Raw genomic sequence first — 72,089 nt, 5'->3', positions numbered from 1 at the left:
CAGTCTTGATATTTATTAGTCTAAAACTTTTGTTCCGCACTTTAGCAGTGGTACCGATACTTGTCAGTGCTTTTGACTTGGTGCAAAAGCTGGTAACTCCAGTTCAGTTTATTTTTTGAGCAGCTTTTAATTTTCTTAGAACAAATCCATCAACACATTTTATATAGTGTGAAACCAATTGTCTTAAGCAATGATTGTCATAAGCATTTCAAATCACGAGACTAGCTTTTAGGGAACTAGTATTTTGTAATATTTACAAATGAGTTTGGTACTTGTATTGAGGGTGCTGTTTTTATGTAGGGTAGTGCTTGATCTTTATGTGGCATGGGTAATTGGCAAATAGGTAACGCCACATGGACAGTTACAGCTTCATGATCATTTACTGTCTCAATTAGGTTTTAATAAAATTGAAGTTTTTCCATTATGACATTAAGTTGCAGTTAGGAAAATACTGAAGCAAATTATCTAAATTGGGGGGAAAATTTTCATTTCTCCACAGCTGACATCATGTACTCCGGAACAGTTGACTGTTGGAAGAAGATTGCAAGGGATGAAGGAGGAAAAGCTTTTTTCAAGGGTGCATGGTCCAATGTTCTCCGAGGCATGGGTGGTGCTTTTGTGCTTGTGCTGTATGATGAATTAAAGAAAGTAATTTAAAAACAGCCTAACTAGAATTGGAAACCAAGTTGAGCAGATCATGTAGAATAACTTTACCATTATGGACCATTGACCTTCAAGAAATTCCTGTGTTGTCTTATTTATCGGGGCCAGATCACGTTGGTAGATGGGGCTAGAAACTTATCAAGGGAACTGATCCATTTCAAGATTGCCTTTTTTCGCAGACACTGAAACTGACAGTTCATCATACTGAATTTTCTGTATCAGTGTTTGGATATCAGTGGCAGTAGTTCTGGGCCCACAGAAGCAGTTTGGGCAAAGAAAGTTGTTTTGGTTTTTTTTCTATATTTGCCCTCTGATCATTCTCTAGTTTCCTGTCTTATAGGACCATAAAATTGTTTGCATATTTGTTTAACAAATCATGTCTATTCCACTTGTACTTAAGCACTCTGTACCATTTTGCACAGCTGACCCTTTAGCAAGTATGTTCTTTTAAATTGGGGCATTCTGCTGTAAAACAATAAACATATTTACTCTGTTGAAACTAATTATATCGAAGTGTTGGCTCTCCTGGGGAACTTTTGCAACCATCTTTTCATAAGAACATTCCAGTTTCACCTTATACCTTCACTGCTTGAACCACCACATTACAACATGGTGCATTCATATTATCGCTATAAACAGATTTAGGTCTGGTAAATGCTTGGATGGAACATTTCCATGGAAGATGTAAAGGTGTTGTACACAATGGTGTCATGAGCTGGCAAACGTCCATCACTCATTCAATTCTCCGTGCTTGATATAAAGAGTATACTGTGCAACGGGAGGAGTTTTTTTGGATGGGTTTGTCTTTGCTTGGTTCTCAGCTACCTGGTCCCTAGTGTAAAGTCATTTCTGTGGTAGCAGCTTAAAGGTTCCAAACAGGGATTTAAATTCCATTCTACTTGTAAATCACTGATCCGGAGTGATCTCAAACTATACTGTAATTCTGGCTCTTTCACATATACTTTGCATGTTGTAAATTATGGCAAAAAGTGCAAGGCAGCTAAGAACCAAGGCCTAAAAAATAAAAGGCAAGGGAGTATTAGTTTTTTGCGTGTGTTTGTTTTTTAAATAACCAAGCTTTTCACCAAGACCTAAATATGTTTTAAGCTGGGTGACCTGTCCACATTTCACTGAAAAGGCATTACTGCTCCCTGTAAGCAATGACTGCTTGAAAATACATATGTATGTTCATAGTATCTAGTATTGCTCTTGGATTAGTTTTGGTCAATGAATGCTTCAGAGGAAGGTGAAACTTAAATTGAGCTTAAATTTTGTTTTGGGATAACAAATTTTAGGGGAGAGAGAGGCTTGATTTCCGTAGTAATCTAAAGGGCTATGTAGTTTAGAATACTTGAAGTGGAGAGGCTATAAAGGAGCTGTAACAGACAGACTTAATGTCCTTGGTGGACAAGCTGTGTATGGCCAGCATAAGCCATCTGTACTTTAATTGCCCTCTATTGCTGTAATGGTTCAGCCCCTGTAAAACACTCTACAGCACAGAAGTAATTTAGATCCTTCGTTCCCCTTGCCATCCAGGCTGTGCTTCTCTGCTGAGCCCTGGGCTAGGTGCAGCAAAGAATCTGCCCACAGATCTCTGTAGTCTTGTCATTCACACCACAAGTTTTTGTTTTTCTTAGTACAGTGTATATATAGGTTTTGGTTTTTTTGGGGGGGGGGGGGGGAAGCTGGTATCAACAGAATGGTTTAGTAGTCAATTATACTTGTCCAAATATACCAAAGGCAATTTGTGTTGTGCATTATTATTGATGACGTAACTTAGATGTGTGACAAGCAAAATTGTTATACCAATAAAATAAAAACCAGCAGGATCTTATTAGGGGAAAAGGCAAAATGCCACATTTATTGTCAATACAGAAAGAATCATAGTAAGCACTTAGTTATAGCTATAACATTCCATTCAATTTCATATGTATTCACACATTCATTCATACACACACACCGGTTCTGCAAGGTTGTTAGCGTAGTTACCAGCCTTAGAGTTGCTCATGCCAAGCCACTGGCCAGGTGGCCTGGACATGAGGAGTGAGCAGGGTCTTGATGCTCCTGGAAGTTGGTTTGCAGAATCAGACCCCAAAGTTCTCACTTTCTAGAGTCCATTTTTATAGGAATTTCTTCCTATGCCAGTCTACGAGAATTGCTTCATCATGCTGTTGCTGAATCTATCAGCAGATGGCACTTTCCTGACGGCTCCATGTTGTTCTTTGGTTCTCCCATTCTTGAGGCTGTTGGGTGGATTCCAGTCTGCCCTCTGGGGGTCCTCTGGTTGTTTCCACGTGATGCCTTCTTTGGCCCATGGACACTGGATTCTTAGGCTGGCACCTCCCTGATCATTCATTTATTATCCATGCCAAGCGTCCATCCGCATACATCCTCTCTCTCTATTTTAATCACAATTGTTAACAAAGCGAGATAAATACAACAAAAGGGCGGGGAGTCTCTGTGTGAGTAGTTGTTACAAGGTATTGCTTTGAGACCAGACTCTGTCTTAGGATGTACTAACACAATTAGCAGCTTGCAAGTTTCACACAGAGAGGGAGAGAAACAGTAAAACCAAGAGACCCCTTAATTAGTAATATCCTGGAATTTAAACTATGGGGAATCAAACTCATTTGTGATTTTTAATACAGAACTTCTTTAATACGATCCAACAAAATAGAGCCTGCGTGGTCTTTACTCCTTACACACTATTGTCCCCAATAATAAAGAACCTACAGGGCTGTCAATCCCATGTTGGCAGTTGTGGAAGGCAAATACTCCTTTTCAAAACTGGCAGCATTGATATAATAAGGATAAACATGGAAACCTCTTTTTGTTCCTCTTACTGAGAAATACTTTTTTTTTTTTGCGATCAGCTCTAAAATGGGTTGACCTTTTACATTTTTATAATGTACAGAGGCCTGATGTGTTTTTTCCCCAAAACTGCTTTGTGAAGTAGAGAACATAGGAGGGAAACAGGAAAAAGAAAATAACATCCCCCACCTCCAAAAGCCTCAACCAGCTCCCCCTTTCACAAATGGAAAACTATGTTGGGGCATGGTGTGAGGTCTTTTAGGACACAGGAGCACTCCTCCAATGGGAAAAGGTTGGGAACCATTAGTATAACCCAGGGTTGGGCAATAATATTTGCAGGGGGGCCACTCCACGAATTTTGATATGTCATCATGGGCTGCACATTTCTGCTATGTTAATGGAGGGGGTTCGGAGTCTAGGAGGGAGTTTGGGTGCAGGGGGGAGCTCTGGGCTTGTGCAGTGTTGGGGTGTGGGCTCTCGGAGGGAGTTTGGTGCAGGAGGGGGCTCTGGGCAGGAGATTGGGTTGTAGGAGCAGGTGCAGGATCTGGGAGGGAGTTTGGGTGCAGGAGGGGGTTCTGACCTGGGGTTGGGGTTTGGGAGGGGGTGTGAGGTGAAGGCTCTGGCTGGGAGGTGCTTATACTGGCGGCTCAGGCCTGCAGGCCATGGCCCCATGTGGCTGCTGGCACCTTAGCATGACTCTGCGCGTCCCCGTGGCGGGGTGGGGGGGGAAGCGGGTCTCTGTGCATTGCTGGTGGCTGCAAGCAGTGCCCCCACAGCTCCCATTGGCCAGTTTCAGCCAATGGGAGCTGTGAGGATGGGGGTGGGGGTAGTACACCGAGGCATGCAGAGATATGCCAGTAGCAGCCGGCCACTTCCAGGAGCGGCGTGGGGCCACAGCAGTCAGGCAGCCTGCCTGAGCACACTGCTGCACCACGGACTTTTAGGGCCTGGAGATCGTGAGGGGGCAGCCAAAGGGCCTGGTGGGCCGGATAGAAATATTAGATGGGCCAGATTTGTCCCGTGGGCTATATTTTGACCACCTCTGATATAACCTTTAGTATAACCCTAGGCACTAGGTGCTCAGGCCACTTGGTCTATGATTTGGCTAATATTTCCTCTGGAGGCTTGAGGTTCACACACATTTGTCAGAGTTGAAGCTGGATTTCTTCCAGTAGCAGTTAGCCATTGATTTTAAGGTTTTTATGTAATGTAATCACATTCCTTAGATACATGGTGCATCTTCCAATAACACACATGGTTAACTCTTGTAGGTATTACTGCTAGCAGGTATGTTGGTTCTTATCTTCAACATACTCAATGGTGTTATTTCTCATACTACGTAGTTTGTGCAGGGCTGGCAGCTCCTGTGGTGTTTGTTTTTCAGCTCAAGCTGCTGTTTCAGATGTCAAGACTACTTATTAAAGCAGTTAAAAATAAACAGGATCCATCCTAGTTTCCTCCTTTAGGAGCCATTGGTACATGAAGATGGAGAGAATACAATAGGTACACTTAAGTAATTGTCAGCACTCCACAGTAAGGGTATGTCTACACTACGAAATTAGGTCGAATTTATAGAAGTTGGTTTTTTAGAAATCGGTTTTATATATTCGAGTGTGTGTGTCCCCACAGAAAATGCTCTAAGTGCATTAAGTGCATTAACTCAGCGGAGTGCTTCCACAGTACCGAGGCAAGCATCGACTTCCGGAGTGTTGCACTGTGGGTGGCTATCCCACAGTTCCCGCAGTCTCCGCTGCCCATTGGAATTCTGTGTTCAGATCCCAATGCCTGATGGGCCTAAAACATTGTCGCGGGTGGTTCTGGGTACATATTGTCAGGCCCCCGTTCCCTCCCTCCCTCCGTGAAAGCAAGGGCACACAATCATTTCGCGCCTTTTTTCCTGAGTTACCTGTGCAGACGCCATACCACGGCAAGCATGGAGCCCGCTCAGGTAACTGTCACCGTATGTCTCCTGGGTGCTGGCAGACGTGGTACTGCATTGCTACACAGTAGCAGCAACCCATTGCCTTGTGGCAGCAGACGGTACAGTATGACTGGTAGCTGTCCTCGTCATGTCCGAGGTGCTCCTGGCCATGTTGGCCAGGAGCGCCTGGGCAGACATGGGCGCAGGGACTAAATTTGAGTGACTCGACGAGGTCATTCTCTTTAGTCCTGCAGTGAGTCCTATTGAACCATCCTATGGTGAGCAGGCAGGCGATACGGATTGCTAGCAGTCCTATTGCATCATCTTCTGCCGGGCAGCCATGAGATGTGGATGGCATGCAGTCCTTCTGCACTGTCTGCTGCCAGCCAAAGATGTAAAAGATAGATGGAGTGGATCAAAACAAGAAATAGACCAGATTTGTTTTGTACTCATTTGCTTCCCCCCCGGCCCCCGTCTAGGGGACTCATTTTTCTAGGTCACACTGCAGTCACTCACAGAGAAGGTGCAGCGAGGTAAATCTAACCATGTATCAATCAGAGGCCAAGCTAACCTCCTTGTTTCAATAAGAACAATAACTTAGGTGCACCATTTCTTATTGGAACCCTCCATGAAGTCCTGCCTGAAATAGTCCTTGATGTAAAGCCACCCCCTTTGTTGATTTTAGCTCCCTGAAGCCAACCCTGTAAGCCATGTCATCAGTCGCCCCTCCCTCCGTCAGAGCAACGGCAGACAATCGTTCCGTGCCTTTTTTCTGTGCGGACGCCATACCAAGGCAAGCATGGAGGTCACTCAGCTCACTTTGGCAATTAGGAGCACATTAAACACCCCACGCGTTATCCAGCAGTATATGCAGCACCAGAACCTGGCAAAGCGATACCGGGCGAGGAGGCAACGTCAGCGCAGTCACGTGAGTGATCAGGACATGGACACAGATTTCTCTGAAAGCATGGGCCCTGCCAATGCATGCATCATGGTGCTAATGGGGCAGGTTCATGCTGTGGAACGCCAATTCTGGGCTCGGGAAACAAGCACAGACTGGTGGGACCGCATAGTGTTGCATGTTTGGGACGATTCCCAGTGGCTGCGAAACTTTCGCATGCAATAGGGGCACTTTCATGGAACTTTGTGACTTGCTTTCCCCTGCCCTGAAGCACATGAATACCAAGATGAGAGCAGCCCTCACAGTAGAGAAGCGAGTGGCGATAGCCCTGTGGAAGTTTGCAATGCCAGACAGCTACCGGTCAGTTAGGAATCAATTTGGAGTGGGCAAATCTACTGTTGGAGCTGCTGTGATGCAAGTAGCCCACGCAATCAAAGATCTGCTGATATCAAGGGTAGTGACCCTGGGAAATGTGCAGGTCATAGTGGATGGCTTTGCTGCAATGGGAATCCCTAACTGTGGTGGGGCCATAGACGGAACCCATATCCCTATCTTGGCACCGGAGCACCAAGCCGGCGAGTACATAAACCACAAGGGGTACTTTTCAATAGTGCTGCAAGCTCTGGTGGATCACAAGGGACGTTTCACCAACATCAACGTGGGATGGCCAGGAAAGGTACATGACGCTCGCATCTTCAGGAACTCTGGTCTGTTTCAAAAGCTGCAGGAAGGGACTTTATTCCCAGACCAGAAAATAACTGTTGGGGACGTTGAAATGCCTATATGTATCCTTGGGGACCCAGCCTACCCCTTAATGCCATGGCTCATGAAGCCGTACACAGGCAGCCTCGACAGTAGTCAGGAGCTGTTCAACTATAGGCTGAGCAAGTGCAGAATGGTGGTAGAATGTGCATTTGGACGTTTAAAGGCGCGCTGGCGCAGTTTACTGACTCGCTTAGACCTCAGCGAAACCAATATTCCCACTGTTATTACTGCTTGCTGTGTGCTCCACAATATCTGTAAGAGTAAGGGGGAGACGTTTATGGCAGGGTGGGAGGTTGAGGCAAATCGCCTGGCTGCTGGTTACGTGCACAGACACCAGGGCAGTTAGAAGAGCACAGGGGGGCGCGGTATGCATCAGAGAAGCTTTGAAAACCAGTTTCATGACTGGCTACGGTGTGAAAGTTCTCTTTGTTTCTCCTTGATGAAACCCCCGCCCCTTGGTTCACTCTACTTCCCTGCAAGCTATCCATCCTCCCCTCCTCCCTTTAATCATTGCTTGCAGAGGCAATAAAGTCATTGTTGCTTCACATTCATGCATTCTTTATTCATTCATCACACAAATAGGGGGATGACTACCAAGGTAGCTCAGGAGAGGTGGTGGAGGAGGGAAGGAAAATGCCACACAGCACTTTAAAAGTTTACAACTTTAAAATTTATTGCCAGCCTTCTTTTTTTTGGGCAATCTTCTGTGGCGGAGTGGCTGGTTGGCCGGTGGCCCCCCCACCACGTTCTTGGGCGTCTGGGTGTGGAGGCTATGGAACTTGGGGAGGAGGGCGGTTGGTTACACAGGGGCTGTAGTGGCAGTCTGTGCTCCAACTTTGCTGCAGCTCAACCATACACTGGAGCATACTGGTTTGGTCCTTCAGCAGCCTCAGCATTGAATCCTGCCTCCTCTCATCATGCTGCTGCCACATTTGAGCTTCAGCCCTGTCTTCAGCCCGCCACTTACTCTCTTCAGCCCGCCACTTACTCTCTTCAGCCCGCCACCTCTCCTCCCGGTCATTTTGTGCTTTCCTACATTATTTGCCTCCACGCATTCATCTGTCCTCTGTCAGTGTGGGAGGACAGCATGAGCTCAGAGAACATTTCATCATGAGTGCATTTTTTTTTCTTTCTAGTCTTCACTAGCCTCTGGGAAGGAGAAGATCCTGTGATCATTGAAACACATGCAGCTGGTGGAGAAAAAAAAAGGGACAGCGGTATTTAAAAAGGCACATTTTATAAAACAGTGGCTACACTCTTTCAGGTTAAACCTTGCTGTTAACATTACATACATAGCACATGTGCTTTCATTACAAGGTCACATTTTGCCTCCCCCTACCGCGTGGCTACCCCCTCAACCCTCCCCCCTCCCCGTGGCTAACAGCGGGGAACATTTCTGTTCAGCCACAGGCAAACAGCCCAGCAGGAACTCTGAGTGTTCCCTGAAGAAAAGCACCCTATTTCAACCAGGTGACCATGAATAATATCTCACTCTCCTGAGGATAACACAGAGAGATAAAGAACGGATGTTGTTTGAACGCCAGCAAACATACACTGCAATGCTTTGTTGTACAATGATTCCCGAGTACGTGTTACTGGCCTGGAGTGGTAAAGTGTCCTACCATGAAGGACGAAATAAGGCTGCCCTCCCAGAAACCTTTTGCAAAGGCTTTGGGAGTACATCCAGGAGAGCCGCGAATGCCAGGGCAAAGTAATCCTTTCACATGCTTGCTTTTAAACCATGTATAGTATTTTAAAAGGTACACTCACCGGAGGTCCCTTCTCCGCCTGCTGGGTCCAGGAGGCAACCTTGGGTGGGTTCGGGGGGTACTGGCTCCAGGTCCAGGGTGAGAAACAGTTCCTGGCTGTCGGGAAAACCGGTTTCTCCGCTTGCTTGCTGTAAGCTATCTACAACCTCATCATGATCATCATCTTCTTCGTCCCCAAAACCTGCTTCCGTGTTGCCTCCATCTCCATTGAAGGAGTCAAACAACACGGCTGGGGTAGTGGTGGCTGAACCCCCTAAAATGGCCTGCAGCTCATCACAGAAGCGGCATGTTTGGGGCTCTGACCCGGAGCGGCCGTTCGCCTCTCTGGTTTTCTGGTAGGCTTGCCTCAGCTCCGTCAGTTTCACGCGGCACTGCTTCGGGTCCCTGTTATGACCTCTGTCCTTCATGCCCTGGGAGATTTTGACAAAGGTTTTGGCATTTCGAAAACTGGAACGGAGTTCCTGTCCCCATACAGCGATCAGATCCCGTACCTCCCATTCAGTCCATGCTGGAGCTCTTTTGCGATTCTGGGACTCCATCATGGTCACCTCTGCTGATGAGCTCTGCATGGTCACCTGCAGCTTGCCACGCTGGCCAAACAGGAAATGAGATTAAAAAGTTCGCTGTTCTTTTCCTGTCTACCTGGCCAGTGCATCTGAGTTGAGAGTGCTGTCCAGAGCGGTCACAATGGAGCACTCTGGGATAGCTCTCGGAGTCCAATACCGTCGAATTGTGTCCACAATACCCCAAATTCGACCCGGCAAGGCCTATTTAAGTGCTAATCCACTTGTCAGGGGTGGAGTAAGGAAATCGATTTTAAGAGCCCTTTAAGTCAAAATAAAGGGCTTCATCATGTGGACGGTGCAGGTTTACATAGATTTAACGCTGCTAAATTCAACCTAAAATCCTAGTGTAGACCAGGGCTAAGAAAAGACCAAAATCTGCTGCTAGCACTGGAGCAGCCACTGTGATTGGTATGGTATTGAAATGTTTATATATACACACGCAAACTGGACGAGGGGACCCAATTTTTTTTAAGGAAGTGTTGATGGAACTTGCATCCCCTTCATCTCTGCTGTAAATTACAGCTTGTATCACTTTTCATGCTTTCTATGGTTCTTTATCATCTTTAGCAACAGCAGCTTTGTGTGATTATACAGTGTGGGAACACAGAACTCAATAAATGAGACATTTAACAATTTTTGTTTTCTGTATTATTGCAACAACCAATTTCTATTCAAACGTATCCAATCACAGTTTAAACTTTTTTTTTTTTAAAAAAAAAGCCCTAGGAAAATAGGCAACATTGAGATGTTCAGAAATTTACACCCAAAAAGAGTTTTTAATTGGAACGCCCAAAAGACTGACTAATGGCAGTAGTAGGTACCAGCTGTACATGCTGAATAATGGAAAATTTCAAAAAGTATAAAAACTAGCCAGTTTTCACAAAGCTAGCCCTTAAATATATCAACTGTTTGCATACTGAATACTTTCCTCCCTCTTAATTTTCACAGATGTGTTTCACTGAACATTATGAATCATTTTTTTACAATGGTTATGTATATGCCAACTCAGTTTGATAGCAATAGGACATGTACCCTGAAAAATCAGGCCCTAAACATCTCAAGTTGGGCATCCAAAATTAGTGGACATGTGACCATTTTAGCCTTATTATTTTCTGCTCTTCAGTTGCACTTATGTAAAGGGGTGAATAATACCTCCTTTCTTCACTGGCAGGTTGTGAAGATAAATTTGTTAATGTTTGTGAAACAGATGTAAGCATATGTTTAGTACTGAGTTTAAAAAAAAAGTTGAATACCATATCAGCTCAGTGAGCAATATCTGTCTTATACACCAAATGAAGCTGTGGTCTTGTGGGAAGAAAATAGAATATGATCATGTCATTAAAGAGTATAACAATACTTATGTACAAGGGGTCAAATTTAGGTTTCACAGGCAGCCTTTATTCAGGCATTTCCTTATGTATGAGTGCACTTTGTAATGTATGTTAATTTTAACAGTTTTGTATGAATATCCTAGGTTTCAAAAAACAAAAAGAAAAAAACAAACTGAAAATAAACTGAATTGTGTGGAACCATATAGACCCTTTACATGGGTTATCAGCAAAGACTGTAACCTTTAGATCCAGAACACTGATTTCTACCACTTAAAATACAATGGAGTAACTGATAGAAAATAACCACCAGCTACTGCTATGTGGACCAGCCACAAAAGTAAGATAAGACACTTTGCCAGAGGGTTTCATAAATATTTGCTAGACAGCAGAAGAATGATCAGACTCAAAAATCCTTGATTCTAGTCCAGGCTCAGGGAGGCTGGGGGCGGGGGGGGGGGGGGAGAAAAGGGGGGATTGTTCTCTAGTGATTACAAATACTTTCCCTTTTCACTCTATCTGCCCCTGCCCTTAGAATGCAGTCCTGGTCTCAGCCCTTATCCCCATCCCTCCAAAGCCTGCCCCATTTCAAACCTGCTCCAGGACAGGCTATCTCTGCCCTGGCCTAGCCCTTCCTGGAGCCTGTCTCTGTCCCCTCTGCATTCCAATCAGGCTGATTCCTCCTAGATGTCACAGAGCACAGGAGAGTCTCCCTGCTCTCAGTTCCTGTGTCAGGCACCACAGTGTCTCCTGGCTGCCAGGAGGAAACTTATAGGAAAAGGCTGATGGAAGTAGAGCCACTCTAATAATTTATAAATACTGTATGTTGACCTAGTTATTAGGCTTAACCAAGAGATATTCAATGACCTGAAACTGGAAAAAGAGTGATACAAAGAGTGGAAACTAGGTCTAATTACAAAGGATGAATATGATGTAAGCAAGGTCTGAATGAACTCTCCCCTGACAGCTAGCTGGGAGAGAGAGAGACTTCAGGAGCAAATTGTATTTGCATGAGCACACCTACTCTGCTTAGATATCAAGCAGATAGTGCGGTGTTGCTCAAAGTGATCAACTTTGGCTGGTGTTGGGTTACAAATCACTTTAGTACTGAATGCAGGGGAATGAAATGATGTTATCAATATTGTTGTCTTTGCTGTATGAATAAAGGGGAGCAGAACTGTGCTTAACCTGTCCCCAATGAGGGGGTCACCCTCAGCTGAAAGGACCTCGTTAAGCCAGGTGCTCGATGGCCAGAGCCTTGTGAAAGAAAGAGGCATGGGGATAGGTATCCCAGATGGTAGGTGTGGACTTTTCTTAAAGGTCCCTGGTCTGGTTTACCCTGTTCCTCCCCGGTGTTTAAAGATGAAGCTAAATAGGCATCATTAGGAGCCTTTTGTTATGTTAAGTACTCAATGAGAGCTGAAATCACTTGTGGTAGAGCAGTGTTTCTGCCCATCCTACTGAGAGCTTAAAAAAATCACTAAGAGACTGACCTACAGAGGTTACAGTCGAGAGACAAGTGGCAGTGGAAGGTGACTGATGGGTGGCCGGTGGGAGCAGCCAGTGAAAGTGGCAAGCAGTCAGCCGGAAAAAGTGGTAAGCAGTTGGCTGGCTGCAGACAACGAGAAGCAGCAGTTGGCAGGGTGGCCAGCCAGAGCAAGTGCTCAGATGGCGGAGCAAGCCAGGTGTCTTTTTCACCGGGTGGGAGGTGGACTCACACAAATATATTTCTGAACCCTGGGTCCTCACTGACCAAGGACAACTACTGTGAGTGGGATATGGTGAGGGAGCAGAGGTGGGCACAGTAAAGGAACTTTTGGAACTTACTTTTAAAGCCCTGACTGGGATGATTTAACTGGGAATTGGTCCTGCTTCGAGCAGGGGGTTGGACTAGATGACCTTCTGGGGTCCCTTCCAACCCTGATATTCTATGATTCTATGATTCTATGATTGTAGAACATGAGGCAGAAGGCACTGCCCCTCCCACTCTGGGGTGGGTGTCCTGCTCACAGTTTTAGGTTTATGAATCCTGCTTGTGGCATTTTCCCTAATTAATGTTGAGTGACTTCTCTCCTTTCATTAAAAGTTTCTTTTCTGTGCTCAGACTCCATGCTTGCGAGTGGGGAAGTATTGCCTTTCAGGCGCCCTGGGGTGATGTGTAATTTTCCCATGTTATTGAGTGGAGACTTGAGCCGGTTCTGTGTTGTATTGTTGAAAAGGAACCCCTAGATATTGAACCTGGCCCTGGCTGCTGCCAGCTCCACCTGTCGGAAAGGTTACAATTTAAAAAAACCAACACAAGCATATAGAGACAAAATTAGAAAGTTTAATCTCATTTTGTTCCTTGGCCTAACTAGGGACATAAAGTGTAACAAGAAAATATTTTACAAATAAGTTAGAAGCAAGAGAAAGACCAAGGACAGGGGTCGGTCCTGGGGCCGGTTTTGTTCAACATCTTTAATAATGATCTGGATGATGGGATGGATTGCACCCTCAGCAAGTTTGCGGATGGCACTAAGCTGTGAGGAAAGGTAGATAATGCTGGAGGGTAGGGATAGGGTCCACAGTGACCTAGCCAAATTGGAGGATTGGGCCAAAAGAAATCTGATGAGGTTCAACAAGGACAAGTGCAGGGATTCTTCCTTCCTGCACGTAGGAAGGAAGAATCCCATGCACTGCTACAGGCTGGGGACCGCCTGGCTAAGCATCAGTTCTGCAGAAAAGGACCTGGGGATTACAGTGGAGGAGAAGCTGGATATGAGTCAGCAGTGTGCCCTTGTTGCCAAGAAGGCCAATGGCATATTGGGCTGTATTAGTAGAAGCATTGCCAGCAGATCGAGGGAAGTGATTATTCCCCTCTATTCGGCACTGGTGAGGCCACACCTGGAGTATTGTGTCCAGTTTTGGTCCCCCCACTACGGAAGGGATGTGGACAAATTGGAGAGAGTCCAGCAGAGGGCAACTAAAATGATTAGGGGGCTGGGGTATGACTTATGAGGAGAGGCTGAGGGAACTGGGATTATTTAATCTGCAGAAGAGAAGAGTGAGGGGGGATTTAATAGGAGCCTTCAACCTGAAGGGAAGTTCCAAAGTTCCAAAGAGGCTGTTCTCAGTGGTGGCAAATGACAGAACAAGAAGCAATGGTCTCAAGTTGCAGTGGGGGAGGTCTAGATTAGATATTAGGAAACACTATTTCACTAGGAGGGTGGTGAAGCACTGGAATGGGTTATCTAGGGAGGTGGTGGAATCTCCATCCCTAGAGGTTTTTAAGGCCCAGCTTGACAAAGCCTTAGCTGGGATGACTTAGTTGGTGTTGGTCCTGCTTTGAGCAGGGGGTTGGACTAGATGACCTCCTGAACTCCCTTCCAACCCTAATATTCTATGATTCTATGCTAGGCCCATTACTGAATGAGGAGGGAAATACAATAACAGAAAACACAGCAATGGCTCATGTATTAAATGCCTTTTTTGTTTCAGTTTTCACCAGAAAGGTTAGCAGTGATTGGACAACTAAAAGAGTGAACAGCAGTGTAAATGGGGTAGGATTTAAGTAAATGATCTTTGCAGCAGCATTCTGAATGGATAATAGTGGGTAAAGGTTGCATTTCTTAATGCCAGAGAAAAAGATGGTGCAATAATCAAGTCGTAAGATCATGAGGGCCTGGATTAGAGTTTTAGCTGTGAGGATGGATAGAAAAAGATGTATCTTAGAGATGTTATGCAGAAAGAATCACCAAGATTTAGACATAGTCTGATGTGAGAACCTAAAGAAGTTTGGCTGCCAAACTCTTTAACAAGTCTCTACTTCGCATGTGTGAACCATGATTTTTCAAGGGTTAATAACTTGGCCAAATTTGGGCTGATATTCATAAGGATGAATAAAGCACATTCCTGTCATAGAATCATAGAATATCAGGGTTGGAAGGGACTCCAGAAGGTCATCTAGTCCAACCCCCTGCTCGAAGCAGGACCAATTCCCAGTTAAATCATCCCAGCCAGGGCTTTGTCAAGCCTGACCTTAAAAACCTCTAAGGAAGGAGATTCTACCACCTCCCTAGGTAACGCATTCCAGTGTTTCACCACCCTCTTAGTGAAAAAGTTTTTCCTAATATCCAATCTAAACCTCCCCCACTGCAACTTGAGACCATTACTCCTCGTTCTGTCATCTGCTACCATTGAGAACAGTCTAGAGCCATCCTCTTTGGAACCCCCTTTCAGGTAGTTGAAAGCAGCTATCAAATCCCCCCTCATTCTTCTCTTCTGCAGGCTAAACAATCCCAGCTCCCTCAGCCTCTCCTCATAAGTCATGTGTTCCAGACCCCTAATCATTTTTGTTGCCCTTCGCTGGACTCTTTCCAATTTATCCACATCCTTCTTGTAGTGTGGGGCCCAAAACTGGACACAGTACTCCAGATGAGGCCTCACCAATGTCGAAGAGAGGGGAACAATCACGTCCCTCGATCTGCTCGCTATGCCACTACTTATACATCCCAAAATGCCATTGGCCTTCTTGGCAACAAGGGCACACTGCTGACTCATATCCAGCTTCTCGTCCACTGTCACCCCTAGGTCCTTTTCCGCAGAACTGCTGCCTAGCCATTCGGTCCCTAGTCTGTAGCTGTGCATTGGGTTCTTCCGTCCTAAGTGTCATCACAGCAACACCCCTGCTGAATTTCCACCAGTGTCAAAGCAGGGAAGCACTAGAGATTGTCAATGAAAACGTTGTAAGAGGTTTTTTAATATGGGCAAAATAACTTATTTTTTTCCCTAAAGTTGTTCTAACAAATTACTGAGATGGATTTTTTTTAAACACTCCAAGAATATTCACCCTCAAGTAGACATGCAGCATGGAAAAGCTTCTGTCCAACGGATTCAAATTTGACAAAGTTATAAGAAAAGGGTCTTATAATGTAAGTGTTAGGCAGTATCTGTAGGGAAGAGAAAGGGAACGAGTGTGCAAAACATACAAAATTGCCATGAGGATTTGTAGTTGTTTGAGTTGGGGAATCCAAGTACTTCGTTTTGCTTTTAGAAGTTATTTAATTTCTTCAACAGTAGTTATTTCTTCAGTTTCATATTTTGTTGGTGGTAGATCCATACATTCCCTCTATTGAAGGGAAGAAAAAAAAATCTCCCTTTAGTTTCATGCATGAGATTAATTAGAGATTTACCACTTGAGACTTCAGTTTATTCATTTAATGGTTAAAGGTATTTAATGGAATTATTTCCTTTTTTTCCTTTAATTTTTCTTTATAATCCCACCTCTTGGTTATCAGAGAGTTATCATTAAGAGGAAAACAACATTGGGTATACCAGTATTATGATACCTCAAAGGCAAAATCAACATTACATTGTTTTGCAATGTAAAAGATGTTTCCAGAAAACAATAAATTAATATCTTCCAGCTAAGAGCCAGTCTTGTTTATTTCAACACTATTGACGTGATAGTCAAGAGCTAAATGTCAACTAGCCATGTCAAACTGAATAAAACCAAAGGAGATGATTTGAATACTGAACTTCTCTTTCAGTTCTCCCAGACATGGTAAAGAAAAATAAAGTTATTCTCAGTCTGTGAATGTCTCTCTGTTGTCTAGTTTTCTATTAACCCAAATAGATTGTAGATAAAGGGTGAAACACTTTGGTTCTTACAGTTTTTACTCAGGCAAAACTCCAATGAATGTGAATGGGAATTCTGCAGTCCTTACTCAAGCATATTAAGACGGTATGAAGAAGCAACACAGCAGAGCTGGCAAAAGAATTATCTTTATGTTTTGACCCTAATCACGTGACACTGGTCAGAATTACAAACCTGTAATTGACCGGTATCAATAGTCACTCAGCATTAGAGTGGGAGAACCAGTGGGCTGGAACAACTGTTTAACAGCACATAACACTGAACAACAGCAAAGAAGAATTCACATCAAACTGTTTTAATATTTGTAAATTGAAATGCAAACCTCGACTTTGTGCCAGACCTTCCAGTCTGTGATAGATCCTTACAATCAACAAATTTTACATAAGAAAAATGTACCTGTATATTTTTATCAGATAGTTGGAAAAGTTCATCAAATTTGTTTTTTGGCTGTGGAACTGGAGAAAACAACTTTTTCAAACTGCAGTATCTTTGGGAACAAAAAGAAATGGTGAAATAAAAAAAAGATGGGTATAGGACATGCACAAATATTTTCTCTTCTATTACATGTTTGAGACATTTCTTACTGTCCTTTTTCAAGGTACAGTGACTCAGTGGAGGAACTGAAAATTTATGCTTGGTTAGCGTAGAGTGGAGTAACATCAATTAATTGTTTAGAATTTTGATTACTACTACTACTTGCCTTGTGACTGGTTAAAAAAAGAAAATCACAGAAAGTCACTGTCTTCTAATACTAAACAAGGAACTTGATTAGAATAAGGAAACCATTTTAGGCCTGATTCTCCATTGCCCTGAAGTTTATGATGCCATTTACATAATTGCAAAGTAAATGTAAAATGCTATTGAATATGAATGATAGCAACTTACATTTATTTTGCATTAGTGTAAATAACCACACAGGTGGAGAATTATGCTCCTTATTAAAGTTCTTATGTTTCACTTGTAACCTTTTGCCCAAACCTTGCTCCACCTCTGTCCCACTGACCTGGCTTCCTGCTGCAGTGTTAAAGAAACAGTACAAATATTACTTGACAGGATTTAATATATAGGAAAGCATAGTTACAGACTTGTCACTGATTTCACTACTCCAGGTGTTTACTTATATAAATTAGATTGCAAGCTTTTTGGGACACAAAACTTTAGAAAAGACAATCTTTGTATGTAACTGCACCAAAAACTATGATAAAAGAACATTATTAAGATTACAAAGTTGAGCAGTGCAAGGTTAGGAAATGCCAGAATTAAGGTTGCCTGGGCAATCTTAGTTCTGCCCTCTTGTGTGCATGCATTACAATATAGTCTTTAATTACATAATCTCATATTATTTTGCAGAACTCCTGCCTCATTCAATTCACAGGATGGACCTGCTCAGGGTTGTGTAGTGAATGAGTGTATTGTGTGTAGGTTCCCTGGCTCATTTGTTGCAGAATTTGGAAAGTGTGCAGTGAATGAGGTAGGGCTCACAGGAAGAGAAAAGCTGGTCTCCAGGTTGAGGCAGTTGAATGATGCCCTCAAGAACAGAATTCTATCCCTTCCTCTGCCAGAGTTCCTATGAGATTCTGTGCTCACTTAAATCAAACTTTCCACAGGTGGTCACTAACTGTGTGTTCCACTTTTTAAGGGTACCTGACTTGAAATCCTTGCTCTGAGCTGCAGAAGTGCTGAGAACTGACAAATGCAACTGAAGTCAATGGAAGTTTCACTTTGAACACATGAAGTTCTACATAATTCTGAGTACTCAGAAAAATAAGGTCCTAGCTGTCTCAGATTGAGCATCCAAAATTAGTGGATAGTTATGACCTTAATCTCTCTGTGCCTCTTCTTCCCATCTGTAAAATGGGAATAAAATAGCCCCTTTCATCTCACAGGGGTATTGATGAAATAATTCATTAATGTTTATGAAGCACTCTAGTGAAGGTACTATAGTAATGAGCACCATGTAAAAGCCTATTTAAAAATCAGTAATTCTGTCTTTACAGCAGGATTAGAATATTGTGCAATAAAAAAGGCCTGGGACCCACAGACTGAATAATGAGGATAAAACAAAATACTGACTAGCGGTTCATTAAATGCACACCATTCTGTGCACTGAATGAGGCAGAGGTCCTGTGGAAAAAATAGTATGTATGTGGTCATATTAAAGACTGTATCATAATGCACATGCATGAGGTCAATAAATCAGGGTTGTACAAATTGCCATTTCCTAACTTCTGAGTGCTTGACTTTGCACATGAATGTGATTTAATGGATTTTTGGTGTGTAATTACCTACGATTTTTAAAAAGCCTGTTGAAACCCCCCCCAGAAATTCCATCATATGGCATCAATTGACATCTTCATGGGTCATGAGCAGGGTTGGAACCTTTCAACCTCCACCACATAGACCATTTCAGCTAATAGATAACTGGTACCAATAGTAGGTTGTTATCCTCTGTCGACCAACATTAGAGGGAGATGGGACACTTTGCCAGTGTGGTTCACAGATTTTGCTGACAGATTTTGCCGGGGGACACACTGGCCGCCGCTTCTCGCAGCCCCCATTGGCCGGGCTCAGCGAACCGTAGCCAGTGGGACAACGATTGGCTGAACCTGTGGACGCGGCAGGTAAACAAACCAGCCCGGCCTGCTAAGGGCTTTCCCTGAACAAGCGGTGTCCCAAGTCTGGGAAACACTGCTCTAGTGGGCACAGACTCTTCTGTCCATCCCCCACAGGCTTTACCTCTTCTTCCCCATTCCCCCCAACCTGTCCCTCTCCCAGTCCTTTCTCTATCCCACCACTGGCTACCAGTCCCATTCTCCTCACTAGCCTGTCCCAGTCTCCACTGCTTAGGCATCTGATCCCAATCCCAGCCTCTTTGTCCAGTAAGACCTAGTCACCATCCTCTCCAACTCCCAGCCTCCTTGAGCAGCCATTACCAGTCCTCCCTCCCCTTATGCCTCAGTTCCTTGTCCCCAGTTGTCTTGCTCAGCCAATCCCAGTTCCCTCCCCTGCTCCCAGTCTCTCTCCTGTGGCTTCTCATCCAATCTCAGTGTTCTCATCTCCCCTGGCTGATTGTCCCAGTTTCATTGTCCTGTTAGCTCCAGTTCTCCTCCTGCAGACAAGCTCATTGTCAGATCTCTCTCCCTTCCCCACACTTTCTCCTCATCCCACTGGTTTCCAGTCCCAATCTCACCCAGCTTCTCATCCAATCACAGTTTCCTCCCCACCCATTCTCTTCATCTTTCCCCCATTTCTCTCTTTGGCTCCCAGACCTAGTCTTGCCCAGTTAGGCCCAGTTTTTGCCCCCAACACTCCTTGTCCCGATCTATTCCCCTAGACTTCTCATGCAATGCCTTACATTGGGTTCTTGATCCCTCTGTGTTTGAATCAGACTACTCCCTTCTCCATGTTGCCTGAGTGCTAGCAGGGTGTCACTGAGAGGACAGGGGAGACAGGCTCCCTGATCTCAGTTCTGGTGTTCAGCCCCACTTCGTTTCAGAGCACCTGGGAGCTGCCATTATAGGGAATGAACCCCTGTACTCTTGGTCTGGAGCATGCTCCAGTCACTCTGTGGGGATGGTGCATAGGCAGTTGGGTCAGCATCAGGAGCTGTGAGACACTCAAGCATGCAGGTGAGGGTGAAATCTTTAGAGATTTCAGCTGTTAAGCTCTAGCAAGGCCCTACCGAGCATGTGCAAACCTCAGTTATTCAAAGGCTTATAACTAGGCCAAATGTTTGCAATTTTCACAGCAACAGCCACAAAGGGTACCAGTCTGCCAAATTTCAAGTCCCTGCTCCAAAGCATGGCTGCATCAGCATTAGAGCTATCCAAAGAAAAGATCGCTGTTTTTGTTTTTGTTTATTTACAAATGCAAATCAGCATATTTTTCCTAGCCTAATTCTCTGAGATGACTGAACTGTTTTGGCTCACGTGAAAGAAAGAAAGAAAGAAAGAAAGAAAGAAAGAAAGAAAGAAAGAAAGAAAGAAAGAAAGAAAGAAAGTTAATTCACCCTGATGCAGCATGGAAAATTTCTGTCCAAACGGCTTGGCAAAGTTATAAACAACTGAAAACAGGAGTCTTAGAATGGGAAGTGTCGGGCAACCTTAATAAATAGTGGTGGTACCAGTTCCCCCTAATATATTGCAATCCCTTTATAAATATCACCCTGCAAAAAAAAGATCAGGCAAAATTTAGACACTTAAAAGTTGTTTTGGGGGGGTATATCCATGTTTCACAAAAAGTTTTACCTTTTGCAGAGAAAAAATATGACCAATGCCACTAGGATTGTTCCAAGTGCTATGAGGAGTAAAACAATTGTAGCTGTAAGAACTGTATCATCTGGGTTACCTTAAAGAAAGACAGTTACAAAGGTTATACATTTTTTGCATAGTAAAGATGAGCACACATGGCTATGTCAAATAGCTGCTTAGATGACCGATAGCAATGAATGCCAGCATGACAAGCCTACTTGTGTAATCTGAAATACCTTTCAGCCTGATACTTTACTGAGTAAAGGATTCAGGAACAGATAGAATTTATAAATCCAACAGAAGGATAGATCAGCCAGGGCCATGTGTTATACCAGTAAAATAAAAACCAGCAGGATCTTATTAAAGGGGAAAAGGCAAAATGCCACATTTATTGTGAATACAGAAAGAATCATAGTAAGCAGTTAGTTATAGCTATAACATTCCATTCAATCTCATATTTATTTACACATTCATTCATACACACACACACACACAGAGGTTCTGCAAGGTTGTTATCATAGTTACCAGCCTTAGAGTTGCTCATGCCAAGCCACTGGCCAGGTGGCCTGGACATGAGGAGTGAGCAGGGCCTTGCCAGATGCTCATCTGATGCTCCTGGAAGTCGGTTTGCAGAATCAGACCCCAAAGTTCTCACTTGCTAGAGTCCATTTTTATAGGAATTTCTTCCTATGCCAGTCTATGGGAATTGCTTCATCATGCTGTTGCTGAATCAATCTGCAGAAGGCACATTCCTGACGGCTCTGTGCTGCCAGATGTTATCTTGTTCTTTGGTTCTCCCATCCTTGAGGCTGTTGGGTGGATTCCAGTCTGCCCTCCGGGGGTCCTCTGGTTATTTCCACTTGATGCCTTCTTCAGCCAATGGACACTGGATTCTTAGGCTGGCACCTCCCTGAGCATTCAGTTATTATCCACACCAAGCATCATCCACATACATCCTCTATCTCTATTTTAATCACAATTGTTAACAAAGCGAGATGAATACAACAAAAGGGTGGGGAGTCTCTGGGTGCTGTTTCTGTTGTTACAGAGTATTGCTTTGAGTCTCTCTCTGTGTGAGTAGTAGTTGTTACAAAGAATTGCTCTGATAACAGACTCTGTTTTAGGATGTACTAACACAATTAGCAGCTTGCAAGTTTCACACATAGAGGGAGAGAAACAGTCCCAAAAACCAAGAGACCTCTTAATTAGTAATACCCTGGAATTTAAACTCTGGGGAATCAAACTCATTTGTGATTTTAATACAGAACTTCTTTAATATGATCCAACATATGGAGCCCAGGAGTTTCTGAGGACTCCATCAGACGACAAAAGAGGAGGAGGACAGGGATGAGGATACAGAGAATGAGGATGAGGAGGAGAGGACATGGTGGTGGAAGAAGAGATGACAACAATGAGCTGGTGGCAATGGAACATGTGTTTATGATATGCCACACTCATCCCCAGGGTAGCTGAGCACTTATTGCTGTTTCAGTCTTAACTCTTTCTGGCATTCATTACCACAGTATCTGAGTGCTTCCCAAATATTAAAAGGTACATGGTAATCTCCCTCACTTTCTTCTGAGCAGGTAGGAATAAAATATTTGAATCGAATTAAGATTTGTTTGTGTCTGTGAAGGTCAGACAGTAAGTGAAACAGGTAATTACCGAGGGAAAATTAAATAAAATACTCAACATCCTTACCAAACTCAATGGGCTCACTCCATTCCCCCCAATTCTCACTTATCCGACAAGTATCTCCTTTTGCTCTGATTTGCAAGGTGTATTTTTTTTCCCCATTGTAATTCTGAAATGTGTAGCTTCTTCTTGTTACCTAAAAACAATGCAATTATTAGTATTATTAATAATAACTACATGTATTATGGTAGTGCCTAAGGGCCAGCCAAGAATGCAGCCCCATTGTGCTAGACACTGTACAAACACAGAATAGTTAGACTAAGTACTTCTCTTCATTGTATATGTATATGTTAATAACATGCAAGTTTTCATTTGTTAATCCAAGCTTTACAAAGAGTATATTTGTGCCTGCTTATGTAAACAGAATATGGTTGTGACACACTGTACCTCATAATAGCACCCTGAAACTTCCATATTTATCATTCATATGTGGTTGTGATATTTCATATAAAGCATGCCATATAAGATATCATATGAAAGGTCATGATCTGCTGAAACCCCTTGTTCTGTCCAAATATGTATATCATCAGTATGTATGAAGTTATGAGATTTTGTTGTATGGTTACTGAAATATACTGTAAATTTGCTAATGACATACAAAGGACTCCAACCCAGGAGGGTGTTCAATGACCATTAATCAGCTGGGGACTTATAATCAAGGGATTTACAATTCAATGACAGTTGGCCAAGCACCACACAATGGGGACAGCTCAACTCTATGACTCAGTTGCACAAGGCCACACCAGGGAGATTGCTCAACCCAGTGACTCAGCGAAGCCCACCAGGACGTGTCTGGATAAGTGTCTTCTAGACACATGGACTGAGGATATAAAATAGGGAACAGTGGCAGCATGCCTTTGCCTTTCTCCTCCCCTACCTATGCTGGGAGAAACAAGAACGCTGAGAAGATGTCCTCCCAATGCTATTCACTGTCTCTGCTAGACACTACTGTGTTTGAGTCCACCCAATAGCTCCTATACAGTATATCGTAAAGACCTACACTACTTTATGTTACTAGGATTAAGTTCCTTTAAGATATGGTTCTGCTAACTCTTGGATGGCTTTCTGGATTGAGATGAAGTACACAGGCCATATTCCTGTTAAGGTGAATATCTTGGCACATATTGGAACCCCACTCAATAAGATACTGAGGCTCCTAGAGAGCTTGAAGTTTTCTTTGTCTAATTTAAACTGTCCTAAGCTTTTGATGTTGGGTTTTTTGTTGTTATTTGTTTGCCACCATACACGGGAAAGTATTGCAAAGAAGGGAACACAATTTGTTTCCCACCTTTTGCAAAACGACATCAAATTATGATAAAGAGACATAATGTATTTTATTTGTATCAGTGTGTGTGTGAAACCAACAGAAAACGGAAGGTTTTGAAAGGTGTGTGGAAAGTTAGATAATGGTCTATCTTTGAATGAAGTACCTGATGTGCTAGGGCAGTGGTTTTCAGTCTGTGGTCCGCGGACCCCATGGGGTCTGAAGATTATATCTAAGGGATTCGTGAAAGGTTGTCATTACCATAGAACAGTCGTTTTCAACCTGTGGGTCTGCAAACTATGACTAAGATTTCCAAAGGGGTCTGCAGCTCCATGTAAAAATTTTTAGGGGGTCCATCCAGATTACATAAATCCTTGATTCTGGCCCAACAGTTTGGAATATGATATATTTAAGAAAACTGATACATAAAGATACCTTATAGTATGCTACTGTGACACTGAGCCAGTGAGGGTTAAGCAATCAGAAGGCTAAGTGACCCAAAATCAACCTTAAAGACATATTAGACAAGTATTGAAATGGTAAACAGGGCCATTCCTTGTAGATAGTTTTCAAAGCCATGTTAAAGTAGACTAAATTCTTTGAAATGTAAACCTGTATTGTTAGAGAATTAGAAGAAGATACTGAGTGTATTTGTCTTTGTTTACCTAGACCTTGTTAGATGTTTAAAATGTGCCCAGATTAGCTTGTGGATACTAAATGTCTGTTCCTGTCTGTTATTATATTCTATTGATTCAGGGATGAAAAAGAAATATTAACATTTAGATGAAAACATTTAGATGAAACTTGGGGTGTAATAATATCATTACCTTTATTTCTCTTTGAAATTTGTAGTAAACTACCTATCAACTACTTGAATGGTTAATTACCTTATACTAATGAATGCAGCTAGTTACCAGTGTGTGCCTAGGAAATAGAGATTTACTTCAAAGCAACAATGTATATTACCTATTCTTCACCCAAGGAATGCCTGCTGTGTCATAGCCTGCTAGCAAACTATAAAAGGACTCTAGGGCCTGATCCTTTTCATCTCAGATCTGCTTAAACTTTGTCAGAGGAAGTTCAAGCCGCAAGACTGAGATCTCCAGGTACCCTGGACTGTCCCTGCAAATTCTTATGGAAGAATTTGAACAAACTCTGTACATGGACTGGCTATTGGACTATAACCTATTAAACTGATTCTGGAAGGACTTTTTGCAAATCAGCAGCTCACCATTTCTGCTATGAAACTGACCTAAGAACTTTATTCATATCTATATGTATAATGATCTTTTAACCAAAGTATCTTTTTTTTTCTTTTTAAATAAATCTTAAATTAGCTAATAAGAATTGGCTGTAAGTGTGTACTTGGGTAAAATCTGAAATATTCATTGACATGGTGGTCAATATGTCCAATCTCTTGGGATTGTTAGAACTTTATATATGGTGAATAAGATTTTAAGTAATCCTCACCATATTTGACAGACTTGGCTATCTTGGTGGGAGCCAAAGTTTGGATTGTTTAAGGGGAACTCTATTTTAGCTTCTTGGTAACCAGTAAAGTATTACAGAAGCTGCTTGGTCTAATTGGGTGAATCTAATTAGAAGAATAAACCGTTGGTTTTGGGGATCGTCTGCCCCATTCTTTGCAGTTGACCCTGATTGAGCAATCTCAGCATGGCCCCTCCAGCGATCACGGTCACAGCTACTTGAGTGTTATACTGACACCAAAACTATTTAGGGACTAGTAACAATATTTTACACTGCACTAGACTAAATGCTAAGCCGGGACAAGACCATATATTAGTATGGGAAGAGAATAGTTACCGTATGAGACTCAGTGCTGCTTTCCTCGGAATTGGCCTGTAAAACAAAGAAAAATCTTTATTATTTTATTATTTGTTTTGTTACCCTGTAATAATCCATTTCTTTCTTTCTTTCTTTCTTTCTTTCTTTCTTTCTTTCTTTCTTTCTTTCTTTCTTTCTTTCTTTCTTTCTTTCTTTCTTTCTTTTCCTTTTTGATTATTTACTTGCTTGCTTGGTTCAGAAGAAGGTGCAAGTAGAATGTACAATATGTAAGATTCCAATATTATGCAATAAGTGTCCTCCTATCACATACAGATATCCCTGATTGTAATTAATGACTGGCAAACCTGGAGAGTTTGCTCCAATAACTCTCCTGAGTTTGGTTTCTATTCAAAGTTTGGGCTTCTTGCATTTCAGGTTAAAAAAGAAAGGAAACTTAAATCTTCTTTCTTTCTTTCTTTCTTTCTTTCTTTCTTTCTTTCTTTCTTTCTTTCTTTCTTTCTTTCTTTCTTTCTTTCTTTCTTTCTTTCTTTCCTTCCTTAGCTAAGCAATTGCATGATGCTGGTGCTGAATTAAAGTCTCCCTCCCCATTGCCCTGTTTCACTGAGACAACACAAAGGAAGAGGACGCTGAGGCTGAGGCTAAGTCTGGTTCCTTGGGTGCATATGTGGCTACTCTTGCTTGCCTTATGTTCTTTCTTCTGTAAGCATGGAGGCTGTTTCTCTCCGCTCCCCAAAAGTGACAGCTATAGCTCCAGAGCTCTTGAAGCTCTTCTCACATGTAGGGTTTCCCTGTGAAATATTAACAGACCAAGGGACTAATTTCACTTCCCAACTGCTGCAGGAATTATGCTCCCTTCTGAAGGTCAAGTCCCTGAAGACCTCGGTGTACCATACACAAACTGACGGTCTAGTAGAAAGGTTTCATAAGACCCTGAAGGGGATGTTCATGTGCTTTGTCAGCAACAACCCCAAGCAGTGGGACTGGCTACTCCTACCACTTCTGTTTGCCACAAGAGAGGTCCCAGAAGCCTCTAAGGGGTTCTCTCCATCTGAGTTGTTCTGTGGTCAAAAACTGTGGGGCATCTTGGACCTGTTGCGAGAAGGGTGGGAAGAAGAAAAAGTGGCAGCCTTAAACATGACCCAGTACATCTTTAACTTAAGGGAGCAATTCAGAAACAGAGGGGTGTTTGCCAGGGAGAATTTGAGGAATGCCCAGCACACCCAGGAACAAAATTACAATAAGAGGGCACAGTTATGGACTTTTCAGCCAGGTGACCATGTTCTTCTTCTTCTGCCTTTAGCCAAGTCTAAATTAATGGCCTGATGGCAGGGTCCATTCGAAGTGATCAGGCAGGCAGGGCCCATGGACTTTGAGATCAAACTACCCAGGAGGAAGAAGGAAACCAAGGTCTACTACATGAACCTTCTCAAACATTGGAGGGCATGGGAGGCCCTGCTGATAACTCCTCTTCCAGCAAAACCAGAATTTGTACCCCAGGTGCCTAGCAGCAAAGCTCCAGCAACAGTACTAGGGGATGAAGGGCTCTCTCCTGCACAAAGGAAACAAATCCTCCCACTAATTGGGGACTTTTTTGTGGTGTTCTCCAACCGCCTGGGGAAAACCGGTTGGTTCAACATCACCTAGAGACTACTGCAGGCCAGGCAGTCCGAGAAAACCCTAGACCCTTGTCACAAAGGATGTGGGAAATGGTCCGAGAGGAAGTACAAGCGATGCTGAAGATGGGGATGATTATAGAATCCAAAAGTGAAGCGAGGAGCCCCATAGTTCTATTTCCCAAGCCAGACGGTATGGTTTGATTTTGCATCGACTTCAGGAAGGTAAGTGTCAACACAAAATTCTACGCCTACCAAATGCCAAGGGTGGACAAGTTATTAGAATGGCTGGAATCAGTGAGGCACCTCAGCACTATCGACCTGACAAAGGCTTACTGGCAGATCCCTTGATCCCCTTCCTCACAAGAGAAAATGGCTTTGTCCACCTCTTTTTGGGCACTTGCAATATAAGACCATGCCTTTTGGTCTCCACAGAACTGTTTCGTGGGCTATGACCCCTTTCTTCAGACATATGGAGTGAAAATTACTAGGACTGCTAGGCTCAAGGTCTAAATTTCACTTTGAACAGGATTAAATTCCTCCCTTAATTTTATATAATTATTCTTTGATCTGATACTCTGCCCTTCTAGTTATATTTTCCTGTTATGCTCTGGCACTGAGTTCCTTTTATATAACATCTGAAGGGCCCAATCCTTAAACCAAGGGAAGTTTTGCCTCAGTAAGTACTGATGGCTGGTCTAAACTGAAAAATTAGATTGCTCTTCTATATTGCTCAGGGTGTGAAAAACGTACACACCCAAGTTCTGTAGTTAGTTTGACCTAACTCCTGGTGTAGACCCAGATAGGCTGATGGAAGAATTCTTCTGTCAAGCTAGCTACCACCTCTCGTAGGGGTGACAACTCCAGTGACGGAAAATCCCCATCAGTTATACCTTCTTTTCCCAGGGCTGAATTTGGGCTTATGAATGTCACATCACAGTCTTGATTTCTCCTTGCTCCAAGTCCCAGCTAGTTGTAGTAACCCAGTGCACAGTTAGCATCACACCAGTTGAATACAGAAGGCATTAAAAGGTTGGTTAATTAGTGCAAATCCCTGTCTCCTGGAACAAACTCTTACAATCAATTTATCTCAAGTGGAATAAAAGTATAGTCCATACAAAAAGCTACTTTAAAACAATGTTAAATGTCCAAGTGAAGTGCTGAAAATGTCAAAGGTTGTCTATACCATGACCTTTATAATGGAAACACATAAACAGGTAGGAACATCGCTGGCACAAAGGACACCCCCTGCCAAATGCCATATATGAAATCACACACAAAACACCTGTGTTAAAAGAACTTTATGTTTACAAAGTCAAGCACTCAAAATGTAGCACAAAAATTAAAGTTCCTGTGCAAACTTAATTTGGCCCCTTTGTAGTATGCATTATGATACAGTCTTTAATTATTGATCACTACTAGCCCAGCACTAGAAGGGGATGGGATGCTTTACCAGTGAGTTTCACAGACAGTTGCTGATTGTAGAAGAATGTGGAGACTCTGGGATCTTGGGTTTCATTGCAGGCTCTGGAGGCAATTGTTCTTTTGTGGACAAAGACTCTTCTGCCCATTCCCCACAAACATGACCCATTCTGCCCTTCTCCCTCTAACCCAAGCGACTGCTGTAGACCCCAACACTGGCTGCTTATCCCAGTCCCATTCTCCTCACCTAGTCAGTCCCAGCCTCCACTCTTCAAGCTTCTGATCCCAATCCCAGGCTCCTTGCCTAGTAGGTCCTAATCTCACCCATCCAGACTCCCGCTCCGAGTCTCCCCCACACCCAGTCCTAGTTTTCTGCCCTGCTCCCAGACACAGTCTTCCCTTTGTCCAACCATTCCCATGTCCTTGTCCTGACTCCTTGATCTGTCTGTCTCTCCCTGCAGCCTCTACTCACCCCCCACACATTCACATTCCCCATCCCTGATGGTTCCCAGTTCCAGTCTTCATTCCTGTGCTTCTCATCCACTCTGTGTCCTTACCCTCCATGTCCCAGTCTCCTTGTCCCAGTCTCTTTGTGCAGCCAGTCCCAGTTCTTATCCGGCACTCCAACTCATTGTCAGATCTGTCTCTCCTCCCCCCCACAACCTCCTTCTCTCTGCCCCATTGGTTCCTAGTCACAGTCTCCTTTCATCCAGTCTCAGTTCCCCCCCGCCCCACACTCTCTTTCTTCCCCCCACAAGGCTTCTTGTCCCAATCTACTCCCCCAGGCCTCCCCTACAATGTCTTAGGTTGGGCTCTTGTGGCTTCTGCATTTGAATCTGAATTTGGCGTCTTCCTCCTCCACACTGGGAGGGCACCAGCAGGGGTGCACTGAGAGCACAGGAAAGGCAGCTGCCCAGCTCTCAGCTCCAATGTTCAGTCCCACCCTGCCTGGAGCAGCCAGGAGCAGCCATAACCTCATAGGCCTGTGCTGGAGCATGCTCAGCAGCTCTCTGGGGATGACACGCATGCACAGTCTAGGCAAAATTAGGAGTTGTGAGAGGCTCAGGTATGCTTAGTGCATCCAGCATTTAGCAAGTCTCTACTGAGCAAGTGCAAACTGATTTTTCAAAGGCTTCTCACCTGCTCAAATTTGGACAGATTTTCACATGGATGGTAAAAGGCACACCCTGACACAAAGGACACCTCCTGCCAAATGTCAGATCCCTGGTCCAAATAATGGGGCCTTGAGTTTCCAAAGAAAAAGATTGCTAGAATTCTTTTAATGTTGAAAAACTGTATTTTTCTCTAGTCTCGTTCTTGGAAATGGCTGCACCATTTTGGCTAATACCTGCTATGGAAAATTTCAGCCCAAACAGTTAAAGTTTGGGAAAGTTATAAGTAACCAAAAACAAGGTCTTAGACTGGGAAGTGTCGGGTAACCTTAATAATAGGTGGTGTTATCAGCCTTGCTTATAATATTGTATAGGTTGTCATTGCAAAAAGACATATTTGGAGGTGGGGATGAGTTAAATTAGTGAATCAATCATCTAGTGACCTGCACTCTTAGGAATAAAAGCTATAAAAAGCTGTGTCTTCACATCCCAGGCTAATGAATGGCATTGTAAGCTGGGGTTTTCACCTGTTTCAGTGGACAGCAAATTGTAGTGTCTAGTTCTCTCCACTGTCTCTGTGGATGCATGCTGTTGGATCTGAGTTCAGAAAAGTAATCGCTGTGTTAGGGTTAGCAATGATGTAAGAGCAAGTATAATGCTGGTGAGAAACAAAAGTAGAGAAGAGAGTGGGCACAGTCAGTTGCAGGTGCTGAAAGACAGTTATGGGACAAGGTTAGCAAATGAGGCAATAAACTATGTAGCATGCAGGAAGGGTTGGATCTAAAAAGGACTGCATGACAGATAGGGAAGGAGAGGCGACTCATAGTGTAGGAGAGGTTCATGTTTGTGTATATATTATAGATGGATAAACAGAAAATATATATTCATAATGAGAGTCATTCAAAAAATTATACTTACGTTATTTCGAATTTCAATTTGATATTCAAAGCATTCAGCCGTATTTCCTTCCAGATGGCTTAGGTGGGGCTGTTTCCATTGCACTGTACACTGTAGTTGCTCTTCAGAACAGTTTACAGTGATATTTGATGGAGGAGTGAGTTTTTCTAGAATAAAAGAATCAGTATTACATTTGATAAAGAATCAGCTTTTGATAAAGAATCAGTTCACATTTGGAATTACATCTTTGCAACCATAAGGGCTAGAAACAGCTTTTAAAAAAAGAAAGATCACAGCTCTGAAACAAATGCAGGCCCTTCTCCCAGTGAAGAATGGTTCATGCTACTTGTAGTAAAAATGGAAATTAAACAGAAAGAAACTTTTTCCTTACCAATTTTATATAAGTCGATGTACTCATCATAAAACTGAATCTCCAATTCATTGCTGGACCCATTCACCAGGAAGTAAACTTTCTCTTTAATGTCTTTCACATCTTGAAAACTGCATGCGATATGTCTTCCAAGTGCATCTCTTATGTAATGTGGACATTCTTGTTCATCTTCCCTGCATATACCAAAACGTTTCAGTTAAACACGAGAAATGTCATCTGCCAAATCTTAATTCACTTGAGCCAATGAAAACTCTTTACTTTGGGTATTTCAAGAAAAGAAAATATTTGGTGTCTTCTGGAGCATTCCTGCCAGCCTTCCAAGTGCAATTCATGAAGGAAATGTTGTAAATCACACAAGAGAAATTTTCAACAGATGTTCCATTCATGCCTGGAAACCAAGAAAAGTTACATGTGTATTTATATATTAGCAACTGGCTTTGTGAAGAAGAAGAAAAAGAAAAGGTGAACTACTGGTACAAGCAGGTACAACTCTGCACACACCAGGTCAGACCCAGAGAGAATTTGAGCATCTGCAACTTCTATTGATGATTTTAGGTACCTAAGTATTTAGGTGCTTAATTTTAGGCACCAAAGTTTGAAAACTTTTGCATTACATTTAAACATGGTGATTAAACCTAGTTGTCATACCCATTAAAAATATGACTAGCGAGCTCAGTTTGTATTAGTCAGCCAGAATGAGGCTCATGTTAGCCAAAAATTGCTTCAGTGGAGACGCCTAATGTGGTCACTGTTTTATTGTGCTATGCGCCATTTTAATCCCCACTTTCTCGGAGAGATTGACATAAGAAAAACAATTATATCACACACAGATGTTTCTGTCCTGCAAGTTACTGTGCAAAAGTGGACCCTTCTTCTGCCACAATGTCACCTGCACAACTGAGGCCACGGTTGGTTACAAAATGGCATCATTGTAGCAGATTTGCAAAAGCATTTGTAATAAAAAATGAAATCAATGATCACTTCTAGAATGAAATGTATTCTGAGAATTTTTTTTCAAAATATTGTAGATAGACAGAACCTTTCACAAACACTAATGCATTACCTTGAGGAATGAATCTGACTTCTGCTGAATATGAAGTGTGGTTGTACATTGCTTGAACTTGAAATAATGCCCCCTTATGTATAGGCTGAGCGAGCTCTGTGTTAAACATGCAGGTTTTATTGTACACCTGAAAAATAACATGCATTTGTATTAATCCTTTGTTTTTCCTTCCCAGTTTTAACTTGTTCTTACTATGGGAAAAGCCCAAGCATAAGTCAATTGAAACCTGTAAGACTTCTCACAGTGTGTAAAGTTAAGCACAGGTGTAAGTCTTTTCAGCGGTAGGGTCTTTGTTTGCACAGTTCCAGCTGCATGAATTGCCTCCCATATTTCTGCAGGGAAGTCTAGGGGATCTACAAAGAGAGGTGCCCTGGAGTGCAAGCAGTAACCTCTCCTCTACTGCCCTCCCACCAGACTCCATGGAGTTCCTTCAACAAAGAGTATAGAAGCTTTTGCAGGGATCAAATGATGGTAGCAGCAAGCTCCCTTCTCTTCTGGAAAGGCAAGGGTAGATCTGCATCCAGATGATTCCCCCATGCATTATCAAAAGTCTTCCAAAAGTTTGTTGTTGTCCAAAGAATTACAGAGGGACTAATTAAAGATGGTGTGCATATGATTTTTACCCCTATTATAAAATGTTTGCTGTCTGTCGATTTGTGCAACAATATACAATACATCCAATTATTGAAACAATTTATGGTCTGGAACTTAGCTTCACAGCCAGAAAGATTAGCAATGTTGGCCTTAATTCACTGCTATATTACTGCAGTTTTACATCCAACGGAGTTACATCAGAATAAACTGGAGTGACACAGATGGGACTTAGGGCCACTATTTTTAAATGAAAAATTCTCGAACCCCAAGGAAGCAGTGGTACGATCCCCTTTGAGATCATAGTCTTGAAAAATGAGAATCAGTGAACAAGGAAGCTGAAATATTGAAAATGCATCCTGGTATATTGGGGAAGGCAGCTCCCATTTGAATGTAGAATGGAAGGAGGCCTGACTGACAGAGTTGTAAAGGTAAGGTTTTATTTGTTCTTTTTAAAAATGTAAATAGAAGTCTCTTGTGTTTATCATGCATTCAAAGGAAGAGCTATATTCCCTGTGGCCTACTCCCCATCATGATATTTGACCTCGCCGTGAGCCGAATCAGTCCTCCAGTAACTAGCTATCATAGGTAGTTATACGGCCCCCATCACTGCAGCATCTGATTACCTCATAAGCTAGTGAGTGTTCCATTTTGTAGATGGGAACTGAGGCACAGAAAGACTAAGTTACTTGACCAAGGTCACACAGAGAGTCCGTGGCAGAGCAGACACAAGGTTAGTGCCCTAGCCCCTGGACCATCCTTCCACTCTGAAAGCTCTCTCTGAAAGCACATTCAGAGCTATAGAGTGTATAAAACTGTGATGGATATTTCTAAAACTACTATTTAAATCTGATATATTCTTATACAGCCACCTTCCCTTAAGTCCCAAAGCTCCTCTGTGGGGCCCTGCAGGAGTCCAGCACCACAGCAGGGGCAGGAGAGATCAGGGCTTGAGTAGGAGCTGTGCTTCATTAGATTCTTTCCCCTCTTGGCCAAACACAAGCAAGCCAAATGAAATTTGGTAATTTGTGTGGATTACAGCCTGCAGGGACTGTGCAGGAAAGGGTTATGTGACAGTGTGGAAGCCAGGGCCTTCTGCTTGGACACCCCTTCCCTCCAGTGGAATCTCAGGAATCTGTGTGTATCTGAGGATCTGGCCAAATCACCAGTTACTTCTATGTGAGGGCAAACCCCTCTGCCTAAGAGAAAGGAGGAAATTTTGCAAATGCATGTCTCCAGACTTTCTACTCCCCTACATGGCTTATTCCTGCAGAGGGAAGCTTCACACACTAAGATGTCCAGGCAGTTCTAAACAAAACCTTTTTCTCTTTGTTCCAGGCAAACATTTCAGTACATTCTCTGATTCTCAAAAAAAGACTAACGCCAACAGTGCTCCTGGCCCGTCAGAGAAACAGCAAAATGTGAAACAAATAAAGTCCCCCTCTTGCAGCCACTGTCTCCAAACAGTCCTTTATAAAAAGGTATGCTGTCATCAGGAGGACTTTTCTGCTTTTGCTGTATCTACCAGATACAGTGGATCACAAGAATGCGTGCTAGGAATTTCTGTATTGGATCAGACCAGTTATCCATCTAGTCCCGTATCCTGTCTCTGAGAGAGGCCAGCAGCCGATGCTACAAAGAAAGGTGCCTGCTAAATTAATGAGCTCTATATTATTAGAAGTCTTCTCCCCCTGTAGGTATGTACAGACTGATCAAGTCACCTCTTAACCTTCTCTTTGATAAGCTAAACAGAGTGAGCTCACTAATGGCTCAGCTCCCCACACTGCCTCTGTTAGGTCAGTGGAAGCGCTCCTCGTGCTGTGCTGTACACAGAGCACCCTATGCCTATTCAATATGCTCTTGCTTATATTTCCAGTAATCGCAGTAGCGCTCTCAGAGTATGTCTACACAACAGCTGGGAAGTTTGTCTGCCCATGCTGGAAATGAAATACTCATGCTATCTCTGCTCAAGCTAGCATCTAAGAATAGCAGTGGGGCAGTGGTGGTATGGACAACGGGTTGGGTTAGCTGCCTGTGTATACACCTGGTGACTGGGCAGGATTGTACTTGGGTGGCTAGCCCAACCTGTCACCTATGCTGCCAAGGCCAGACTGCTATTCTTAGGCATTAGCCTGAGCAGAGCCAGGGTGTGACTACGTACCTGCACTGGGAATTACACCTCTCCGTTGCTGTGTAGACATACCTGTGGCACAGAGTTGCACCAGGAGCTCATTTTGAGCTGGTTTTTACCATGAACCCTATGTCCTTTGTGGGGTCACTGTTTTCCAGGATAGAGTCCCTCATTCTGTAAGTGTGACCTACATTCTGTGTTCCTAAGTGTAGAACCTTGCATTATGTTGTATTAAAATGCATGTTCCAATGGTCCCACTTCCCCCAGTCATCTACAACTCTCTGTATAACTTATTATTTACTATTCCACCAGTTTTTACCAGCATTCAATGTACATTTTTTTCAGATCATTGATAAAGATATTGAATGACATTGGGCTAAGGGGTGTTTCTAGTTGGTTCCTTCAATTGATATACCTCACTGGGAACTGAACCTGCCCTAATATATGTAATAAAAGTCTCTAAGAAGTCTGGAAACATATTGTCATTTTCTAGGCTTTTATGATTCTACAAGTGATACATATATATGTTTTCTCTATAGATCAAATACATAAAAGGAAAAGAAAAAAGTACAGTTAATTATTTCCTTTAATAAGTAAATAGAAAACTTACAGTTTTCTTCGCCATATGCAGGCCTACATGCATAGAACAGCTGTATTCAGTAACGGTGACACTGCTGTCCCAGGTCAGCTTTAGTTTTCTGGGATTCAGCGTCAAGTTGGCAATGGGTGAAGATGATGATTTCGCTGAAAGTTTTATGAATTAATATCAGAGAGGATGCAATAAGATTTTTCAAAGTTTTCAGGTGCAGAGGCTAGTATTTAGCAGGCCTGCTATGACAATACATAGCGTAACTAGATGGGCAAATATCCCTAGAGTGAGATGAATTAAACCCAGTCCTTTAGATTATCTCAATTGAAGTATTATACTTACACTCTGTATCCAAAATGACAGCATGCAACATAGGAAATAACATGATGCACCAAAACATGGAAATAAATCCTAGAGTGGCGGACATCTTTTTTTTCTTGGAAATAGACAGGAATGAAACCTACAAGAGAAGAAACAGAATATCAGTCATAGAATATCAGGGTTGGAAGGGACTTAGAAGATTATTTAGTCCAACCCCCGGCTCAAAGCAGAACCAATCCCCAATTTTTGGCCCAGATCCCTAAATGGCCCCTCAGGGATTGAACTCACATCCCTGGGTTTAGCAGGCCAATGCTCAAGCCACTGAGCTATCCCTCCTCCCCATCAGTCTTTCTGGTTAAGAATGATGTAAAGAAATAATTTTGCTTCTTTGCAATGCCCTTTTCCTCCTTAATTGCTCCCTTTAATCCCTGGTAATTGGGTGGACACACCAATTCATTCACAGACACCCTGCTTTTGACACATTTAAATTATTTCTTATTTTTTTAATGTCTTTACCTATCTCCTATTTAAAATCTGGGTTGGCCCACTTAAAACCATCTTACTTTTTACCTGTCATAGTTTATAGTGCTTTCAACTGACTTCATTTGGATGGATTTCTATTTTCTGAAAGAAATTTGTGTGGAGAAATAAAATCTTGTGTCTTACCATATTTTTTTTCTTATCTACCTGCTTCCTTTCGTCTTTAGGACCATTCAGAGTCGCCTTTGTCTTTTGTTAAATAAATAACCTCCATACTAGATCTAAGGATTTTCACTTTTTCACTTTTGACTTTATGGACTTTTTGACTAGCTTCCTCTTTTTTTTTTATTAAGAAATCCCCTTTCTACCGTGCTTAATTTTTGGTATGGCTCCTCCACCCATGGATGGTGAAATTAATTATATTGCTATGCATTGCTATTTGTCATTGACTTCATTGATTTATCCCTTCCATTATAAATCCCTCTTTTCAGTTCCTTAATACTTTCTCTTATAAAATACTCTAGAGCTGAAATTTTCTATGCTTGGACCATATGCAAATGAAAACAATACGTTTGTCCCAACAGTCCCAATCAGGAACTTTACATACAGAAATCTCTAGAATTCTTGAACAACTGTTCAAACATTGGCTATTTTTGTAAATCTTTGTGAAATCTAAAGAACAAACTATCTGAAGAAATTTAGTTCAGCAGTTTCTCAGTTCTAATCATACCAAGTATTCACACCTGGAAAATCCATGTATTGCTGGATTAAATTTTCTTGGACTGCTTCCATGCGGGATGAATGGAGAAGATCTCTCCTCAGGAGCTGCAAGGGACTCAGCTCCCCACCAATCTCAGAAGATTTGCTGAGACAGAGGCCATCCCCATGGAGCTCTCTTGCCTCCACCATTCTGCCCTCTCCTATCTCCATCTTTCTGATGGCTTTTGGCAGCTCTGCTCCTGGTGGCTTCCCCACTGCCCTCAGATCCTCCCTAATCATTCTTGATATTTGCAGATTTGCAAGAAGTGATTGCTTTAGTACAAATCAGAATTCACTACTTAAAAATCACTAGATAATTCCCAACAAAAATTATCTGGAGGTACTCAGTATCTGGTAGAAATGATTTAGGTTTATATTACTAATCCTCAGTAAAACAATTTTCTTGTCATTTATTAGTGATTAAATGATTCTAGGCAATCATTAATAGATTCCAAATAATAAGTTTGCTGGGAGTTAGTAATTCGAAACAGAGTAATTTTTAACAAATATTAAACAATTCTGAGCAATTCTAAGTAACTACTGGTAAATAACAAGTAGCTATTTTGCCTGATATCCAGTAATTAATACATTTTGAGGTTTGGAGGTTTATTTTTTTAGTGTGGTTGCTGGGTCCAAGCTGGATTTGGATTTCAGATTTAAGTTCTGGTCCAAAGTTAGTTAAAAAAAAAAAAAGAGCGAGAGCGAGAGAGACAAAAATTTCACCATGTTCTCCAGACTGTTTAATTTTGAAGGAGTTATTTTTGCATTTTAATAGGAGGGTAGAAGTAGATCATACCTCCACTTAATTTTACAGCCTTCTTTCATCTGCTCATTATTCTGCTACATCTCCCTTGTTTGACCCCTCTTCTACTCTTGCTATGGCTTTGATCCTGCAAAGATTCACACATCTGCTTAACTTCACCTGCATGAGTAGTCCCAATGAAATTAAGTTCATGAATAAGACTTTAGTGCCTTACATTCAGTGGGCCAGATCGAGAGGTAATGTATAAGAGAGTGTAAATAACATGTTGGCAAGTGGGTGCAAGTCTAAGTTGGTGTAACAACACTGAGTAGACCCACGTTACACCTGCTTAGACTCCCTGAGAGTCAGTTAGACTCACATCTAAATTTAGTTCAGAGTGGCTAATTATGAAATACTAAACAAGAGATCCATTATTTCACTCTTCTCATAGGAAACTGAATTTCCTCCAAGACCGTGATATTCAGACTGAGGCTCGCGAGCCACTACTGGCTCTTTAATGTGTCTCCTGCGTCTCTCTGCAGCATATGATATTAAAACACAATGTGATTTAATTATTAACTAATCTAAGTTACTAACCAATCAGGATGCTTTTACTATGTTAAGTATCAGAAGGGTAGCTGTGTTAGTCTGGATCTGTAAAAGCAGCAAAGAGTCCTGTGGCACCTTATAGACTAACAGACGTATTGGCGCATAAGCTTTCGTGGGTGAATACCCAGTTCGTCGGATGCAACATGCTCCAATACGTCTGTTAGTCTATAAGGTGCCACAGGACTCTTTGCCGCTTTTACTATGTTATTAACCAACTGTATTTGATAAAATAATAATACTTGGTCAGTCATTTTATTGTGATTTTATATATATTTATATTTCCCCTGTCATACTGTTTAAATATGAATATATTGTACTACAGTAAATGAAACAATGAATTCATACTACTGTGGCTCTTTTGGGAAATGCTGATCACTAATTTGGCTCCTGAACCACTGACGTCTGAGTATTACTGTTCTAGGAGGAGAAATCTTTTCTTTCTTTCAGTACCTGTTTTGCTGTTAAAGGAGATTTTCTCCTTAGAAAAACCATTACAGTACAAAGAAACAACACTAATTACTGGAATTTCTGATCATGATGAGAAAAGTTCTTCTCTTACATAAGATTTTAATTGCTCTCAGGGGGGTTAATCATCGCAAACTCAAGGAAACGGAAATATGATGTTTTTATTCTGTGAATTGTTTTTCTTAAGGCCTTTCTACAGCCCAATTTACAGCCATTTCAGGAGAAATGTTATGAAAGTGAGAATACTCTGGAATATGTTTATGAGCAACATGCCTCTCCCCATTGGGCTTGGGATTGTTACCTACCGGGACAGAGGGGTTAAAATATGTCTCCTGCAACTGAGCAGGAGGTCTGAGGTGTTTGGGTCACCTAGCTGTCTGGGGTAGTATGAATGCACCATCAAGAGCTGGTTGGAATCAACACATACCAATGGAGGATCCGGAAAAGACAATAGGAACCCCAGTGTCTGAACGTTACCACTAACCCACAGGAGGTTCTGGCAAGCTGAACATGTGAACAAGCATGTCTGTGTCCAGAGATCAAAGATGAGAGGTGATAGGAGATTGTGTTAGAACAGGGTTCACAGAGAACACAGGAGCCATTCAGGACTCAGAGTCAAAGGGACAGAGAGAGAGAGAGAGAGAAGATGGATTCTAGGGCAGACTAGCTTGGTGGAACCCTGGATTTGGCCAGTATGAACTCTGTCTTACCCGTTGCCTCTCTGTGCTAGCCTAAGGACTTCCCAACACTGTTTTCCAGTTGACTATTAAAACCCATTCCATTTTGAAAAGGCTGCCTGGTGTTGCTGCAAATACTTAATGAAGGACATTGGCCCCTGAAGAGGGTAAAATGTCACTCAACATAGGTCTACCTTAGTCAGACTCTCTGTTCAGAGCTCACAGTGAGAAACAGGAGGGGTGGAGCCTGAAGGCCCAGTCTCAGAGGTGTTGAGGCTGTGTGGCCTATCCTGGAGGAAAAGTGGGACTTCTTGGAGGTATGGAGCACTGAAGAGGTACTCCCAGGAGACTACTTCAAGTCTGAGGCATAGCACGGACCCTGTAGATCCATGACAACTGGTTACAACTCATTACAATTTTGTAGTGCAGACAGAACCATAGCCATATCCTCAAGCTATATTAGACCCTTAAACATTTCCACAGGGCACCCCACATTTCAGGGAGAATAGTTTCGTACCCACTGTTCTTCAAAGCCATGTTAAACCCAGGTTGGGACAGCCAAGATATACTGTTATTGCAGTGCAGACAGACCGTTGCCGAGACCTTCTCTTTTAAACACTGCAGAATCATTCTCATGACGTCATTGTGTGGCAATAATACGGGCACAGTTGCTGGGATGAGAGTTTGCTGACGCTTCAGTACAAATCACACATAGTGCTAGAGCTGAACAGAAAGCTGCGAAAATTCGACACAAAAGATGTTTTCTATCTGTCTCCAATGATGTGCTCAGGAATCTTAGATACTGTTGGTCCCTCTTCTCAGCTCTTCCTAACCATCCCTCTCTTGCTCATCTGCATCCCACTCGATCCCTCTTTCCTTCCCTCCCTAATTTCTTGTTTCCCTTTACTCTGTCTTCATTCCCCATTGTTTCCCCTTGTCATTCCTATCCTACCTTCAAAATCTCACTCTCCCCCTGCTTAGCTCATCCACCATGATGCTAGCCATGATTTTGCAAGCGCAGTGCATGTTTTTATGATGCTGCTGTTGGAAACATTCACAGGCACCACTGCAGAATGGACTTTGCCCCACCACTCAACAAGGAACAGTGCTGTAAACTCTCCTTCCAGAATCAGGACATGTTGGGAAATTCTCTGGGGTAATCCTGGGGCCTTTAAAAGTTCACTCTTCTTTTTTTAAATAATGCATTATGGGGTGAATACAGGGCCACAAAGAGTCCCTGTTTCACCTTAACAACCTTACAAGTATCATGACCCCTTTTACAGTCTGCTCAAGGTGAGGAGCAAGGCCTTGCATCACTTTGAGTCAGCTGTTGGTACAGTACTAGTGTAAATAGGGCTCCTTTATAGCTAACTGGCCATTATTGGTGTAGCACTGGCATCTCCAGAATCTGCCTGAAATAGAGTGCCCCCCCCCGAGTTAATCCAGCCATATTGTCAGCAGAGGGATGACAAGCTGGAACCCCCTCAGGGTAAACTAGAGCGAGCTGCTGGAGGGCATTTTCAGTGAGACCTCTTGGCTCTGGCACTTACTTCCCTTGTTCTGCTGATAGGCTGAGTAAAGCTGAGGAAATTTTTCAGTTTACTGGCAATTTCAAAAAATAAAATAAAATCATCGTGGGTCAAGCCAAAACTGATTTTTTTGAAATGTTTGGTGAATCAAAAAGTAAATAATAATTTCAGGTCACATGAAATATTTCACTTGACCCAAAGCTGAACATTTCATTTCGACCAAATCTGCATTTTTCATCAAATAAAAGTTTTGACTGAAAAATTTCACCTAGCTCTAGTCCTGAGTCTGTAGACTGTTAGGACATGCGGCAAAGGCCATCTATCTATTGGGGCTTTCAGGGAGGGTATAAGGTTTGAATGGGATGGGGGTTGTGAGTGGTATGTACCTTTGTATATAATTTCATTTTGTGGTGTGTGGACTATGGGTTGCTGCTTGTGTGATTATTCTTTGGTGGACTGTTGCTTTAAATAACCTCCAGGTCACCTAGAGCTGGGGAGAGGCCTTTGAAAAATTTAAATGAAAATAAATAAAATGCACGAATAAATGGAAGAGCCATGGACTTGCACTGCATTCCTAATGTACATACTGCCCTCTTTGAAACCATGCATTTATATGTTACCTTCTATTATTAACTATGGCCTGGTCTACATTAGGAAATTAGGTCAGCAGAACAATGTCACTCAGCAGTGTGAAAAATCCATACCCAGCAGCGATGCCGTCAAACTGACCTAATCCCCGGTGTAGACCTTGCTACTGCCTCTCAGGGAGGTGAATTACATATGCCCGTGGGAGAGCCCTTTCTGTTGGCGTAGGTAGACTCTTCACTGAAGTGCTACAACGGCCCAGCTGCAGTGGTGAGCTGCGCCGCTGCAGCATTTTTAGTGTCGACAAGCCCTATGACTATTATTATTTATATGTTTTCAGTAGCACTCACAACGTGGTAAGCAAAAGGAGAACTTATACTCTTAAGCAGACAAAACAAAGAGGACCAAACAGCAAGATGGAGGGTAGGGAAAGGATGTACGCCACACAAGCAGTGTGGTGAGGTGGTAATTGGCTATGTTCTGATTGGGAAGTCTTGTTAAAACAAGGTTTGGGTTTTTTTAAACTAGTATAAAATATATCGACTTTTCCCAAGTAAATCCCAACCTTGCCACAATCAGCTGGTTAGTTTCTTGTCGGCATTACAATAGAAGTGGGTCTTTGGGAGGGACTTCAGTATGAAAAGGATCAGTTAAAAAAAGAAAAGGAGGACTTGTGGCACCTTAGAGACTAACCAATTTATTTGAGCATAAGCTTTCGTGAGCTACAGCTCACTTCATCTGATGCATTCAGTGGAAAACCACTGAATGCATGCGATGAAGTGAGCTGTAGCTCACGAAAGCTTATGCTCAAATAAATTGGTTAGTCTCTAAGGTGCCACAAGTCCTCCTTTTCTTTTTGTGAATACAGACTAACACGGCTGCTACTCTGAAACCAGTTAAGAAAAGGTGTTCCATGCACAGGGAAAGGCATAGAGGAAAGTGTGGAGATGCTTGTGTGAAAAGTGTCCAAACAGGGCATCGAGACGAGCATTATTCGGAGAATGAAAGGGACGGGGTGGTTACAGTGATATGGAAATAATAATCCAAATCTATCTCATCTTCCCCTCAAGACCCAGGCTAAGATGGGAAAGGATCTTGGAAATGTTAGTTCTTACAAGGTAACATCCTGCTGGAATGGATGTGTCCATTTTCCCCAGATTGATTCCGGTTCTCCATTGGTGAGATTATACAATAGTGATTAACTGATTCCAATAGCCCTATATGCAACTTTCAAGTAATGAGGGCTATCATTACTGTGGCCACTATCACTGGGTAAGTAGGATCAGCTTGGCTTTATATGGGAGCAAATATCAACAAATTCATTTTTATTAGGTCTTTAATGAGAGAGTACCATCTGTGGAGAGAGAAAGGGATGGAAGACCCTACTTTTAGATTCTAATTCCTAGTTCTGCCACTGACTAGCTGTGCAACCTTGGGCAAGTCACTCATGCTTGTTTTACGCATATAAAAGAATATAAACACATAGAACTGGAAGGGACCTCCTGCATCATCAAGTCCAGTCTACTGCTATCACAGGCAACCCTGACCTATAATCCCATTAATAAACTCCATTTTGAAACCATTGAGGTTTCTTGTCCCCACTACTCCTATTGGGAGGCTGTTCCAGAACCTCTCTCTCTGATGAAAGTGGCAAAGAGTCCTGTGGCACCTTACAGACTAACAGACGCAACATAAGCTTTCGTGGGTGAATACCCACTTCTTCAGATGCATGTACTGGAAATTTCCAGAGGCAGGTATAAATATGCAAGCAAGAATCAGGCTAGGGATAATGAGGTTAGTTCAATCAGGGAGGATGAGGCCCTCTTCTAGCAATTGAGGTGTGAACACTAACGGAGGAGAAACTGTTTTTGTAGTTGGCTAGTCAGTCACAGTCTTTGTTTAATCCTGAGCTGATGGTGTCAAATTTGCAAATGAACTGAAGCTCAGCAGTTGCTCTTTGAAGTCTGGTCCTGAAGTTTTTTTGCTGCAGGATGGCTACCTATCTATCTCTTCTGATGGTTATAATTAGATGCTGTCAAATGATTAAAAAAATTAATCATGATTAATTGCACAATTAATCGCCTGCTCCAGCCCCATGCTGCTCTTGGAAGTAGCCAGCACGGCCCCGGGGGCAGGGGTCTCCCTCCGTGCACAGCTCCCGCCTCCAAGCACCGCCTCCACAGCTCCCATTAGCTGGGAATGGGGAGCTGTAGCCAATGGGATCTGCGGGGGTGGTGCTTGCAGAGAGGGGCAGCACACGGAGCCATGTGCCTCCTGTGCCCCCCCAGGGGCTGCAGGGGTACATTGGCTCCTTCCGGGAGTGGCATGGGGCCAAGGTAGGCAGGGAGCCTGCCTTAGCAGCAACCACACAACACCACCAACAGGGAGTCGCCGGAGGTAAGTGCTACCCAGTGGGAGGCTGCACCCCAACTCCCAGCCCTGAGCCCCCTCCCGGAGCCAGCACCGTGTGCCCCTTCCTGCACCCCAACACTCTGCCCCAGCCCGGAGCCCCCTCTGACACCCAAACTCTCTCCCAGAGCCTGCACCCCACTGTGAACCCCTTGGCCCCAGCCCAGAGCCCACACCCCCTCCCAAACTCCAAACCACTACCTGAGCACAGTGAAAGTGAGTGTGGGGGGAAGCAAGTGACTAAGGGGGGGGAATGGAGTGAGTGGGGTGGGGTTTTGGGGAAGGGGCAGGACCTCGGGGAAGGGACGGGGTAGATCCTGGATTGCCCTTAAATTCAAAAGTGATCTTGGGCATAAAATGGTTGGAGACCACTGGTTTAGCATATCTGGCACATAAATACCTTGCAATGCTGGCTACAAAAGTGCCATGCAAATGCCTGTTCTCACTTTCTGGTGACATTGTAAACAAGAAGTAGGCAGCATTATCTCCTGCAAATGTAAACAAACTTGTTTGTCTTAGCGATTGGCTGAACAAGAAGTAGGACTGAGTGGACCTGTAGGCGCTGAAGTTTTACATTGTTTTGTTTTTGAGTGCCGTTAAGTAACAAAAACAAATCTACATTTGTAAATTGCACTTTCATGACAAAGAGATTGCACTACAGTACTTGTATGAGGTGAATTGAAAAATACTATTTCTTTTGTTTATCATTTTTACAGTGCAAATATTTATAATAAAATATACACTTTGATTTCAATTACAACATGGAAACAATATATATAAAAATGTAGAAAAACCTCCAAAATATTCAATACATTTCAATTGATATTCTGTTGTCTAGCAGTGCTATTAAAACTACAATTAATCGTGATTAAAATATTAATCACAATTAATTTTTTTGAGTTTATCGCATGAGTTAACTGCGATTAATCGACAGCCCTACTTATAATGCTTCTAATTTCCAACTTGAATTTACTGATGGCTAGTATTTACAAAAGCAATCATATCCCCTCTCAGCCTTTGCTTTGATAGACTAACCAAAGCAAGCAGAGTCTTTTCTTCTAAGACAGGCTTGCCATTCCCCTGATCTGCAGCTGTTCCAGCTGAATTACTCTTTCTTGAACATGGGTAACCAGAATTGTACACAGAATTCCAAATGAGGGCTGAGCAGTCCCTTGTCCAATGGCGTTCATATGTCTCTATCTCAAATAGAAATGCCATTTATAAAATAGGGATAATAATACTTACCTTACAGAGGTGTTGTGAGGATAAATGGATGCTTATAAATTGCTTTGAGATCCTAAGAGCACCATATATGTGTAACATTTACTATTAAAGGATTGAAATAAAATTAAAAGCCAGGATACATATCAGTCATTAAAATATACATTTAATTCATGGTTACAGAGTAGCAGCCGTGTTCGTCTGTATTCGCAAAAAGAAAAGGAGGACTTAGAGACTAACAAATTTATTTGAGCATAAGCTTTCGTGAGCTACAGCTCACTTCACCGGCTGAATGCATCTGATGAAGTAAGCTGTAAATTTGTTAGTCTCTAAGGTGCCACAAGTACTCCTTTTCTTTTTAGTTAATTCATGCTATTCCTAGAACTGATTCACTCTATGGAGCGATCTGCAACTTACCAAACACAAACTCATGTACAGGAGACAACATACAAATGCTTCCAGTTAGATTATTTTTTAAAAGAAGAAAGAGACAGCAACATTTCTCCTGGATACACAAAATAGATGTCAGACAAAATAAAGCAACCCAACAGATGAGGGAAAATATTGCTAATGTTTTTCCTGGACCTGGCAGGCAATGCTGGGAATCTGATCACTCCCTTTACTCACATTTAGATATGTATCCTTAACTTCAGATCATAAATCATAAATAATAATGTGCCATCACAATTTTGGCTAAGACCATCCTCAAATCTGCACTTGGAGGTAGATGAACTAAGTCTAATATAGCTTTTTTTCCATTGCAAATGTTTGTGTTTTGTCATAGGAGCCTTGAGAAATAAAAATAAAAAACCCCAGACAAACAGACAAAAAACAAAGACAAAAACTAGCTTACCTCTTCCTTGCAAAAGGCTGGTATCTCAATTAACTTAGGGTCTTGGGTCTGAGACTCAGAGATGATTGAAATGGCTTGAGACTGAAGCTGTCGTACTGCTGCGACAATGCTTTATCATTGCATAGTATCCGATTCATGGGAAGTGTTGCAAGACTGATGTTGAGACAGTTCTTTGGTTCATTTCCTTCGCAGTTTCCGGAACTTCTTTAATCTCCTTGTTTGCAGAATATAAATAATTTCACACAAAATGGACATCTAGTTAATTAATAAGACACCCTCTTCCCATTTCATCTGGTCCATTTGTGCCTTTGGGTCTACCATTGGATGTAAATGTACATATAGAAAATTTATCTCCTACAAATAAGCCCTCTTCCACAAACAATACTTTGCCTGTAAGTTCTTCTCACCAAAAGAGCTTTCTGTTCCAATAAGTATCTTATTAGACAGGACCAATGCAAACACAGCAGTATAATTGTGTGTAACGGGATCAAGGCACCTTCGTGCATCTGTTTAACAAACATCCTTCTCTACACTGAACTGTGAAACAAACATTAATATTTATTACTATTACCATATCAAATCAAAAATACTGCTTGGATAACAAGTAAACAATAGTACAGATGGCTGAACTTTAAATATGCACCCCCGGGACTGCTTCCCCTCTCACACGGATTTCACACATGTGAAATTGCATTACCTTCATTTGAGTCACTCCTGAATAGAATTACGCTTCAGCATTCACGTGAGGAGAACCTGGCTCAAGAACTTGAAATACTAACTTGCACGTATATCTAGAAGTAAAAATGAGCATTGGTTTATTAGGAGTTGCGTCACAGTTCGGGATGTGTGTTGTATCTGTTCATGATCATAAAAACTCAGTTTAATAAGAGAAAAAAATTGATTTGAAACATACGATCTATTTTCTCCATTCAGTGCCCATTCATTTCAGGGGATTTAGAACAGTAAATAACATTTCATACTTCTGTCCTACAAATCTTACTACAGGCAAAATTAATGAGTCAAGGACAGCCTGTGTATTATTAATTATTACTATTATTTTATTATTATAGCACATATAGGCCTCAGTCAGGAGTCAAGGCCCTATTATGCTAGGTGCCGTACACACATATAATAACAATAATACCATCACTGCCCCAGAGAGCTTACAATCTATACCATATCTCTGCATTTTTCTGCTTTTGTCCCTTTTAAGTCTCCTCAACCTTAATTTTGTTTGCATATGGTTTTTTAGTCTTTAATTTCCTGGGAGCTATGACTGTAATAAAAAACCACATATATTTACAGGTAACTCACATATCTACATTGCATATTCGATCTAATGGCAGGAGAAAATACAAACAGACCAATCTCCTCAAACCTGCCGTGCTTTTGGCTGCTTGGATCTCCTACAGTTTGATTCTCAACAGCAACTTTTCCCTCTGTACAAATTCAAGCAGATGTTTCCTCTTCTTCAGGGTCTCAATTCCTCACTTCCAGCCACAACAACAGTGGCGAGGGGCCTGCCGGATATTATTCACTGAGCAACCTTCATCATGGTAGCTGCAGAAGTAAGATTCTTTCTTCCCCTCTTTCCTTCTCCTTCTCACATCATCTCATCCTGAGACCTTTACAGACTGTGTGAACCAGATTCTGATATCACTTATATTGGAGTAAATCTGGAGTAACTCCAGAATGGATTTACTCTGGCTTTCCATCAGCATAACTGAAATCAGACTCTGCTCCTATATATATGTAGAATAACCCCCCCCCCCCACACACACACCTTAAAAGAAGATTATTTTGGTTGTAAAATCAAGCACTTGACCCCCTGCCCCCTTCGTGTGTCAGTGCTGTGCCCTGAATAAGACAGGGGTTCTGTGGAAAAAAGTAGCATATGATCATGTAATTAAAGACCGTATTATAACGCATACACCAGGGAGAAGAAACAGGTTGCACAGGCAACCATAAATCTTGCATTTCCTAACTTTCAAGTAGTTGACTGTCCAACCTAAATAACCTTTTTAATGTATTTTAATGTAACTTCCTAGGTATTTTTTCTTCTAATAGGAAATGAGAATATCAAATTATATTATGTACCGACCATCCCCTCATAAATTATCATGAGGGGCTGAACTCTAATTTTTCAGTACCACAGTACAAGCACAGTATGACTGCTCAGAGCTCCGGTATGAAACTGCAGAAAAACCTGAGAGTGTCTGGATTAAGTTTAGAAGTGTGAGCAACAAGGGTGATGTCGTGGTGGGAGTCTGCTATAGACCACCGGACCAGGGGGATGAGGTGGACGAGGCTTTCTTCCAGCTAGTAACAGAAGTTACAAGATCACAGGCCCTGGTTCTCATGGGCGACTTCAATCACCCTGATATCTGCTGGGAGAGCAACACAGCGGTGCACAGACAATCCAGGAAGTTTTTGGAAAGTGTAGGGGACAATTTCCTGGTGCAAGTGCTGGAGGAACCAACTAGGAGTGGAGCTTTTCTTGACCAGCTGCTCACAAACCAAGAAGAATTACCAGGGGAAGCAAAAGTGGATGGGAACCTGGGAGGCAGTGACCATGAGATGGTCGAGTTCAGGATCCTGACACAAGGAAGAAAGGAGAGCAGCAGAATATGGACCCTGGACTTCAGAAAAGCAGACTTTGACTCCCTCAGGAAACCGATGGGCAGGATCCCCTGGGAGAATAACATAAGGGGGAAAGGAGTCCAGGAGAGCTGGCTGTATTTTAAAGAATCCTTATTGAGGTTGCAGGAACAAACCATCCCGATATGTAGAAAGAATAATAAATATGGCAGGCGACCAGCTTGGCTTAACAGTGAAATCCTTGCTGATCTTAAACACAAAAAAGAAGCTTACGAGAAGTGGAAGATTGGACAAAGGACCAGGGAGGAGTTTAAAAATATTGCTCAGGCAAGCAGGAGTGAAATCAGGAAGGCCAAATCACACCTGGAGTTGCAGCTTGCAAGAGATGTTAAGAGTAACAAGAAGGGTTTCTTCAGGTATGTTAGCAACAAGAAGAAAGCCAAGGAAAGTGTGGGCCCCTTACTGAATGAGGGAGGCAACCTAGTGACAGAGGATGTGGAAAAAGCTAAGGTACTCAATGCTTTTTTTGCCTCTGTCTTCACGAAGAAGGTCAGCTCCCAGACTACTGCACTGGGCAGCACAGCATGGGGAGGAGGTGACCAGCCCTCTGTGGAGAAAGAAGTGGTTCAGGACTATTTAGAAAAGCTGGACAAGCACAAGTCCATGGGGCCGGATGCACTGCAGGTGCTAAAGGAGTTGGCGAATGTGATTGCAGAGCCACTGGCCATTATCTTTGAAAACTCATGGTGATCGGGGAAGGTCCTGGATGACTGGAAAAAGGCTAATGTAGTGCCCATCTTTAAAAAAGGGAAGAAGGAGGATCTGGGGAACTACAGGCCAGTCAGCCTCACCTCAATCCCTGGAAAAATCATGGAGCAGGTCCTCAAGGAATCAATTCTGAAGCACTTAGAGGAAAGGACAGTGATCAGGAACAGTCAGCATGGATTCACCAAGGGCAAGTCATGCCTGACTAATCTAACTGCCTTCCATGATGAGATAACTGGCTCTGTGGATGAGGGGAAAGCAGTGGATGTGTTACTCCTTGATTTTAGCAAAGCTTTTGATACAGTCTCCCACAGTATTCTTGCCAGCAAGTTAAAGACGTATGGGCTCGATGAATGGACGATAAGGTGGATAGAAAACTGGCGAGATCGTCAGGCTGAACGGGTAGTGATCAATGGCTCCATGTCTAGTTGGCAGCTGGTACCAAGCAGAGTGCCCCAAGAGTCGGTCCTGGGAACGGTTTTGTTCAATATCTTCATTAATGATCTGGAGGATGGCATGGACTGCACCCTTAGCAAGTTTGCAGATGACACTAAACTGGGAGGAGTGGTAGATACGCTGGAGGGTAGAGATAGGATACAGAGAGACCTAGACAAATTAGAGGATTGGGCCAAAAGAAATCTGATGACGTTCAACAAGGACAAGTTCAGAGTCCTGCATTTAGGACGGAAGAATCCCATGCACTGCTACAGACTAGGGACCGAATGGCTAGGCAGCAGTTCTGCAGAAAAGGACCTAGGGGTTACAGTGGATAAGAAGCTGGATATGAGTCAACAGTGTGCCCTTGTTGCCCAGAAGGCTAATGGCATTTTGGGCTGTATAAGTAGGATCATTGCCAGAAGGTCGAGGGACGTGATCGTTCCCCTCTATTTGACATTGGTGAGGCCTCATCTGGATTTCTGTGTCCAGTTTTGGGCCCCACACTACAAGACATATGTGGAAAAATTGGAAAGCGTCCAGCGGAGGACAACAAAAATGATTCGGGGACTGGAACACATGACTTATGAGGAGAGGCTGAGGGAACTGGGATTGCTTAGTCTGCAGAAGAAAGGAATGAGGGCGATTTGATACCTGCTTTCAACTACCTGAAAGGGGGTACCAAAGAGGAAGGATTTAGACTGTTCTCAGTGGTAGCAGATGACAGAATGAGGAGTAATGGTCTCAAGTTGCAGTGGGGGAGGTTTAGGTTGGATGTTAGGAAAAACTTTTCCACTAGGTGGGTGGAGAAGCACTGGAATGGGTTACCTAGGGAGGTGGTGGAATCTCCTTCGTTAGAGTTTTTCAAGGTCAGGCTTGACAAAGCCCTGGCTGGGATGATTTCATTGGGGATTGGTCCTGCTTTGAGCAGGGGGTGGGACTAGATGACCTTCTGAGGTCCCTTCCAACCCTGAGATTCTATGATTCTAAGCTATTGCCACTAGAGCTACAGCCTAACAAGAGGAGGTACAAGTATATCCTGGGGGCTTATCTACACACATATCTGCACCTAAATAACTACATCAGGTTTAGTTCCCAGCTTTTTATTATTTTGGTGCAAGTCTGTGTGAAAGTTTGGAATAAAAGTGTCTTATTTTGATTTTGCTTGTCAGTCTAGAGCACTTGTATTCTGACTTTCACTGAAATAACAAATGGTGTGAATTAAAAGTGACAGTTATTTCAGTGCAAGTTTGTGTGTAGATCAGCTACCACATGACGCTGCAGCAGAAAGCCACAAGAGATCTTGGTTTCAAATACAAAGTAATGAGACTATCTTCCAGAATCTCAGAGCTGAGATATGGAGGAAAGTTACCAACAGTCACTATTATTACTATTTCCATTGCTGTTGTGCCACCATGCTTCCCGCACAACAACTCTACCCCAGGAGCACACTGCCTCAACTTTGCCTGTTTCCAGGATTTACCAGGTTATAGCTCCCAAAAGGTATCCAACAGACCTGCCTTTCCCATGGCATCTGGCAAACCAGTCAACTTTTCCTCCACTCAGATCATCCCATGGCACCGTCCACTTCATCACCAGTTCAAAGTGGGAGGAACTGACCAAAGAAATAGAAAAGCAGATGTAAGAAACCGGTTTCCAGACATCCTACACCTATACACTGCACAGGACCACTGACTAGGCACAGGTCAGAAGCAGACAGCACAAAGCAACACAAACTAAAGCTGAGGCTGAACAATGCAGGATCTGCTGCTAATAATAAGAAACGATACATGACTTCATCGGCAATTAAGCACCCAATATACCTGGATCACCAAGACCTGGCTGGATGACACCGCAAGCCCTGTGCTAGCCCACCTTGTCCCTCCAGTATACTCGGCACATCAGAGACCCAGAGAGGACAAGAAGGCAGATGGCACTGCATTCATCTTGTCTGCACACCTTAAATGCTCTGTCCACTCTGCCAAATTCAAAGACACCATTTTCAATACCCTTTTTCATTTCCATCTCTCACAAACATCTTCCTGCCTTCTTTCATTCATCTGACAGTAGAAGCCAGAACCAAAGCAAACTGATTTTATACTCATTTACAGACCATCACAGACTAAACGATTCATAAAGGAGCTCACTGATACCTTGATGGCGATGGTGATTAAATACCCAGACTTGTCATCCTGGGAGATTTCAACATGCATAGCAACAAGGCCACAGATGCAAAAGCCCCCAAAATTAATCTTGTCACTTGCCTCCCTAGGACTTTCATGGGTCACCCCTGGTCCAACACACACAGCCAGTCGCATTTTGGACCTGATCTTCAGCCTAAATGTCAAGATCATAGACATCACAATCCGCAATCTGTCTTTGATAGATGACTACCTCATTAAGGCAGTTGTCAGAGATCGTCCAGCTCCCTGGGAACAAGAAAGACAAATGATCCTGATTCAATTTCAAAGGCTCATGGACTCTGACAAATTCCAAAGCCTGCCAAAAGACAGCAGCACTCCTTCCACAGGACAAGGAGTCAAAGATCTGGTGAATCATTACCATTCTTCACTGACCTTGGCCACTGACGCACTGGTCTCCAAATGGTCCCTTCCTCTCCATTGCCCACATAGATCTCCTGGGTTTTCTGATGCCCTGCACTGTATGAAGAGGGGGGTGGAAACTTGAGTGTTGATGGCAGGAAAAAAAAAGGCTAAATCAAACAGGATGAAACATAATGAATTCTTCAAAGCCTATGCTGAGGCTGTATTACAGGCCAAAAGAATTTTCCTATCAGCCTCTGCGGAAGCTGCCAAATCCTGTCCCAAGGAGCTACCCAGGGTGGTAAACCTCTTCATCAATCCTGTATACCTACAACCTGCATTAAAACTGAGCACAAGTGCTGTGAAGAACTATTATCCCTCTTTGCTGAAAAGGTTACGCACATTTGGGAAGCCTTCTCAAACAGTATGTATCTGCTCTGCCTGTACCTGCCAACCACAGCCCACCTGCCTTCCCAAAATTCAGTACATTCACTCATCAAGAAGTTCTGGACACCCTAGAGGAGTCTTGACCCAAGACTTGTGAACCTGAGCCATGCTCTTCCTGGCTTCTGAAAGTCAGTCATGAAAAACTGGTGCTACTCCTGATGGAAATAGCAAATGTATCATTTACAGAAGGAATCTTCCTTTTCTCCTTCAAACATGCAATAATCCAACCAACACTGAAACCCCCCACCCTGGATGCATCAGTTCTAGCCAAATACTGCCCAATATCAAACCTTCTGTTCCTGAGAAGCTCATGGAGAAACTAGCTAAACTCATCTAATTGAAACTAACATTTTAGACCTGGTACAATCTGGAGTCAGGGAACAATATGGAACTGAAATCACTTTAGTGGCATTGATGTGTGATCTTCTGTTGTCGGGTGGAGAGAGGACAGACATCCATTCTCATTGCCCTGAACTTCTCTGCAGCATTCAGCACTGTTGACCGAGATACTGCTGTCCCACCTGAGAAAAATGGCAGGGGCCCAGGGTAATGTGCTCAAATGGTTTGAATCCTTCCTGGGAGGATGCACCCAATGAGTAGTGATGGGAAACTGTACAACATCAACAGGCCCTCTCATTTCCAGAATTCCACAAGGTGATTCTCCCCCTTGTCATTTTCAACGTGTACATTCAGCCACTAGTTAAACTGATCAGACAACATGGACTCAACTCCCAGCACTATGCTGGTGACACACAGCTCTACCTATCCTTCACTATATCTGACCACACCACTACCACCCACAATGGCTCAGCGCTTGGACAAGATCAGCTCGTGGGTGAAGAACAGCTGGCTGAAGCTGAACTTGAACCTGAGCAAAACAGAGACGATGTTGGCGGACATAGGAAAGAATTTTGAAGAGTTTGAAACTATGATGCAATCTCTTTGGTCAATTCAGTCTGTAGTCTAGTACTCTTGGGTTCCTTGCTGGCAGCATCTGCAGCATCTGCAAGTAATGCTTTCTACCATCTTCAAAGGGCTGGGAGACTCTCCTGGTGGACGATAACCTGGCTTCAGTTATTCATACCTTTATCACCGCTCATCTAGATTAAAGCACTGCAATATACCTGAGCATGAAGCCACCAGTGCTTAGGAAACTTCAACTAGAATGCTGCAGTGCATCTTTGCAGCAACACAGGATACCACAAGCACATCAAACCTGTCCTCCAGTCTCTACACTGGCTTCCCATAGAATTTTGAATTAAATTTAAGGTCTTGATCCTTATCTTTAAGGCACTCCATAATCTGGGGCCAGGGTATCTAAAAGGTCATGTAGCGGGGTGATCACCCCGCTCCGGCCCTGAAGGGGCTAAAACAGCCCTGGGAGAGGGCTGCTTGGGGGAGGGCTGTGACTGGGAAAAGCTAGGCTGATTGGGGGAAGCAGCCACAGCTGGAGCCATGCCCCAATCAGGCCACGGCTGGCCCTATAAGAGGGCCGAGGGCCAGGAGCTGGAGTCTTTCTCCAGCCCTGGAGGGAGAAGGGCTAGCTGCCTGAGAGGGAGGTACCTGAAGTGGAGCAGTGCTGTGGAAGGGCAAAGGGAGCTGGGGAGCTCCAGCCTGGTAAACACCCAGGCTGCAGGCCTTGTTGAAGGCCTACAAAAGGTACTGGGGCTGCAGAGGGGCAGCCCAGGGATAGGCAAAGGCAGCAGGTCCTAACCCCTTGCCAATGATAGACTGCAGTCTGCCCCAGTGAAAGGGGGCTAGATGATGACTGTCAGTAGCCACTGAAGCAAGATGGATTTAGAGGGTTGGGGATTCCCCAGGGAGGGGAGACCCACAGTGTGGGGATAGTGCTGGGGCAGGGTAAAGGGCACTGGGGTCCGGGAGGGACCTGGATGCCAGCAGCAGGCGAGACACTGGCCTGCAGAGGGTGCTCTGAAGGCTGGAAGGAGCTAATTCCCGAGATGACCAGCAGGAGGCACCACACAGGTGAGCCTCACATCGCTACAGTCATCTAAAGCTCCAGGATGAAGACTGTGGCTGACAACTGTGCACCTCTATTACAATGGGGCTTTCTACCACAAGGTAAAGCTCGTCTGTGCAGGACACAGAAATTTCTTGCGGATCAGTCCAAGACTTTGGAATGAACTCCCCTAAGAAATGAGGACAATCACCAGTCTCACCATCTTCCATCCCAAGTGGAAGGTGCATTCCTTTGACCTTGCCTTCTCTAACATAAATAAATAGCAACATGTGGATTTAAAACAAAAACACCCTCAACAGACCTACATTGAGATACTTCACTGTATATGCTTCTCCGCATGGGGAGAGGATGAGAGAACAAACAAAGCATGACAGATTTTAATCATGTTGGTCAATGCACTACTGGAAGATGCTCAGATACTGGGGTGGTGAGCACAGTGTAAAAACCTATATAGAATAGAAAGTTATTGCTTAACCACCATTGTAAAGATTGTGACATGGATAAAAAATAGATACTTGCCTAACACCACAAAAAGCTGTGGCTGGATGACTTCTTTTCTCCCATAAATTAATTCATGTTTGTTCGGACTAATAAATCTGAAGTCCTGACAACTACTGATAGGTTTTACTACATGTTCACTTGACACTTGGAGAACATCTTTGTGATTTGTTGAACTACTATCATTGTTAGCAAGAAGTATCCTTTTTGTATATGTCTGTTGACACAGAATTGTCAGGTTACAGGGTAGCAGCCGTGTTAGTCTGTATTCGCAAAAAGAAAAGGAGGACTTGTGGCACCTTAGAGACTAACCTAGGTTAGTTGTAAGTTCTTTAGAGCAGGGACCAGGTCTTCCTATGTGTTGGCACAGTGCCTAGTTCATCTGTCTCTGTGGTAAGGTATTGCTATGTACTAACACAGGTATGCTGTTCTTCAGAAGTAAAAATGTATATTAATTGAGGAACAATCAGTATCTTTTCTTCTTTGTGAACCCACATATCTGTTTCACCATACTTTTCATGTAAAACAAAATAGGAAGTGGCTAAAATGTAGTCTGACTCATTTAAACCCAGAAAAAGACCCAGAAAAAGGAAACTGTGGATCCACCCCTACTATGTGTCAGAGCAACTGATTGTGTGCAAATAAGGGCCTAAGCTGCTTTATGAAAAAGGAAGAAGTAACTTAGGTCTGGTCTACGCTACGGATTTAGGTTGGCGCAAACTGCCTTGCATTTACCTAGCTGTGGAAGTGTCTTCACTTAAATTTGGGCCCCACTGACATAACTGCCTCTCTATGGCAATTTAGTAACACCACCTCCCTCAGCAGCATAGAGTCACGGTCAATGTAATCAGATTGACGCAGTGTCAGTGTAGACACTGCGTTGCTTATGTCGACCATTACTGGCTTTCAGGAGCCATCCCACAATGCCCCACACTGACAACACAATAGATACAAGTGCTCCTGGTGGGGGACGTGCACCGCCGACACAAGGAGACAAGCATGCACATTCACAAGTGATTTAATAACTGCTGTGGCTGTATGCCAACGTAAATTAGGCTGACATAATTTTGTAGTGTGGATATAGCCTTATGCCCAGCTCAGAAGTTAGTGGCTTAAATATCTGTGAGGATTTGGGCCTGAGTGATCATCACCTTACAGAAGAGCAGGAATCAAAATACCTGACTGAGAAATATACCTACAAATGTGGCTCAAATATTATGAAATGTATTGAATTAGGTGGGTTTTATTTTAAAAAAGGAAGGAAGAATGCATTCCCTGAATTTGCTCAGAATTTCACAGAATGGTGTGGAAAACTGACATTCTAGGAATACAAAATTGCCCCAAATTAAATGGCTAAAATGGTCACATGAAATTAAAAAAAATAGTAACAACAACCAAAGCACCATGCTTTTTACAACTCTAGCTACTCTACTAATGCAACTTTTCAGATGATCATCCTCTTGTGGGTGATACATAGACAGAGATGGGCCAGAGCTGCAAAATTCAGATCCAAATTGTGAACATCCTACCCCGCAATTCCAGGGATATTCACAGGCAAGGGTTTGGTTTGGCCCATTATAGAGATAGGACCTGGCCACTCGATTCTGAAACTCCTCCAAGTGTTAGGCCTGGGAGGGTATTTCAGGTCCAGGCCTTTGGTTCAGACACATCTCCAGCTCAAGGCTATGCCTTTAGTTTGTTCTGGTTATGGTATAACTCAAGCAAAAAAACGGTAGCATTAATTCAGTAGCCAGGTTGAGAAATCAAGAATGCTAAAGTCAGGCAGTTCCAGAAGTTAAGGCTGAACGCTGAACCCTTTTCCAAGCCAGTGCAGTGACATTTCACAGAATTATTCATGCAACTGGACCAGTTCCAAAAATTCATAGTGAACCATGAAAACCTCAATTCTGGTGATTTTACCATTTCACTTCCTATTTTTCATGTCTTGCTTCTTTATTAAAAAAGCTATTGCATAGCAATGACTGCTAAAGCAAAAGAGCTCAACCCTCCCTCGTTGCAAAACTTAGGGTTGTATCTCTAACACTGTAACACACACACACACACACACACAAATGGCCTTCCCTAAAAAAAAGTGACAATCAGCCTCGTTCTCCACAGCCTTGCAGCTGGTGTAATCATTTACACCTATGCAAAGTGAAGGCAGAGTGGGTGTAAAATGCTGCCATTATGATTTTGATAGCTTGTTTCCAGAGCTAATATTACAAGTTTACATCAGCTCTTGGTTCATGAATTTCTACACTAGAAGCGCTACTGATGCAGCTGTGCCACTGTCATGTGTCTGGTGAAGACACTCTAAGCTGGCAGGCGAGAGCTCTTACATTGACTTAATTACTCCACCTTCACGAGGCGTGGAAGCTATGTCGGCGGGAGACGTTCTCCTGCCGACACAGCACTGTCTACATGGGCGCTGGGGGGTGGTGTAACTTATGTTGCTCAGGGGCGTCCTATCGTTTTGTTTGCCCTTAAGATGGAGGTGACCTGGCCACCATCCCCTCAAAACTTTGGGGTGGGAGGAGTCTGAATAAATATATCTCTACATATAGGAAAAAAGAACAGGAGGACTTGTGGCACCTTAGAGACTAACCAATTTATTTGAGCACAAGCGTTCATGAGCTACTGCTCACTTCATCAAAAGCATTTGTAGCTCACGAAAGCTCATGCTCTAATAAATTGGTTAGTCTCTAAGGTGCCACAAGTCCTCCTTTTCTTTTTGCGAATACAGACTAACACGGCTGCTACTCTGAAACCTACATATAGGAGCGTTTCTGGGGCCTTCTAGGGGTGAAGGTAAGTTACTTAAAAGGGAAGCTAACCATATTAGAGATCGATCCATCCATAGCCCTCATCCACACCAAAATGCTGTGGCCAAAATCATTTTTCTTGTTTGTTGCTTTGACCATGTCACTCCTCTTGGAGTTACTTTTCTGTTCCTCATCATGCTGTGCATTAAAGCCCAAACATTTTTCCTTTTAAGGCCCCGTATAGCTCAGTCCCCACCTACTATTGCTCTTCATCTGTTTTTCCTGTTAAAATGTGGGTGACGACACACGCTTTCCTTTGTACAACTCTGAGGTTATTGATGAAAGTGCTGTATGAAAGCTAAATATTTTTATCCTGGTCTTGGTGTCTGACAGGGTGTGTTTGATCCATGGGTAATTACAGACCTCGCTGAAGCTGATGGGTGTGCTATCCACCTTTCATTCAGAGTAAATGGAAGGAGCACTTAAACTCCCTTATGGAATAAAAGAGCTGAAACAATAGAAGCTCTCTCTCACAAAATGGAGCAGCAAGGTAAATCCTGAATCAAAGCTGCACCACGTGTCCCTAGGGGAACTGATTGCAAATGCAGGGGCTGGGGCACTGATTTGGTTGCAGGTATCTGTCTGTGTGTGAAAGAAACCAGAAAGTAAACAGACCATCAAAGGAGCACTGATGACTGTGAGGGTGGCCTTGAGAGAAAGCCAGGAGAGAGAGATTCTTTTGGGCACAGGACTGGCTGGAAAGTAGGCTTGGATGTCTGAATAAGGAAACTGCCTCCTGTTGTTTGTTCCTACCGTGTTCAGGGAAACAGGACTTTGTGTACATTCTTTGTAAATAAGCAGGCTCGCATCAAAGAAACACCTAAGTAGTATATCTGATTTCAATTCCTAACAGAAACAGCCTAGCAAGGCTCCACCTATAGGCTAGCTGTTTGGATCAAGGGGCAACAATATTATCATTATCATTATCATCTCTGACCCGATCCTCTTTCATGTTCCCCTCAGCTCTGTCCACTCTGCCAAATTCAAAGACACCATTTTCAATACCCTTTTTCATTTCCATCTCTCACAAACATCTTCCTGCCTTCTTCCATGACATCACACCTATCCATTGGCTGTATTTTGTGCTCCACCCAGAAACTATGGGTGAGCCCCTCACCCCCTCTGTAGTCTCTTTACAGTGGGTGAAAGGGCTAGTGTGCTGTAAAAGTACCCTAAATGCCACAGGTCTGGCTGTGGGAAGATGCCCTTGGGACAGGCACTGCAGATGGCAGCTATAAGGCTCTCTTCTGAAAGTCTTAGAGCACGGTTGTGCTTGTTTCAGGAGCAGTATGTCACCAGGGTGGGGCTGCAACGTGCAGCATGGTGGAGATTCTAGGCTAGGGAGGCTGCTGTAACTCACACGAGCTTTGGGGGCTGTTGAAATTATGCCTGGGGTCCCAGAACAAGTCAGGATTGCACTATTGTTCAATGGTTTAAAGCTGTCTCCTGGAATGTGAGTTCTAGGCTGTGCCCAGGGCGGTACAGCTACTGGGAGGCATAAATCCAGCACTTATGTGTCTCAGAGTGTAGGTCTAGAACTCAGGACTGTGAGAACCCTGGACCTCTGACATTGCCACTCAGGAGATAGGCAAAGCATTAGGTCTCTAAACCTGGAAGGTCAGGCCCCCCAAGCTGTGCTACTGGCACACTCGAGGCCTGTGGCCTCCTGACTGGTCCATACCTGCTGCTTAAGCCAGGAAGTGAGGTTGGTGAGCTGTCTAAGCAACTGTTCAGACTTCTTTCTGCTGCTACATTGGACTCTGTTCATGCCTGCTTCCTGCAGTCTGTATCCAGTCCTATTCCTGCTCCTCACTCCTACCTTGCTCCTGCTCTGTGTCTGATCCTTGTGTCTCTCCAGTTCCTGCCCTTTCACCTCGCTCCTGACCATGGGCTACCAATCCTGGCTCTGACCTCTGACTCCAACTCTGGCTCAACCCTGGGCTCTGGCATTTGGTATCTGACCCTGTCTCTGACCCTCAGCTGAGGTTCCTGGTCCTAGCTGTGCTTCTACTCTCTGGTTCTGATCCCCGCTTCAGTTCCCTGACCTGGACTCCTGCTCTACCCACTAGCCCTGACTCCTGCTCTGACTGGTAGGCCAGAATGCCTATGTTCTGGTTCCTAGCACCGAACTTGGGCAGATGTACACATGTGCTAACTCTGCTCAACCTAGCATGCTAAAATTAGCAGTATAGCCTTAGCTGCATGGGCTAGCCACCCAAGTGCGAGCCTGCTGACCCCCTAGATATATACTGAGGCAGCTTGTCTGTGCTGCTAGGTGGTCACACTGCTATTTTTAGGCTCTAGCTTGAGAAGAGCTAGTGCATGTACATCTGCCCGAGCTGGGAATTACACCTCCCAGTTGCTGTGTAGACATACTCTTAGTGGTGCAGCACAGAATCTCGCCTCATATTTTCATTTTTAAAAAGTCTCTCGTCCTTATATTTATGAAGATGACCCTCAAAATGTGAACCAGAAACAGGTGAAGCAATGTCTTCCTGATGAACGACTTTTAGTTGTTTCAAAGGAGCCTAATTCTAAAGCCCAGTGATGCTGATTGAAATGGAAATGTTAACTATGTCACAGCTGACCAAACTATGTAGCAAAAGAGGGATGATTATGCAGATCTTCTAATCTACTGTGAATGGTATGTTATTTTCGCATCAAGACTGAGAGCAGCCTGGATTATGAGCAGACCTAAGAAGAATACTACCTGTAAGTAAAATCTTCAGAAAATCTTAGCAACATATGAAGTATTTTTGTTTTTGTTTTTTTAAACGAAAGCTGAAAAAAAGAAATAGGTAAAACAGTTTATGCTGATATCATTCAAAGAGTTGCTGGAGTTCTTACTACATGGAATCATCTTGTAACGGAATAAACAGCACTTGTGCAACATCCAGAGTTCTTAGAAACTTACATTGCACTTTTGATAGTACATATATTGTTGAAGAGATCTTTTGAAACAATGCAAGTTGTTTTTCTCTGAACAATGCAAACTCAGCTAAGTGAAAGCTGCATTCACATCTCTCTTTAAAGACTGAGTTTTATTGTAAAACAGGATTAGTGTGTTGGGTATGTTCAAATAACAGTAAACATTCTAGTATTGGACAGTCCACGGTGGCCTAAATGACCAAAAATGATTTTGGGCACCCAACCCGAGGTACCTTTTAAGGGTCTGATTTTTCAGAAAGTGTAGAGTACTCCCTCCAAAAATGTCCCAAACCACAGAAAAGCCACTTGTGTTTGAAATGTCAAATTAAATCCAAAAAAGGGCAATTTCCTAGGATTTTAAATGTGGAATTCTCTAAAATTTAGGATAACGTGTTTCCCTTTTGCCCCTCAGTTGCCTGACTGCTGTGACCATACACTCATGAGAAAGAAGATTTGGTCAGGAGCTTATCTGTCACTGTTGTATGAGACTTTGTTAAGCTCTGTGTACAGTCCAGCACCCTTCTAGATGCTGCTGGAGAATCAACTTCCATTTTCCTTGTCCAGGTTTCCACCCTCAGGGCTGACCCAATATAGTAGTAGTGGAGTGATAATTTGTATCATGCCTGTTGTGACTGGGAAGTCTTTACAACATTAGTCCACCAAGGAGCATGCAAGTAAGCACAGTGCCAACATGTTTTTCATTTGAAAAAATCACGTTTTCTTTGATTACATTTAATTATAATTCTCTGGGTGTTGATCAACTCACCATTTCAGGACTTTGCCTCCAGGAGATGTTTGTTCAAACTCTGAGCTTAGGAACTGCCTTAATAGAGCTACTTAAAAGCTCTTCTTGTTTTACAGTCTGCAATCGTCTTGGGCTAAAGCCTCAAAGAGACTTATGTGTGGCAACACCCAACTTCTTGGCACTTTGCCATCTAGAAGAAGCCTCAGCCCAGGCTCCCAGTACAATACTTGGGGAGGGTTAGTCACCTAAGAAAGGGATCCTCAGAAGTCCGCGTGTTGAGTGGGCAGCTGTCGAAGCTAGCGAGGAGTGAAAAGCAGAGGAAAGGGGTGGGGCTGATGGCCCAGATTCACAAAGGTCGTTAGGCACCTGACTGATGGGCTGGAGGGAGGCTGTGCATGTGTAACCCACCTTGGGTGTGGTGTTCTGTCCCATCTAGTGGCTAGCTGGCTTTTAGCTCATGCGGTAGAGCTCATGGACTTAGCTCCAGAGGTCCCAGGTTCGATCCCACCCACCGATGACCGGGGTCTGTCAGTGTTATACACATTCTCCTGGAGTTATATGCCAAAGGCAGGCCAGCCCTTCCTTGTCATAAAAAGAGAGAGATTCCCCCCAATCCTCCTATTATAACCAATAGCTCCATGGTTATGGCACTAAGCTGGAATGCGGGAGACCCAAATTCAAATTCCTGCCCTGCCTGATTTGGAGGAGAAACTTACACCCTGTTCTCTTACCTCCCACTGGGTTATTGGCTATTCTGGGTGTGGCTCCCTCCATTTTCTCCTGTTGGAGCTGTTCCGCTATGTATAAATAATTAAATATTAACTGGAGCAGGGATTTGAAGCTGGGTCTCCCATATCTCAGCTGAGTGCCCTAACCACAGAGCATTCTGGGTAGATGCACACAGCCAGACAAATTCCCATCTTGCTCACCCTATGCTGTATTTTGTGTGTGAGGCCTGATCCTGTAGGTGTGCTCTGAAAACACCTAACAGATCAGGCCACGCTACTTTACCAGGGAATGCCTAGTCTGAAAATCCTGTCATGGCTTAAGCACGAGCAACAGCTCCAAGAAGCTCCTTAGCTGTGGGGCAGCATCAGGACTTTGGCAGCTTTGTGCATGCCCACTGGCAGAAACTTAGCCACCTAGGATACCTTACGAGCCAGTAAGCTTAGGCAGTAGCTGAGGGATGGTTTTGAAGATGTCAGTGTGCCTAAATGTTGAGCTGCGGCAGTTAGATGCCTCTGTATCTTTGTGGCTCTAACCCTGTGTCTATTAGTGAACTTCCCTGTCTAACATGATGTTATGTGCTAGTCTCAGCCACAAATAGCAACAGCATTGCTCAGTGTTCCAGGGCTGTGGCCCTGCAAAGGAAACCCTCATTAGTTTGTAGGAGAAACCTCTTCAGTCCCCTAGAGGACTGCTCACTCTGCGGGAGAGGAGCCAGTCAGAGCCTCTGACGTCTCCTACCATTAGCTAGGTTGACTGACAATGTGATTCCATGGGAGTCTTAGCTCGGTTTGGCCAGAGAGGCGAGCTAGCTATCCTCAACCTAGAGAAGATTTCTTAGGGGCCTTATCCGGACTGCTTTGCTATCTGCTTTGAGAAATCACCAGAGATGGATCAAAGGGGAGTACAGCAGGTGAGCAGTGTTCCTAAGGACAGACTTAAAAAAAAATAAAATAATTCAGTGCTGTGAGGGTCCTTAGTGGACATTTCAAAGAAAGTTTCTCAATGTCATTTTCAAGTGTGTGTGTGTGTGTGTGTGGGGGGAGAAATAATGCACTCCAAGCCATTATAAGCAATGGACAACTAGCATCACATACTTTAAACAAAAGAAATTACGCTTAATTCAACACATATACAATGTAATATCTCCCAATTGTTTAGAAGGAATGACTGCAAAAGAAAAGAGAACGTAGATTATACACTGAAGAAGTAGTATCTGTTTTTTTGTTAAAGGGAAAAAAATGAAATTTACTTTAAATGCAAGAAAAGCCCAGTTTTTGTCTCACTTTATAGTTCTATAACAATCAAAACAATAATAATAACAACACCTAGCTCTTTAGAGGTTGTGCTTTCAGACAGGCATACATTGAAACAAGGTGTGAGCAAGGCTTCCCACCAGGTGGAGGACTTTCTCCTGCAACTGAGAAAATCATGACCATGTAATACACACAACACAGTGTAATGGGGAAATACAGATTTTTTTCTCATTTGGCCCATTATTTTTCCTGAAGCATAAGCTTCACAGGTAAGTGTAAATCCTTTCCACTCTTCTGTATGCTCCGTTCATAGATCCACTCCAAGTTGTCTATTAGGCCAAAAACAAATGGCCTAAACTTCCAGCCCCAAATGCTTTATAGCTCGTATGCAGACAAAGTGCAGGTGAGAATGTTAATGAGCGGGAGCTGTGGCAGGCTTGGCAAATTTGATCACAGATTAATAGATTCCAAGGCCGGCAGGGACCATTGTGATCATCTAGTCTAACCTCCTGTATAAGCCTGGCCATAGAATTTCCCCAAACTATTTCGTAGAGCATATCTTTTTTAGAAAAGCGTCCAGGATGTAAGAAGAACATCGTAAGTGGGCAGTCACAAAAGAAGAAAGGTCTAAATAAGCCATATAGGAAAGATATCAGGCCAGCACCTCCCCTGTAATCAGTAAATCCTTCAGTAAATCAGCATAGCTCAATTGACTTGAATCGCGCTCTGCTGCTTTAATCCAATTAAGGATCTGCCCCATATAATTTGTCCCTGTACTTGGCATATAAGAAGATATGGAAATGAAAGGACTGCTTCCAGCAATAGAATGTACATGGAAATACAATACCTGTGCCTCTAGTCATGTATAGTTCCTGCTGTCATGAAAATTGACAGTGGGAGGCAGTGTGATCTAGTGGAAAGAGCACTGGAGTGGGACTCAGGAGACCCAGGTTGTCTGCCTGGCTCTGCCCCTAATCTGGTGGGTTAACTTGGGCAAGTCAGTTCCCATCTCTTTGCCTCAGTTTCCCCACCTATAAAATGGGGGGAATGATATTATCTCCTTTGAGAAGTACAATGAAAAATGCTATCTGAGAGTGCAGTATTAATTTGTTGTTGTTATTATTACAACAAGGGAATGACACTTACATCTGGAGGGAAAAAGGAGAGATGAATTAGCCAGCCACCCAATAATTCTTATTTTATTTGTCAGATTTCTCAGGGCTAAAGGTTCTCTCCCTGATCCCGCTATGCTGGTTTTATTATTCTTGTTCTACCCTCCTCGATGTTGAGGGCCAAGGGGCAGGGCATGCCAGCATGGGAGGGGTCAGAGCTAGAACATGCTATACTCTGGCAATTCTGGGCAGGTGACATGGCCACTAGGGAGATAGTTCCAGCCAATGCAAGTTAGAGCAGCCCTGGAGAGCAGTTCAGTCCCTGGCCAGTCCCAGAATTGGGGGAGGCAAATGTGACACTGGCAGACCAGGTGCCAGCTCATGGCAAGATCCCCAAGCCTCAACAGAATGCTGACAAATACATAGCTGGATTCAGTCTGGCTCATCTCTGTGTTACTATTGTTAAAATACATATTAGAAGTATAAGAATTAGGGTTGCCAAATGATTAAAAATTAATTATTAATTAATTATGAGATAAAAAATATAATTGCAATTAATTGGAGTTTTAATAGCACTGTTAATAATAGAATACCATTCATTTAAATATTTTGGATGTTTTCTACATTTTCAAATATATTGATTTCAATTACAACAGAATGCAAAGGGTACAGTGCTCACTTTATATTATTATTTTTATTACAAATATCTGCACTGTAAAAAAGATAAACAAAATAAATAATATTTTTCAATTCACCTCTTTAGTGCAATTTCTTTATTGTGAAAGCGCAATGTTCAAAATGTAGATTTTCGTTTGGTTGCATTACTGCACTCAAAAGCAAACCAATGTAAAACTTTAAAGCCTACAAGTCCACTTCAGTCCTACTTCTTGTTTAGCCATTCGCTAAGACAAACAACTTTGTTTACATTTATGGGAGATAATGCTGCCCGCTTCTTATTTACAATGGCACCTGAAAGTGAGAACAGGTATTCACATGGCACTGTGGTAGCCAGTGTTGCAAGGTATGTATGTGCCAGATATGCTAAACATTCGTATGCCCCTTCATGCTTTGACCACCATTCCAGAGGACATTCTTCTGTGCTGATGATGCTCATTTAAAAAAATATGTTAATTAAATTTGTGACAGAACTCCTTGGAGAAGAATTGTATGTCTCCTGCTCTATTGTTTTACCTGCATTGTGCCATATATTTCATGTTATGGCAGTCTCGGATGATGACCCAGCATATGTTGTTCGATTTAAGAACACTTTCACTGCAGATTTGACAAAACGCAAAGAATGTACCAATGTGAGATTTCTAAAGCTAACTACAGGACTCAACCCAAGTTTAATAATCTGAAAAGCCTTCCAAAATCCGAGAGGGACGAGGTGTGGAACATGCTGTCAGAAGTCTTAAAAGAACAACTTTCCAAAAGTACAGAACCAGAACCACCAAAAAAGAAAATCAACCTTCTGCTGGTGGCATCTGACTTAGATGATGAAAATGAACGTGTGTCAGTTCACATTGCTTTAGATCATTATTGAGCAGAACCCGTCATCAGCATGAAAGCAGTTTAATTTCCCTCCTTTAGAATGGTACATTTAAGTCTAACCAGTGTTTTTAATACTCTGAGAATATCCTCTTTCAATGTCCTCTTTTATTATTTTATTTATTTTGTTCCGCTCTTGAAGGCATTTGAATTTGACTTTCTCCCTGTCTTGTCATGTCCCATTGCTGTGCTAAATGTTCTTCTTATGCTAATTTGGCATATTTAGAATATTTAAACTGCTTTCATTATTTTCATTTCTCCACTGAATTAGAAAGGAGGATTTTAGCTATTAATCAACAGTATGCAGATGACGCTTGGAGTAGACAGGAATCTGTTTCTTCAGAATTGTTAGTTTCACAAATACTTCAAAAAGGCCGGGAAACCCAGGGACTTTCTAGCTATTGTACTCATGTGGATAGTGAAGTCACATGATTATATATTAAGTGAATTTTTCACTTATTCGTTCTCTTTTGTCTGGCTGTGTGTGTGTGTGTGTGGTGGGGGGAGTCTTTCTTATTCTCATCCCCCAGGTTAAGGAGATCTAGTCATATCTCCCTGTGAAAGTTGTTTACCATGGTGCTGAGTCAAACAGAGAAACTTGCTTAAGAGCAATATAAAGGCACTTACTGCCCCTTTTCCTGGGGGTCTAGGAAACTTGACTCTGTTAATCTATTTCATGCGTAACTTGTTAGGATTTTTAGAACCATCCTTTTCCCTAGCCAAAGAGGTCAGAAGAATGAGGGTAATTAAATGCAGTTCTATTTCAGTGCAGTATGAGATGGACAAAGTAAAATGTGCTGACAGTGGGATGGATATAGCCTTCAGCTCTAACCCTTTTGGAGCACTTTAATAGGTTTGCTTGGAGGAACCACTCCAAGAGTTATCTGAGACAAGCAGCATGGTCTAGTACAGCAGTAGGTAATCTGCAGCCTGTGGGGACGTGCTGGCCGCTGCTTCCTGCAGCTTCCATTGGCCAGGAACAGCGAACTGCAGCCACTGGAAGCTGCGGGGGGCCATGCCTGCAGACAGTCAACGTAAACAAAATGTCTCGTGGCCCGCAAGTAGATTACCCTGATGGGCCACAGGTTGCCCACCACTGAAGTAGATCGATGAATAGACTGAGAGTCAGGAGACCTAGGTTATGCTCTCCACTCAGCTACAGAATGACCTTTGTCAAGTCATTTTAGCCATTTAGGACCTGATTTTCAGAGGTGTTGAGCATATAAACTTCAATTGTCATCAGTCATTGAAACTCAGTAAAAACAAAAACAGCAGCAAGCAAAATTAAAACAATTAATTATGGAGGAGAAGCTGCCAAATAACTTCAGCAGAGTTCAGGAAAAGAAAATCATAGAAGGAAAATAAGCCCAGTCCAGTAGGAAATCCAAAAACACCTGGAGGAAATGAGATTCAACAAGGACAAATGCAGAATCGTGCACTTAGGAAGGAAGAATCCCATGCACTGCTACAGGCTGGGGACTGCCTGGCTAAGCAGCAGTTCTGCAGAAAAGCACCCGGGGATTACAGTGGACAAGAAGCTGGATATGACTCAGCAGTGTGCCCTTGTTGCCAAGAAGGCCAATGGCATATTGGGCTGTATTAGTAGGAGCATTGCCAGCAGATTGAGGGAAGTGATTATTCCCTTCTATTTGGCACTGGTGAGGCCACACCTGGAGTATTGTGTCCAGTTTTGGTCCCCCCACTACAGAAGGGATGTGGACAAATGGGAGAGAGTCCAGTGGAGGGCAAAGAAAGTGATTAGGGGGCTGGAGCACATGGCTTACGAGGAGAGGCTGAGGGAACTGGGGTTACTGAGTCTGCAGAAGAGAAGAGTGAGGGGGGATTTGATAGTAGCCTTCAACTACCTGAAGGGGGGTTCCAAAGAGGATGGAGCTCTGCTGTTCTCAGTGGTGGCAGATGACAGAACAAGGAGCAATGGTCTCAAGTTGCAGTGTGGGAGGTTCAGGTTGGATATTAGGAAACACTATTTTACTAGGAGGGTAGTGAAGCACTGGCATGGGTTACTTAGGGAGGTGGTGGAATCTCCATCTTTAGAGGTTTTTAAGGCTCGGCTTGACAAAGCTCTGGCTGGGATGATTACGTTGGTGCTGGTTGTGCTTTGAGCAGGGGATTAGACTAGATGACCTCCTGAAGTCCCTTCCTACCCTAATCTTCTATGATTCTATTACATTTTTCTCATTTCCCACTCTGGAAGAAGCTGGGATGTTTGGGGGCTGGGATTAGCACAAGCCACTTCTGAATTGTATGTCTATACTACAGATGGGAGCAAGCCCCCCGACCCAGGAGACAGACTTGTGTTAGTGAGGCTTGCACTAGCTCACTAAAAATTGCTGTGTGGACCATGCAGCACCAGTAGAGGCTCAGGCCAGCCACCCAAGTTCAGACCCACCGTATCTCCTGGGAAGCTGCAATGTCCATATAGCTAGCTCTAGCATGCTAGCGTGAGTGCCACTAACACAAGTCTATCTACCTGGGTCAGGAGGCTCTCTCCATCCGCAGGGTAGACATACCCTTCCTGTACAAATCTTAGGACTTCTTGTTGCAGACAGAAAAAACGTTTGAGACACACCGTGTCTTTTTCCTGATTCTGCAGTGACAATGGATGGAAAAAGGCCCACCACCTACAATTGCTTTATTTAGTTATTTATTTTTGACTGAGTGTGGAGCGTTGGGTTTGATCATCCTGAGCAACTGGAGTTTGTGGGTGAATGTCAGAGGGCTGGGAAATGCAGCCAAAAGAGATGGATTTATCAGGGGGGGTTGAATTTTTCTCCCGGTTCTGCTGAGATGACTGTGTGTCAGATTAGCAAAAGACCAGTGCGAGTGCCTTCGGAACACAATATAGCACCATTTTTATTGCACACTTCCTGTCAAGGCCCTTACATGATCTATGAGACAAACAATTTAGCTTGGGGATCCGGAAAGGTAGCCCTGTAAATAAATCCCTGGAACTGAGAGTAGGAAACAGCCTTTTAAAACTAGCTTCCCGTGAATCAATAGCAGCATTAACGGAGTCTGGCCTGGGGTTTTATAGAACCACTGTGAAAATTAAGGCCTGAGGTTTTAAAGATTTCATAAGGTGAAAGGATTTACGAGCCAGTTAAAAGGATACATTGCTGTATACCAAATGAAAGCTAACATATAACGAAGCTATTTTGAAAGAATACCCACTGAAGCAATAGTAGGAATTAAGTGTAAAGTAAAAGAGAATGGTGTCCTGTCAAAGGAAGAGATTTGCTAAATGAATAAATGATCTTTCTTCAGAATCCAATTGTTCACAGCGGGCCTATTCCTAAATATCTTACTCTGTAAAGTAACAGGGAGTTTTGACTGCGTTAGGACTTCAGGTAAGGGACGTGTATGATAATACAGAGAAAAAACTGAACATACCATAAAAACTTTCCTTGTTCTCCTACACTGCCCAATTATATTCCTTCATTCCTTGGTCATATTTATTCTAACCAGATTAAGTGCTACAGCGGTAGAAGAAACGTCTAACCATAAGCTACTTGTTACCCTGAAGAGAGGAAGGATGGTCTTGTGGCTAGATAATGGCTTAGGAGATCTGGATTTAATTCCTGGCTATGCCATAGATGTTCTATGAGTCTGTCTACACTGCAGCTGGAGTTGTGATTACAGCACAGGTCGGCATTCCCTTGCTAGCGTTAATCTAGCTAGCATGACTCAAAAAGAGCAGTGAAGATGCAGCAGCATGGACAGTGTGGGGTAGGAACAGGAATAAGACCCGAGGCTCCAGGCAGGCTTGTACAGTCCATGCTGCTGCATCCTGCCGCTATTTTTAGCTGCACAAGTTTGGACAAAGCTAGCAGGAGAATGCCTACCTGTGCTGTAATCACATCTCCAACTGCAGTGTAGACAGACCCTGCATGACCTTGGGCAACTCACTTAATCTCCCTGCTTCAGTTCCTCACCACTAAAATGGGGATAATAGCATGCTATTTCTCCTGCTTTTTTTTCTTTCTTGTCTAGTTAAATTATAAACTGTTTAGGGCAGGGATGCTTTTACTATGCATGTATACAATGCCTAGTCCATTGGGGCCCCAATTTTAGTTGGGACCTGTTGGTGCATTTGCAATATTAATAATAATAGCAATAATACTGAGCTGGCATTGCTTACCAGCCTTTCAATGGGTCCACCAAATTATCCCACAATCTGCAGAGGAGCTCAGGCAGCTATACGTCGTGATGTATCCTCTGTCTCCATTCCTCATTCCTCATCTAACCCTGCAGAGTATCTGCACTCCCAGAATTCTGTCCCCACTCTCCTTTTTGGGGAAGCTGAGCCTTTTTGGTCAAAGAGGTGGTGGCAGAATTTACTTCAAGTGCTCAGAAAAGCCAACAGACATTCTCAACTAACCTAAAGTTATGAGATGACAGGCATGGGAGGTAATTGTGCCACCAGTCGGCACTGGTGAGGCCTCAGCTAGAGTATTGTATTCCATTTTGGGCACCACACTTTAAGGAAGATGTGAACAAATTGCAAAAAGGTCAAAAGAGAGCAAACAAAAATATAAGGAATGTTTAAAAAACATGACCTATGACTAAGGTTGAAAGAACTGTGTGAAAGAACTTAGTCTAGAGAAGAGAAGGTAGACGGGGGACATGGTAACAATCTTCAAATCAGTTCAAGGTTATAAACAAAATGGTGATAAATTGTTCTCCACATCCACTAAGGGTAGGACAAGAATTAACAGGCTTAGCTCACAGCAAGGGAGATTTAGGTTGGATATTAGGAAAATGTTCTAACTATAACAGGAAGTCTACATGTAAAAAGCTGCACATTTTGAATGAAGACGCTACTATGTTGAGGATAGAGCTTCTCCTCTCCCCTCAGCATGGTTAACACTCTTCTGGGAGAGGCGGTAGCTATGTTGATGGGAGAAACTCTCCCGCCAACACAGCACTGTCTACACCAGGAGTTAGGGCCGTATAACTATGTTGCTCAGCGTGTGTGGATGTTTTATTACATTAGTTATACCAATGTACGTTTGTAGTGTAGACTGGCTTTAGAATAGTTAAGCACTTGAACAGTTAGGTAGGGGAGGATGTGGAACAGGTTAGACAAACACCAGAGATGTTCTAGGTATGCTTGGTCCTGCAGAGGGATGGACTAGATGATCTCGTGAGGTCTCTTCTAGCTCTACATTTCTGATTCTATAACTATTCTATAATGTATGATTCTATAATAGATAAGGAAGTCTGGTTTCCCTTCGCTGTGCAGTAACATGCTGTAGGAGAACAAATCAAATAGCCACACCCATGGAGTTCCTTTATATAAAACAAACACATACCCAAACTTCCCCTTTCCGGGGCTTTCCATTCCTAGTGCTGAAGCTAGCATAGCGTCCTCCCACAAGGTTTTACTTTGAAGTCCTTTTAAGCCTCTCTTTCTGGTGGAAGAAGGCAGAATTTATATAGCCCCTTGTCAAACATACTTTACCTTAACCTAGGACTCCCATAGGCTGCTAGGAAACGATATTTCTCAGCAATCTCTCATCACTGAGGCAAGAGAGTTCCAGCCCACTTTACCGTGGGTATTCTAGTCTTAGGACTTTAATAGAGTTGGGTTTCTCTCCAAAATGGCATACAGACACTCCAAGGTGTCATCTTCTCTCTCAGGAATTGTGTTCTACTCCACAAGGATCAGTGACATTGTTGCTATGCTGTAACCTGGACTATGTAACCTGCACTACCATAGCTGACCTGCCTGGAGAAAAAGGCTAGATACTGTGGTTGAAAATTTGGGGAAGGAGAGTGATGCATAATTTCCAAGAAATAGCTTTGTGTAGTTTCTTGCCCTTCTCTAGCAC

At 43.1% G+C, this 72,089-nt stretch overlaps 2 protein-coding genes across 2 annotated transcripts in view; one reads left to right on the top strand and one right to left on the bottom strand.

Moving 5' to 3' along the window:
- Nucleotides 1–1,166, top strand: part of SLC25A6 (solute carrier family 25 member 6) — a 5,525-nt gene extending 4,359 nt beyond the window's left edge. Inside the window, exon 4 of the mRNA XM_084652516.1 lies at nucleotides 500–1,166. Coding sequence (XP_084508642.1) covers nucleotides 500–657 — 158 coding nt within the window. The 3' untranslated portion in view covers nucleotides 658–1,166. The remainder of the gene's footprint in view (nucleotides 1–499) is intronic.
- A 14,041-nt stretch (nucleotides 1,167–15,207) lies between these two features.
- LOC311521424 (granulocyte-macrophage colony-stimulating factor receptor subunit alpha-like) lies at nucleotides 15,208–46,614 on the bottom strand. Its single transcript, XM_084629759.1, has 13 exons — nucleotides 46,531–46,614; nucleotides 45,834–46,047; nucleotides 35,526–35,643; nucleotides 35,205–35,338; nucleotides 31,873–31,999; nucleotides 31,068–31,197; nucleotides 30,810–30,982; nucleotides 30,440–30,585; nucleotides 25,393–25,428; nucleotides 22,311–22,440; nucleotides 20,607–20,706; nucleotides 16,756–16,846; nucleotides 15,208–15,831 (listed from the first exon to the last, which is right to left on the bottom strand). The coding sequence occupies exons 3-13, from the start codon at nucleotides 35,608–35,610 to the stop codon at nucleotides 15,760–15,762; spliced, it is 1,224 nt and encodes a 407-aa protein (XP_084485885.1). The 5' UTR covers nucleotides 35,611–35,643; nucleotides 45,834–46,047; nucleotides 46,531–46,614; the 3' UTR covers nucleotides 15,208–15,759.
- Between the last annotated feature and the right edge of the window lie 25,475 nt (nucleotides 46,615–72,089).

The sequence above is a fragment of the Lepidochelys olivacea genome (genome assembly GCF_965140295.1).
Source record: "Lepidochelys olivacea isolate rLepOli2 genome assembly, chromosome: 1".
Lineage (NCBI taxonomy): Eukaryota > Metazoa > Chordata > Testudines > Cheloniidae > Lepidochelys > Lepidochelys olivacea.
The sequence above is the reverse complement of the archived record's forward strand: the minus strand, read 5'-3'. Positions and strand labels throughout refer to the sequence as shown.

Bases quoted from the DNA above. Each gene is read 5' to 3' on its own strand.
- LOC311521424 (XM_084629759.1), bottom strand. From the start codon at position 35,610: ATGTCCGCCACTCTAGGATTTATTTCCATGTTTTGGTGCATCATGTTA. The intron at 31,198-31,872 runs GTAATGCATTAG...CTTGGTTTCCAG, and splicing joins AGTCAGATTCATTCCTCAAG to GCATGAATGGAACATCTGTT. The intron at 25,429-30,439 runs GTAAGTATAATT...TTTGTTTTACAG, and splicing joins AAATTGAAATTCGAAATAAC to GCCAATTCCGAGGAAAGCAG.